The sequence below is a fragment of the Budorcas taxicolor genome, chromosome 20 (genome assembly GCF_023091745.1).
Source record: "Budorcas taxicolor isolate Tak-1 chromosome 20, Takin1.1, whole genome shotgun sequence".
NCBI lineage: Eukaryota > Metazoa > Chordata > Mammalia > Artiodactyla > Bovidae > Budorcas > Budorcas taxicolor.
In genome coordinates this window covers 55379457-55451545 of record NC_068929.1, presented here as the reverse complement: position 1 = coordinate 55451545, position 72089 = coordinate 55379457, and positions in this window count along the sequence as shown.

Below are 72089 nucleotides of genomic sequence, written 5' to 3'. Positions count from 1 at the left end.
CCTCAAGGAATAGATGGTCTCCGTTCACCAGTTCAAATACGGCCAAGGAGAGGAATGAACAAGGAGTTCTCAGAGGTCAGAGCCAGAGTTCAAAAAGAACTTTGGATGAGGGGTTCCTTCCAGGGAACAGAATAAGTGTTCAATCAACGTAATTTCTTCATCCCTGCAGTGTGTATGACTGTTGTTGCTCAATCTCATAGTCATGTCCAACTCTTTGTGACCCTATAGACTGTTGCCCGCCAGGCCCTCTGTCCATGAGATCCTCCAGGTGGAAATACCGAAGTGGATTGCCACACCCACCTCAAGGGGATCTTCCCAACCCAGGAAATGAACCTATGTTTCTTCTGTCTCCTGCATTGGCAGGTAGGTTCTTTAGCATTAGCACCACCTGGAAAGCCAGGTGAGCTTGGGAAATTTATTACAATCTCTTCCAAGGGGGATTTATATCATTGCTTGCCAGTGGATACTGTATGCCTCCCATTCTTTGCCTTTTTTAAAGGGAGTGATTACTCTATGTACCTGATGCCTGCTCCATCACTGCCTTCTGGGTATTTGTCCTGGAAAGGGAAGATAATTTGCATTTTACAGTTGTAGGTCTTCAGACTTCAAGGGAGTCACATCTGCATCTGATGGCACCGAGAGATATGGACTCTGAGCAGTAATCACTGACCAGATGGAACTTTATATCGCTTTCTCGGGAAACAGTGAAAGTGCTGCATATGTGAAAGTAAGATAAAATGATCTCATAACCAAAATGCACTGTCAAAGATAATATGATATATTCATATCACTATCTTCATGGGCACACAAAAATCTTTCAAATCTTTTTCAATCATATGATCTCTGCAGTTAGGTCAGAGATCATATGATTAAATTTTGGCTGGTAGTATACAGGCATAAATAATATAAAACACTTTCAGATTAGGCCAATTGTACAACATCCCCCTTCCTCATTTTCCCTTCAGCAGAGAGTTCAGATCTGAGTGTTCCAGATCTACATCTGCACAATGGAATGGCCTGATTCCCAAGTCACCAAAGAGGAGGGGCTAGATTGCAGTGATATAATAGGAAGCAAAGACATACTGTGCTAATCCACTGGTATTTTGCAACCTATTTGTCATAATAAGAAAGCTACTCTATCCTCTCTAATGAAATTATATAACATACTGATAAAAACACCAAATAAACAAAAAGACATCAAGTCCTAATGAGATGACTGAAATAAAAGAAAAATGTCCACAAAGTTTCATATAATTGTCTGTCACTAAAACCAAAATCTGCCCTTTGTTTTTCCCTGTCTGTTTTTTGTGATGATTGAGAAGAGAGGAGCAGTTTCTGGTTACATGTTGGCAATGGGAGGGTGTAAATATCAGATTTATATCTAGCATTGGTGAAGGCTCAGGAGTGTATCCTGAATTGAAGGATTATCCAGTGTCCTTTTATAGAAAAGAATAAATCTTTGCACAGTACTTTCAGTTCAATAACTGAAAAAATGTAGAGTAAACCGAACAATTGAAATTAACAGCAGTCCAGCTGAGCCCTACTTTCCAAGACCATTGGAAAACAGAAAACTAGACACCAGTAGCTCTCCCCAAAAATGAGGAACTGATGGTAAGGGACATAGTGAACCAACATGAGTGGGGTGCAAAATGAGAAGGACACAAAGGAAATGTAGAACTCATGGCCAAATATGAAAAAACAGGAAAAATATATCAAAGTAGTAATCCAAGGGAAGAAGAAAGCCAGAGTAAAACAAGATAATAGCAATAATACCAAATATATAGCTCAAAGAAATAATTTTAGTGATATACATTCATTTATATAGAGAAAACTATATTTAGATATTCCATATATACATGCAGAATGAAGTAAATGAATGGGAAAAAAACAAGGCCAGAAAAATGAGTATAAGAAATGAGAGAGAACATTAATTTTATATAACATTAATTTAAGGAGGAAAATTCGATGATAAAAATGTAAACTTTCAAACGATGTATAAAATATTCTATACTGCAGATGTAACTGACAAGAATGCTTATATACTAAATAAGTGTAATAATAGAAAAATACATAAGGCAAATTAAAATGTGAAATGAGGCAAAAGACACAAAACAAAGACAAGACTCAGTAATTTATCTGTATCTATATTTGAACACTAAAATAAAATATGGAAGGAGGAAAATATATATGCATACATATGTATGTGTGTATATATGTTTCTGCTGCTACTGCTGCTAAGTCGCTTCAGTCGTGTCTGACTCTGTGCGACCCCAGAGATGGCAGCCCACCAGGCTCCCCTGTCCCTGGGATTCTCCAGGCAAGAACACTGGAGTGGATTGCCATTTCCTTCTCCAATGCATGAAAGTGAAAGTGAAGTCTCTCAGTCGTGTCTGACCCTCAGCGACCCCACGGACTGCAGCCTTCCAGACTCCTCTGTCAATGGGATTTTCCAGCAAGAGTACTGGAGTGGGGTGCCATTGCCTTTCTAACCAAATACAAATATTTTAAATTGTGTCGTAATTGATATATATTTTTTCACTAGTATATATAATTTCAAAAAATTTGGAATATAGCTAAAGGAGTAATTTTAAAAAAGACTTATACTGCTGTGTGTTCTGTGTGCTAAGTCACTTCAGTTATGTCTGAATGTTTGCAAACACGTGGACTGTAGCTGCCAGGCTCCTCAATCCAGTGGGATTTCCCAGGCATAAATTCCCATGCCCTTCTCCAGAGGATCATTCCAACCCAGGGATTGAATCTGAGTCTTCTGTGACTTCCGTATTGCAGGTGGAGTTTTTACCATTGAGCCACTGGGGAAGCCCCTTATAGCTTTATAAGTGCTTATAAAAATATAAAATAATGTAAGCATATAATAGATATTATGTGCTCACATATATAATACATATAATACATATCACACACATATCTGTATATAACATATACAGATGTGTATGTATACTCCCATAAGTCATGTAATTAGTAGAAAATTTTCCAGTATTCTGCTGTCATGCCACATATACTCCCATAATCTGATTGAGTCACATGAAACTAAACAATGTTTAGCATTTTATTTTTTCACACATAATTTTGCGTCTAAAATTCTTTCAGTGACTAATTTTTCTCATGAAATCATTATTTTATGCTTTCATTTAATGAAATACTGTTCACACTCAATTTTCTCAGTTTTATTTTATTTGGAAGTATTTTATTTCATTAACAATGTTAAATGACAGTTTTTTTTCCCTAGGTATACATTTTCTCAACAATTGTTTTAGGATATCATTGTATTAGTTTCTGGTTTCCATTTTTTTCTCTTAAAAAAATTGTTGTTTAGTCTCATGATTCCTCATTTTTAGATGCTCATTTGCTTCTCTGTGACTAATATTAAATTGTAATTTCTAGCGTTTTGCAGTTTCTTTATGAGCTTTAGACTTGTTTTCCACTTGGACTATACTGTGATCCTTTAATATATGGATTTATGTCTTCATTCAACTTTGGACATTTCTCACAATTTTTCAAATTTTTCTTCTCCTTCATTATTTCTATTGGCTCTATATAATTAGGCAGATTAGGGCTTTCTATCATCCGTAGATCTTAAATCTCTTACATATTTTCTGGGTGACTCTGCTGATCTCTAGCTGAATCAATAGCTTGAGTTTTAGATTTCCTACTCAATGCTGATGGAAATATTTATACAGTGTGTTGAAATAAAGTCTAAGATGTCCCATGCCAAAAAAAAAAAAAAAAAAGGAAATTTCTCTTCTGCTCATGACTGAATTCTGCTGTAAGGTCTTTATATCCCTGGCAACTTTGGTCTCATCCATGTTAACCCTGAAAGAAAGCCTTCAATAAGGAGTTTCAGTGGTTTGCAGTAGGACAGAATGAGCGCATACAGAAAAAGCCATGCAAAGAAAAATAAAAATGTGGAGACAGTTCTGTACATGTAATTATGAACAGAGTTACTCTAAATAAATGAAGTTTCGGAAGTAGGCAGAATAAAATTTTACCATATAGTGTCTACAGGGAACAATACAAAAATGAAATAATTCTGGGATATAGCAGGTAAAATGAGAATATACAATTAGAAAAGGCAATTTCAATCCAATGAAATCATACCATAATTTACTAAGAACATAATAAGTAGTTTGACAATTCCAGAATTAACTTAATAATAATTTCAAATAATGATATAATTGTCTTGAAACTCTATGTGCCAAAAAAGTGTATTATACAGAGAAAGAATTGTTGAAAATTGTGAAAACAAATTTTTATATACAAAATAAAGATTGACTCATTTGCCTTGATAAATTAAGCAAACAAAAATAAGTATGGATATAAAATAGAGTGCCATACTGGCAAAACACATCATACTTGTGATCATTCCATGATGATATATGTATACATTGGCAGGTTTCTTCATATTTTATATTAATTTTTGAATCACCACATTTTACCTATTTTATTTTCACCGATGACTATTTGGGCTAGTGATAAAACAGCTAACATAGTTTCCATTTAAAAAAAATTCATAATTCTTGATTCCCTCTTATCTATGTGACCACTATCATATGAAAAGTTCATGAATATGATTATTTATCATCTAATTATATTACTACTGCATGAGTTGGTTTTCTGCTCCTTATTTTTATATCCTTGCAATAAATCTCATTTAGTAAATACGAATTATTGTTTTAATTCACAGTTTGACACTTTAATCCAGTTAAAAAATTGATTTTGAAACTATTTCTGTTCAAAAGGAAATTGAGGACCCTGAATTTTTCTGATTTTTCTCTCTCCCTGTGATTTCAATTTTCTGCCATGAATGTACAATGTTTTCAAATAGGTTTTTGTTTTGTTTTGTTTTTCTTTTTACTTTTTGTCTTGGATATCTCACACCATACAAGTGTGGGAATTGCCTAGTCTTGAATTTCTTTGTTTCATCCTCTGTGATGCTAAACTCTTTGCTTAATGCAATGCTCACATTATCTTGATCTCTACAGTTAATGTCCTAAAAATTAATATGGGCTCCAGGTGGGCACATTTGGATAGTTTGATCTTGGATTCTCCTGTGTCCATACCTCTCATACCACTTTCAGTTTCCCTTCGATCTTTTCTGATCCTAACACATAAGAAAATTCTCTAAACTTCAGACAGGAATGGGTCAGCTTCTATATTTTGCATCAAGCATGTCTAGGCCTTGTCAACCTGTTATGTCAAGGCCTACTTTGGTTTAGTTCCCGTATTTATGATTATACCAGTGGTTTTTGCAGGTGTCAGTATTTTGATTTCAGATAGAAAGATAAAATCTTCAAAGCATTCATTTGCAAAAATTGGAACAGCAACAGATAAACTTTTAATGCGATTAGAAATCACCCATGAGCAGTAGCCACAAACTATGAAGAAACACTCATTCAGTTCAGTCGCTCAATCGTGTCCGACTCTGCAACCTCATGAGCATAGCATGCCAGGCCTCCCTGTCCATCACCAATTCCCAGAGTTTACCCAAACTCATGTCCACTGAGTTGGTAATGCAATCCAGCCATATCATCCTCTGTCGTCCCCTTCTCCTCCTGCCCTCAATCTTTCCCAGCATCAGGGTCTTTTCCAATGAGTCAGCTCTTCCCATCAGGTGGCCAAAGTATTGGAGTTTCAGCTTCAACATCAGTTCGGTTCAGTTCAGTTCAGTCGCTCAGTTGTGTACGACTCTTTGCAACCCCATGAATCACAGCACGCCAGGCCTCCCTGTCCATCACCAACTCCCGGAGTTCACTTAGACTCACATCCATCGAGTCTGTGATGCCATCCAGCCATCTCATCCTGGGTCGTCCCCTTCCCCTCCTGACCCCAATCCCTCCCAGCATCAGAGCCTTTTCCAATGAGTCAACTCTTCACATGAGGTGGCCAAAGTACTGGAGCTTCAGCTTTAGCATCATTCCTTCCAAAGAAATCCCAGGGTTGATCTCCTTCAGAATGGACTGGTTGGATCTCCTTGCAGTCCAAGGGACTCTCAAGAGTCTTCTCCAACACCACAATTCAAAGGCATCAATTCTTCGGCACTCAGCCTTCTTCACAGTCCAACTCTCACATCCATACATGACCACAGGAAAAAACATAGCCTTGACTAGATGGACCTTAGTCGGCAAAGTAATGTTTCTGCTTTTGAATATATTATCTAGGTTGGTCATAACTTTCCTTCCAAGGAGTAAGCATCTTTTAATTTCATGGCAGCAGTCACCATCTGCAGTGATTCTGGAGCCCAAAAAAATAAAGTCTGACACTGTTTCTACTGTTTCCCCATCTATTTCCCATGAAGTGATGGGACCAGATGCCATGATCTTCGTTTTCTGAATGTTGAGCTTTAAGCCAACTTTTTCACTCTCCTCTTTCACTTTCATCAAGAGGCTTTTTAGCTCCTCTTCACTTTCTGCCATAAGGGTGGTGTCATCTTGATTCCATCTTGTGTTTCTTCCAGTTCAGCCTTTCTCATGATGTACTCAACATCAGTCCTGCCAATGAACACCCAGGACTGATCTCCTTCAGAATGGACTGGCTGGATCTTCTTGCAGTCCAAGGAACTCTCGAGAGTCTTCTCCAACACCACAGTTCAAAAGCATCAATTCCTCAGCACTTAGTTTTCTTTATAGTCCAACTCTCACATCCATACATGACCACTGGAAAAACCATGGCCTTGACTAGACGGACCTTTGTTGACAAAGTAATGTCTCTGCTTTTTAATATGCTGTCTAGGTTGGTGATAACTTTCCTTTCAAAGAGTGTCTTTTAATTTCATGGCTGCAATCACCATCTGCAGTGATTTTGAAACCCCCAAACAGAAAGTCAGCCATTGTTTCCACTGTTTCCCCATCTATTTTCCATGAAGTAGTGGGATCAGATGCCATGATCTTAGTTTCCTGAATGTTGAAAATAAGTCAAAATTTTCACTCTCCTCTTTCACTTTCAATAAGAGGTTCTTTAGTTCTTCACTTTCTACCATAAGTGTGGTGTCATCTGCATATCTGAGGTTATCAATATTTCTCCTGGGAATCTTGATTCCAGCTTGTGTTTCCTCCAGCCCAGTGTTTCTCATGTTGTACTCTGCATATAAGTTAAATAAGCAGGGTGACAATATGCAGCCTTGAGGTACTCCTTTTCCTATTTGGAACCAGTCTGTTGTTCCATGTTCAGTTCCAACTGTTGCTTCCTTACCTGTATACAGGTTTCTCAAGAGGCTGGTCAGTTGGTCTGGTATGCCCATCTCTTTCAGAATTTTCCATAGTTTATTGTGATCCACATAGTTAAAGGCTTTGGCATAGTCAATAAAGCAGTGATAGATGTTTTGCTGGAACTCTCTTGCTTTTTTTATGATAGAGCAAATGTTGGCAATTTGATCTCTGTTTCCTCTGCTTTTCTAAAACCAGCTTGAATATCTGGGGCTGCATGCATGGAGCAGGAGCAGCTGAGAGGAGCTGCCACACGTCCAAGGTAAGAGAAACCCAAGTAAGATGGTAGGCACTGAGAGAGGGCATCAGAGGGCAGACAGACTGAAACCACAGTTACAGACAACTAGCCAATCTGATCACATGGACCACAGCCTTGTCTTACTCAATGAAACTAAGCCATGCCATGTGGGGCCACCCAAGACAGAAGGGTTAATGGTGGAGGGGTCTGACAGAATGTGGCCCACTTGAGAAGGGAATGGCAAACCACTTCAATATTCGTGCCTTGAGAACCCCATGAGCAGTATGAAAAGCCAAAAAGATAGGACACTGAAAGATAAACTCCCAGGTTGGTAGGTGCTTAATATGCCACTGGAGACCAGTGAAGAAATAACTCCAGAAAGAATGAAGGGATCGAGCCAAAGCAAAACCAACATCCAGCTGTGGGTGTGACTGGTGATAGAAGCAAGGTCTGATGCTGTAAAGAGCAATATTGCATAGGAACCTGGGATGTTACGTCCATGAATCAAGACAAATTGGAAGTGATCAAACAGGAGATGACAAGAGTGAACATTCTAGGAATCAGCGAACTAAGATGGACTGGAATGGGCAAATTTAACTCAGATGACCATTATATCTACTACTGTGGGCAGGAATCCATTAGAAGAAATTGAGTAGCTATCATAGTCAACAAACACTCACTAGTATAGTCAATATTGTACCAAAGCAATGCATGAATCCAGGTTGCTACAAATTTTTTGTAATGCAGATTTCCTGAAAATAGAATAATGTTTCATGAGAGGTAAAGTCAAGAAATCTTCCTTAATATGGCCAGATGTGTGTCTACTGAAGAATTTTGTGAAGGGTGGCAACATCGATGAAAAAAACATTTTTTTTTTTTTTTTTTGGCCAAAAAAAGAATACAGGATACAGAGATTATGGCCTATCCTCCTGCCACTAGCTTGTTTAATTAGCTGAACCAATGGTACTGTGCAATAAATCCACAAAAACATTATAAAATATACATTTGCAGTAAAAAAGAAAGCTTTTTTACTCACAACATTGCCTAGAGTATATAGACTGGTTTGGATATAGAAGTGGTGTGTTGATCAAGTTTTCATCCATAACCTAATCCCCAGAGTGATCACTATAAAATGGTCAACATAGATCTTAAGTAAATTCATTGTATTAAAATATAATAGTAAGTAAGAAAAGTTCATTGGAGAAGGCAATGGCACCCCACTCCAGTATTCTTGCCTGGAAAATCCCATGGATGGAGGAGCCTTGAAGGCTGCAGTCCAAGGAGTAGCTGAGTGTCAGACAGGACTGAGCGACTTCACTTTCACTTTTCACTTTCATGCATTGGAGAAGGAAATGGGAAGCCACTCCAGTGTTCTTGCCTGGAGAATCCCAGGTACAGGGGAGCCTGGTGGGCTGCTGTCTGGGGTCGCACAGAGTCAGACATGACTAAAGCGACTTAGCAGCAGTAGCAGCAAGAAAAGTTAATAACATAGATGCATGTGTGCATGTCCAACTCTTTGTTACCCTATGGACTGTAGCCCACCACGCTCTTCTGTCCATGGAATTTTTCTTGCAGGAATACTATAGAAGACTGCCATTTCCTTCTCCATCAGATATTTCTGACCCAGGGATCGAATCTGTATCTCCTTTGTCCCTTGCACTGACAGGCAAATTCTTTACCACTGTGCCATCTGGAAAGCCCCAATAATATCTCGTGGTTAATATGAAAACTGACACACTGTCTGAAAGCTATCAAAGAAATAATGTTTGAGCTTATTAGCCACGGGATAAAACATGATCTTTAAAATAGCATTCAAATTTTGAAGTTGCAACTGGAGGAAAGAAATAGAAGAGAAATTGCAGGGACAAAAACTCCAAAGAAAAGCAGCATATTGTCATAGAGAAGGACAAAAATATATATATGAGTAACATAAAATATTAGGAAGGTGAACTTCATTGACACATATTAAAGAAAAAATCACTAAGAAGACAAAATAATGAATCTCAGATATACAAAATATGAGACTTGGATGAAAATATTAAAATCAATGTCTGGAGTACCAATAGGGTAGAATAGGTTCTTAACTGTCTTCCTTAGACTTAAGGAATATGTGAAGTATTCAATTAATGGCTGTCCTTATAATGTAAGATTTTAAAGAGATTTTCCCAAGGCATTAAGAAATATTATACTTAATATCCTATAAAATGGAGCTTTTCATATATTAGATTTCAGATGTTAAGCTCTCTTTATCTCTATTCTTCAGGCTAACTTACTCTTTCTTTCAATTAGCCTAATGACAGTTGAATTTCAGGCTTCTTCTTCAGAATAGGTAGCATATATTTCATGACTTTGCTCTAGGCATTATTGTTACAATGGGCTGATTCAAGCAGAACATAAATATTTTAGGGATAGTTTTGTAAAGCCACTGAGTAGATGGGTTTATCATCTCTTTAACTCAATATTATACAACTATCAGTGTCATATCTCACACCTAAGTCATGGAAAACTGGAATCTCCCATCTCTTCAGTTACCTGTGGCTACTAAGGTATATCTTATGAATCTGAAACTTTGTTTTACTAGATTATATTCCAGATCATTTTCAGGACATGTTTTAATCTAAAATTATCATTAAAGTTAATCAAGAAAAATACCATAAAATTAATTATTTATATCAACTCCATTTCTTCCTCTATCATGGCCAGTGGCAAGGTAATATAAACATCACTCATATTCATTGTGTTTGCTAATATTCTGGCTCCATTTTTATCTGATTTCTCTAAATCCACAGCTTTTCTCTTCTTTTTCTTCCATACCTGAATATATTCTGAATATATATTTTGCATAACTATACATATTGTGAAGTACTAAGTGCATAAATACAATGTTAAAACAGTTTCATTATACTAATTCATGTTTATGATTTGAGCTATGGCTAGGTGGTAGAGTAGGGACATATTTATAAATAGGATATAATTTCTGTTACCTGAACTCACAATGTATTGTCAAAGAGAAACTGATAATAAACTTGCACTATAAATTATGCTATCATTAAAATGTCCATTGTGGAGGAGGCAGTCCTAAGATGGCAGAGGAATAAGATGGGGAGACCACTTTCTCCCCCACAAATTCATCAAAAGAACAGTTAAACGCTGAGTAAATTCCACAAAAAAACTTCTGAACGCCGGCAGAGGACATCAGGCACCCAGAAAAGCAGCCCATTGTCTTCGAAAGGAGGAAGGAAAAAAAAGACAAAAAGAGAGACAAAAGAGGTAGGGATGGAGCTCCATCCTGGGAAGGGAGTCTTAAAAAGAGAGGTTTCCAAACACCAGGAAACACTCTCACTGCCAAGTCTGTGGCAAGCCTTGGAACAACAGAGGGCAACATAACTGGGGGGGAAAATAAATAAATAATTAAACCCCACAGATTACGTGCCCAATGGTAACTCCCCCAGTAGAGAAGCAGCGCAGACGCCTGCACCCAGCACTAGCAATTGGGGGCTGGGCAGGGAGGGGCGGGCTGCATTGCTTAGAGTAAGGACCAGTCCGAATGCCCCAAGGGCAATCTGAGGGACTTAACTTGGGCTAGCAAACCTGACCGTGGGACAGCTACTCTGTTAAAGGCCCTAACCTAAGACACCGCCAGGCCCGCTCAAAGAACAAAGGACTGACTAGAACTATGTGAAAAGCCCTAACCTAAAACACTGTCAGGCCCACTCACAGAACAAAGGACCGAACAGAGCTAGTCAGCTGCAGACCATCCCCCTCCGGTGAAAGGCAGCCAGAGCCAGAAGGGGGAAATTGTGGCCCCAGAGAGGCATTATCTACCAAACTGCAAGCAGGCTTCTTTGCTAACTAAGACTTCTCGGGATTCTGGATGGTCAACATCTGCCTGAGAAGGTGCGCCAGTTGTACACCCAGAAAACTGAGCGGCAGGAATGGGGGAGGTGATACGTCACAGCTACTGTGCTCTCCAGACACCTGATCACCTGAGCTGCTCGGACCTGGGAAGGGCAAAAAACGCAAGCCCAACCAAGTCTGCACCTCTGAGGACTACCCGAAACTGAACCTGAACCTGAGCAGCTTAGACCTAGGAGGTGCATGCAGCCCAGAGCCGGCCTTGGAGTGTTCCTGGCAGAGCAACCTAGAGCCAGAGCAGTGTGAGCAGGGAGGGCACACAGGCTGTGAGTAGGGGCAGGCCCAGTGAGGCTGAGACACTGCGAGCACAGGCCAGTGTTATTTGTTTGCAGCGTCCCTCCCTCCCCACAGTGCAACTGGACAAGTGAGCCTAAAAAAGTGTCCACCACCGCCCCCTTGTGTCACAGTGGAAATTAGACACTGAAGAAACCAGCAAACAGAAGATGCTAAAATAGAGGGAATCGCCTTGGAAGTGACGGGTACAATAGATTAAAACTCTGTAGTCAGTACTGACTACATAGGAAGGGGCCTATAGATCTTGAGAAATATAAGCTGGACCAAGGAACTATCTGAAAACGAACTGACCCATACTGCCCACAACACCACCAGAGAAAGTCCTAGATATATTTTTACTATCATTCTTTTTTTAATTTTTTAAATTTTTAAGTCCTCTATTACTTCTTTAATTTTCATTTTTATAACCTACTATTACTTTGCAAAAAAAGAGAAAGGCCCTATTTTTTAAAGCAAACTTCATATATATATATATATATTAATTTTTGTGACTTTGTATTTTTTTCCTTTCTTTAATATTGTATTTTTGAAAATCCAACATTTACTCTAGATTTTTAATCTTTGCTTTTTGGTATTTGTTATAAATTTTGTACCTTTAAGAACCCAATCTTCAGTACCCATTTTTACTTGGGAGCGAGATTACTGGGTTGACTGCTGTCTCCCACTTTGGACTCTCTTTTTCTCCACCAGGTCGCCTCTATCTCCTCCCTTCCCCTTCTCTTCTCTACCCAAATCTGTGAATCTCTTTGTGTGTTCCAGACGGTGGAGAACACTTAGGGAACTGATTACTGGCTGGATCTGTCTCTCTCCTTTTGGTTCCCCCCTTTATTCTCCTGGCCACCTCTGTCTCCTTCCTCCCTCTTCTCTTCTCTGTATAACTCCGTGAACATCTCTGAGTAGTTCAGACTGTGGAGCACACAGAAGGAAGTGATTACTGGTTAGCTTGCTCTCTCCTGTTTTGATTCGATCTCATCTCATTCGGGTCACCTCTAACTCCCTCCTCCCTCTTCTCTTCTCCATATAACTCTGTGAACCTCTGGGTGTCCCTCACTGTGGAGAAACTTTTCATCTTTAACCTAGATGTTTTATCATTGGTGCTGTATAGATGGAGAAGTTTTGAGGCTACTGTAAAACTAAAACTGGAAACCAGAAGCAGGAGGCTTAAGTCCAAATCCTGAGAACACCAGAGAACTCCTGAGTCCAAGGAACATTAATCGACAGAAGCTCATCAAATGCTTCCATACTTACACTGAAACCAAGCACCACCCAAGGGCCAACAAGTTCCAGAGAAAGACATATGCAAATTCTCCAGCAACACAGAAACATAGCCCTGAGATTCTATACAACAGGCTGCCCAAAGTCACTCCAAACCCATTGACATCTCATAACTCATTACTGGACACTTCATTGCACTCCAGAGCGAAGAAATCCAGCTTCATCCAACAGAACATTGACACAAGCTTCCCTAACAAGGAAACCTTGACAAGCCACCTGGACAGCCCCAGCCACAGCAAGGAAACTCCACAATAAAGAGAACTCTACAAATTGCCAGAATACAGAATGGCCACCCCAAACACAGCAATATAAACAAGATGAAAAGACAGAGCCAAGGAACAGGAATAAATGCCCACCAAACCAAACAAAAGAGGAAGAGATAGGGAATCTACCTGATAAAGAATTCCAAATAATGATAGTGAAAATGATCCAAAACCTTGAAATCAAAATGGAATCATAGATAAATAGCCTGGAGACAAGGATTGAGAAGATGCAAGAAAGATTTAACAAGGACCTAGAAGAAATAAAAAAGAGTCAATATATAATCAATAATGCAATAAATGAGATAAAAAAACACTCTGGAGGGAACAAATAGAATAACGGAGGCGGAAGATAGGATTAGTGAAGTAGGAGATAGAATGGTAGAAATAAATGAATCAGAGAGAAAAAGAAAAAAACAAATTAAAAGAAATGAGGACAATCTCAGAGACCTCTGGGACAATGTTAAACACCCCAACATTCGAATCATAGGAGTCACAAAAGAAGACAAAAAGGAAGACCATGAGAAAATGCTTGAGAAGATAATAGTTGAAAACTTCCCTAAAATGAGGAATAATCACCCAAGTCCAAGAAACCCAGAGAGTCCCAAACAGGATAAACCCAAAGTGAAACACCCCAAGACACATATTAATCAAATTAACAAAGATTAAACACAAAGAACAAATATTAAAAGCAGCAAGAAAAACAAAAAACAAATAACACACAAGGGAATTCCCATAAGGATAACAGCTGATCTTTCAACAGAAACTCTTCAGTCCATGAGGGAATGGCAGGACATACTTAAAGTGATGAAAGAAAATAACCTACAGCCCAGATTACTGTACCCAGCAAGGATCTCATTCAAATATGAAGGAGAAATTAAAAGCTTTACAGACAAACAAAAGTTCAGACAACTCAGTACCACCAAACCAGCTACCCAACAAATGCTAAAGGATATTCTCTAGACAGGAAACACAAAAATAGTGTATAAATTTGAACCCAAGACAATAAAGTAAATGGCAATAGGATCATACTTATCAATAATTACCTTAAACATAAATGGGTTGAATGCCCCAACCAAAAGGCAAAGACTGGCTTAATGGATACAAAAACAAGACCCCTATATATGTTATCTACAAGACACCCACCTCAAAACAAGGGACACATGCAGACTGAAAGTGAAGGGCTGGAAAAAGATATTCCATGCAAATAGAGACCAAAAGAAAGCAGGAATAGCAATACTTATATCAGATAAAATAGACTTTAAAACAAAGGCTATAAAAAGAGACAAAGAAGGACACTACATAATGATAGAAGGATCAATCCAAGAAGAAGATATAACAAGTATAAATATATATGCACCCAACACAGGAGCACCACAGTATATAAGACAACTGCTAACAAGTATAAAAGAGGAAATTAACAATAACACAGTAATAGTAAGAGACTTTAATACCCCACTCACACCTATGGACAAATCAACTAAACAGAAAATTAACAAGGAAACGCAAACTTTAAATGATACGTAAACCAGTTAGACCTAATTGATATCTATAGGACATTTCACCCCAAAACAACGAATTTCACCCTTATCTCAAGTGCACATGGAACCTTCTCCAGGATAGATCACATCCTGGGCCATAAATCTACCCTTGGTAAATTCAAAAAAATTTAAATCATTCCAAGCAACTTTTCTGACCACAATGCAGTAAATTATATCTCAATTGCAGGAGAAAAACTATTAAAACTTCCAACATATTGAGGCTGAACAACATGCTGCTGAATAACCAACAAATCACAGAAAAAATAACAAAAGAAATCAAAATATGCATAGAAATGAATGAAAATGAAAATACAACAACCCAAAACCTGTGGGACACTGTAAAAGCAGTGCTAAGGGGAAGGTTCATAGCAATGCAGGCATACCTCAAGAACAAGAAAAAAGTCAAATAAACAGCCTAACTCTACACCTAAAGCAACTAGAAAAGGAAGAAAGGAAAAACCCCAGGTTTAGTAGAAGGAAATAAATCTTAAAAATTAGGGCAGAAATAAATGCAAAAGAAGCAAAAGAGACCATAGCAAAAATCAACAAGGCCATAAGCTCGTTCTTTGAGAGGATAAATAAAATTGACAAGCCATTAGCCAGACTCATCAAGAAACAGAGAAAAATCAAATCAATAAAATTAGAAATGAAAATGGAGAGATCACAACAGACAACACAGAAATACAAAGGATCATAAGAGATTACTATCAGCAATTACATGCCAATAAAATGGACAACGTGGAAGAAATGGACAAATTCTTGGAAAAGTATAACTTTCTAAAACTTAACCAGAAAGAAATAGAAAATCTTAACAGACCCATCACAAGCATGGAATTGAAGCTGTAATCAGAAATCTTCCAACAAACAAAAGCCTAGGTCCAGACAGCTTCACAGATGAATTCTACCAAAAATTTCGAGAAGAGCTAACACCTATCCTACTCAAACTCTTCCAGAAAATTGCAGAGGAAGGTAAACTTCCAAACTCATTCTATGAGGCCACCATCACCCTAATACCAAAACCTGACAAAGATACCACAAAAAAAGAAAACTACAGGCCAATATCACTGATGAACATATATGCAAAAATCCTTAACAAAATTCTAGCAATCAGAATGCAACAACACATTAAAAAGATCATACACCATGACCAAGTGGACTTTATCCCAGGGACGCAAGGATTCTTCAATATCTACAAATCAATCAATACATCTTATTAACAAATTGAAAAATAAAACCATTTGATTATCTCAATAGATGCAGAGAAGGCCTTTGACAAAATTCAACATCCATTTATGATAAAAACTCTCCAGAAAGCAGGAATAGAAGGAACATACCTCAACATAATAAAAGCTATATATGACAAACCCACAGCAAGCATTATCCTCAATGGTGAAAAATTGAAAGCATTTCCCCTAAAGTCAGGAACAAGACAAGGGTGCCCACTTTCACCGCTACTATTCAACAGTTCTGGAAGTTTTGGCCACAGCAATCAGAGCAGAAAAAGAAATAAAAGGAATCCAGATTGGAAAGAAGAAGTAAAGCTCTCACTGTTGGCAGATGACATGATCCTCTACATAGAAAATCGTAAAGACTCCACCAGAAAATTACAAGATGCTAATCAATGAATATAGTAAAGTTGCAGGATATAAAATCAATACACAGAAATCCCTTGCATTCCTATACACTAATAATGAGAAGATAGAAAGAGAAATTAAGGAAATAATTCCATTCACCATTGCAATGAAAAGAATAAAATACTTAGGACTATATCTACCTAAAGAAACTAAAGACCTATATATAGAAAATCATAAAACACAAGTGAAAGAAATCAAAGAGGAGACTAATAGTTGGAGAAAAATACCATGTTCATGGATTGAAAGAATCAATATAGTGCAAATAAGTGTACTACCGAAAGCAATCTATAGATTCAATGCAATCCCTATCAAGTTACCAACGGTATTTTTCGCAAAGCTAAAACTAATATTTTCACAATTTGTATGGAAATATCAAAAACCGCAAATAGCCAAAGCAATCTTGAGAAAGAAGAATGGAACTGGAGGAATCAACCTGCCTGACTTCAGGCTCTACTACAAAGCCACAGTCATCAAGACAGGATGGTACTGGCACAGACAGAAATATAAATCAATGGAACAAAATAGAAAGCCCAGAGATAAATCCATGCACCTATGGACACCTGATCTTTGACAAGGGAGGCACGAATATACAATGGAGAAAAGACAAGCTCTTTAACAAGTGGTGCTGGGAAAACTGGTCAACCACTTGTAAAAGAATGAAACTAGAACATTTTCTAACACCATACACAATAATAAACTCAAAATGGGTTAAATATGTAAATGTAAGACCAGAAACTATAAAACTCCTAGAGGAGAACTAAGGCAAAACACTCTGACATAAATCACAGCAGGATCCTCTATGACCCACCTCCCAGAATAGTGGAATTAAAAGCAAAAGTAAACAAATGGGATCTAATTAAAATTAAAAGTTTCTGCACAACAAAGGAAACTATAAGCAAGGTGAAAAGACAGCCTTCAGAATTGGAGAAAATAATAGCAAATGAAGCAACTGACAAAAAAACTAATCTCAAACATATACAAGCAACACCTGCAGCTCAATTCCAGAAAAATAAACAACTGAATCAAAAAATGGGCCAAAGAACTAAACAGACATTTCTCCAAAGAAGACATACAGATGGTTAACAAACACATGAAAAGATGCTCAACATCACTCATTATCAGAGAAACGCAAATCAAAACCACAATGTGGTACCATTTCACGCCAGTGTGAATGACTGCTATCTAAAAGTCTACAAGAAATAACTGCTGTAGAGGGTGTGGAGAAAAGTGAACCCTCTTACACTGTTGGTGGGAATGCAAACTAGTACAGCCACTATTGAGAAAAGTGTGGAGATTCCTTTAAAAACTGGAAATAGAACTGCCTTATAACCCAGCAATCCCCCTTGTGGTTATACACATTGAGGAAACCAGAATTGAGAGATATGTGTACCTCAACGTTCATTGCAGTACTGTTTATAATAGCCAGGACATGGAAGCAACCTAGATGTCCATCAGCAGATGAATGAATAAGAAAGCTGTGGTATATATACGCAGTGAAGTATTACTCAGCCATTAAAAAGAATACATTTAAATCAGTTCTAATGAGGTGGATGAAACTGGAGCCTATTATACAGAGTGAAGTAAGGCAGAAAGAAAAACACCAATACAGTATACTAACACATATATATGGAATTTAGAAATATGGTAATGATAACCCTGTGCAAGACAGCAAAAGAGACACAAATGCATAGAATAGTCTTTTGGACTCTGTAGGAGAGGGAGAGGGTGGGATGATTAGGGAGAATGGCACTGAAACATGTATAATATCATATATCAAACGAATTGCCAGTCCAGGTTCGATGCATGATACAGGATGCTTGGGGCTGGTACACTGGGATGACCCAGAGGGATGGTATGGGGAGGGATGGTATGGGGAGGGAGGTGGGAGCGGGATTCAGGATGGGGAACATATGTACACCCGCGGTGGATTCATTTGATATGGCAAAACCAATGCAGTATTTAGCCTCCAATTAAAGTAATTAGCCTCCAATTAAAATAAATAAATTTATATTAAAAATATAAAAAAAGTCCACTGTGCATTATAATAAACTAGAGACTAAAATTACCAATGAAGGATTTTCAGAGGTGATATTCTTTGTGCCTGCTAGTAAAGATGAATGTCTTTTCCAAATATATAATAAAAAATAAGTATCATATACAAAGTCATCACAAAATGAAGAATGCTGATGTAAGAAGAAATAATTAAAATTTCAGTAAAGCTGGAATTTAGGGTCTGTTAGCAATTTGTGGGATGCTTCCAGTGTCATGTAATGTTATCTATAGGATAAAGTTTGTTTTTTCATTCCACAATATATTTTTTAGATTCCACGTCACCTTTTAGGAATGCAGTTTAGATGGAGCATTACACAAAAGAATTCTCTTCCTTGATGACTTGATTTATGTATACACTTGTAAAATAACAACCACAGTCAAGGTTGTTAACATATTTATCACCTCTCACATTTACCTTTTTTTGTTTGTTTGTTTGTTTTTATTTTTTGGTAGTGAGATCACTTTAAAAATCTGCCCACTTAGCAGTTCAATATGCAAATCAACATCGTCAACTATTATATTGTTGCACATTAGATCTCTGGAATTTATTCATTTTACGTAACTGAAACTTTCTTGATCAACATTTTATTTGTACCCCCAAGCAGCCTCCAGCTACTACCACCCACTCTTTGCTTCTATGAGTTTGACTTTTCTAGATTCAACATGTAAGTGAGATGAAGTATTTGTCTTCTTGCATCTGGCTTCTTTCACTCAGGGCGATGTGAACAAAGTTTCATCTAATTTGTCTCAAATGGTAGGAAACAACCTATCTGTTTGTCAACCAATGAATAGATGAAAAAATGCAGTATACATACCCAATAAAATAGCATTCTCAGTATTTGAAATATGTACTCATGGTTACATCCTCACTAATGGAAGTGTCTGTAGCAGTTCTAAGCAGTATGGGTTCACATAAAAATTATTCAATTGCAGGTAAAAGAAAACTATTTCATTAATAAATAAAATGCTCTCTAGAATTATTCAGATAGAAGTTCATTTGTGACACTATGAATATGCTGTTAGTTTGATGTGCAATTATGGATTTTTTTCCAGTCACTATATTATATTTCTAGGTTGGAATCCATAGAAAATAAAATTTAAAAAAATAGCTGGAGTCAGGCTAAGGGAGATGAAATTAATTTTTACGTTGATGAAGGTGATAGAGTATAACAATAATGAGCTTCCTATGATTGAACCCCAAAATTGAACATAAATCACTCACTCATTCTTATCACTTTCAAGCCCTACTGCAAGCTATTTTCCCTGAGGAAGAAACTGTAATAGTTTTAAATGGAGCAGCAGAAAGAACTTCTCTAGCAATCAACAAGATTTTGCTAAAGAAACAAGGCAGAATTCCTAACTTTTCAGTTTATCCTTACAAACACATCTATTAGAGCAGTGATACAATTCTGGTGAAAGGTACACTTGTCTTTATTTAGTGGTGCCCCCTACACATGAAAATATGAGTCCAGGAGAAAGGAAGATTTACGACAACAATGTTTAAAGAATTAACTGTATTTACATGTATCTTTCAAATAAGTAGGTAATGCTGACAGTATATATTTTTTCACTAAGATATTATATATATATATATATCATTCATTGTCTGAAATAAATAATTATTTTGTAGCTAATACAGAAATTTTTGATGTAAGAAAATGCTACTCACTACTTTTATAATTCCATCTTGATCAAAATACATTCTGCTATATGAGATACATTTATATAACATGAACACTAATGAATACATTCTTTGTAATACATACATGCATAGCATGTATTATATATGTATGAGTCAGTGAAAGATGTTCAATCATGTCCAACTCTTTGCAACTCCATGGGCTGTAGCCTGCCAGGCTCCTCTGTTCATGGAATTCTCCAGGTAAGAGTAATGGAGGAGGTTGCCATTTCCTACTCCAGGGGTTCTTCCCAACCCTGGGATTGAAACTGGGTCTCCTGAATTGCTGTCAGATTATTTTTACCATCTGAGTCACCAGAGAAGCCTAATATTATACACATTAAAAAATGAATATAATTTCTGATAAGTGTGTAAGTTTGATAATGAATTTTCAACAGACTGACAATTTCCTTTTTCTTTCTGAAGTAGGATATAAAGTCATCTATAAGAAACAAACAATGAGGGTGGACCATAAATTTGGGTACACTAACTTTTATTCTGATTATCTGTTGTTTCTATAAACCTAAAGTCCACATAATTAGTTTACAATCATATATACGTAGAAAGTATTTTAATTTTTTTCAAAATAAATATTTTAATCTTTTATTAAAGTATACCCAGTTGAATAGGATTCCCATGTGGCTCAATTTTAAAGAATCTGTCTGCCAAGGCAGAAGACAGAGATTCAGGTTCAACCCCAGGGTTGGGAAGATCTCTTGCAGAAGAAAATGGCAACCCATTCTAGGATTATTGCCTAGGAAATCTCATAGACAGAAGAGCCTGGTAGGCTAGAGTCCATGAGGTCACAAAAGAGTTGGACATGACTTAGCGATTGAACAACAACCCAATTGAATACACTGAGATATTTTCTCTGAATTATCAAATTCTAATAACATGTCATATGGGAGTCAACATAAATGGGAAAGTTTCAGTCTGATGCAAATAATTAAATCTAAGGCACAAATTACATCTATATGTAGCTAATTGCTTTTTTAGAAAATATGTATTCCAAATTTATGTCTGTGTCAGAAAATGCAAGTCAATACTTTTATCATAGCTGTATGAGCCTGCCAATTTTATATTTATCCACAAATAAATAAATAAATAAATAAATAAAATAGGCAAACCATACTAAATTTCCAAATGTGTAACGAGATTAAAAATTATATATAGATTTCATGGCTTGAATAATGTCATTTTTGTTTCATTGTTTTAAAATCTCCTTCCCCGGTAAGTAACGTTTCCATTAAAAGGAAAAGTACAATAAAACATATACTCTTGGATGCACTGCAATAATTGGTTAAACTAGGTCCTTAGTCAGAGTAAGTTTAACTTTTTATTTTAATTTAAATAGCAGTATGATATAAACTCTTAACAATGTAAAGAATACTATGCTCAACTCCAGTCTGTAAATCTCATTTCAAAATTTAAATGCACACATTTATAGTTTAAAAATGTGTCTACTTATCAATATTTTACACGGTTTTTGGTTTTGTATAAATTTTAAACTATTTTTGCCATAATTAATTAATCTTATCCCAAAGCAGTTTGATTATTATTATCAAATATATTATTCACAGGAATATACTAAGTTCTTAATAATGATAACAATATAAATCTTACTCTTCTGAGAATTCTAACAGTCTATTTATAGGTGTGTGACAAAGGCAATAGAATAACTGAGATGATGTATGTCACCTCTATGGCTTATATAGAAATTCAGAAAATAAAATAATTCCTACTAATTGTAAATCCTTGAGGAATGAAGCTATATTTGTCTATATTTTATTTTCAAGGCCTAATTTAATATAAAGCCTACTTAAGCATGTCATAAGTACATGATAAAATTAACAAAATTATGGTGAGATTACAAGGCAAAGATTGACATTAATCTATGCATAAATGGAAGATTAGAGAATAAGTAGAATAGCAGATTTTTTATAGTCATGATTTTGTTTTGATACACATTCAGAAAATAGTTTCCAGTAATAATAAAGAAGGTATGGTACATGTGCACAATGGAATATTACTCAGCCATAAAGAGGAACACATTTGAGTCATTTCTAATGAGTTGGACGAACCTAGACCATATTATACAGAATGAAATAAGTCAGAAGGAGAAAGATAAATATTATAACTGACACATATATATAAAATCTAGAAAGATGGTAATGATGAATTATAGAGAACAGACTAGTGTACATGGGGAGAGAGGAGGAGAGGGTGAGATGTATGTAGAGAGTAACACGGAAACTTACATTATCATGTGCAAAATAGATAGCCAATGGGAATTTGCTGCATGTGTCAGGCAACTCAAATAACCTAAGAGGTGGGATGGGGAGGGAGATGGGAGCGAGGTTCAAGAGGAAGGAGACATGTACACCTATGGCTGATTCATGTTGATGTTTAACAGAAAACAATAAAATTCTGTAAAGCAATCATCCCTCAATTAAAAATAAGTAATTATTATTATTATTATTTTTTTTTACTTTACAATACTGTATTGGTTTTGCCATACATTGACATGAATCTGCCACGGGTGTACCTGAGTTCCCAATCCTGAACCCCCCTCCCACCTCCCACCCCATATCATCTCTCTGGGTCATCCCCGTGCACCAGCCCCAAGCATCCTGTATCCTGTATCGAACCTAGACTGGTGATTCTTTTCTTACATGATAGTATACATGTTTCAATGCCATTCTCCCAAATCATCCCACACTCTCCCTCTCCCACAGAGTCCAAAAGTCCGTTCTATACATCTGTGTCTCTTTTGCTGTCTCGCATGCAGGGTTATCATTACCATCTTTCTAAATTCCATATATATGTATTAGTATACTGAATTGGTGTTTTTCTTTCTGGCTTACTTCACTCTGTATAATCAGTTCCAGTGGGAAGATTAGTACTAAACAAGGCCACATCTTCTCCAATTGAATTGTTTTTTTTTTTTTTCAATTGATTTGTATACATAACTGATTATTTTTAAAATAGTTATTTTTTAAAGTTAATGGGATACTTATGAAATGTATTCTCCTATACGAAAATATGACTAAATCTAAAATTAGTTTCCAGGAATACTCAATAACTATAAATAGAGACTGTGTTTACTATGATATTCATCATATTTATACTTAAATTTTAGATTTAGTCATATTTTCATATAGGAGAATACATTTCATAAGTATCCTATTAAATTTAAAAAATAACTATTTTAAAAAGTAATCAGTTATGTATACAAGTCAATTGGAAAAGATGTGGCCTTGTTTAGTACTAATCTTCCCACACAATTCAGGGAAGAATTAGTTTTCTGTTTTACTTATATTTCTTTGTGTGTGCTCAGTCACAGTTGTGTCCAACTGTTCATCGCCCTTTGCACTGTAGCCCACCAGGGTTCTTAGTCCATGGGATTTATCAGGCAAAAATACTGCAGTGGGGTGCCATTTCCTCCTCCATGGAATCTTCCTGACACAGGGATTGTACCCGCATCTCCTCCAATTCAGGACCTTCTTTACCTGTTGAGTCACCTTTATAAATGCCAATAAAAATGCATATTTTCTTCTAGATAGTAGATATATTCCAGATGAGAAAATGGTAGGGATAAATGGAGTACAAGTAACTGTGCAAAAACCAGTTTTAAACCTTAGAAAATTACTCAGTAATCTTTGTATTAAAGATGTTTACATTTGATATAAAGTAAATAAATGCCATCAGACTGGCTTAAAATGTTCTACTATATCAGGATTGCTGGGAGAAATATCAATAACCTCAGATATGCAGATGACAACACCCTTATGGCAGAAAGTGAAGAGGAGCTAAAAAGCCTCTTGATGAAAGTGAAAGAGGAGAGTGAAAAAGTTGTCTTAAAGCTCAACATTCAGAAAACGAAGATCATGGCATCTACCCCATCACTTCATGAGAAATAGATGAGGAAACAGTGGAAACAGTGTCAGACTTTATTTTTTGGGCTCCAAAATCACTGCAGATAGTGATGGCAGTCGTGAAATTAAAAGACACTTACTCCTTGGAAGAAAAGTTATGACCAACCTAGATAGCATATTCAAAAGCAGAGACATTACTTTGCTGACTAGGGTCCGTCTAGTCAAGGCTATGGTTTTTCCTGTGGTCATGTATGGATGTGAGAGTTGGACTGTGAAGAAGGCTGAGCGCTGAAGGATTAATGCTTTTGAATTGTGGTGTTGGAGAAGACTCTTGAGAGTCCCTTGAACTGCAAGGAAATCCAACCAGTCCATTCTGAAGGAGATCAGCCCTGGGATTTCTTTGGAGGGAATGATGCTAAAGCTGAAACTTCAGTACTCTGGCCACTTCATGGGCAGAGTTGACTCATTGGAAAAGACTCTGATGCTGAGAGGGATCGGGGGCAGGAGGAGAAGAGGACGACAGAAGATGAGATGGCTGGAAGGCATCACTGACTCAATGGACGTGAGTCTGGGTGAACTCCAGGAGTTGGTGATGGACAGGGAGGCCTTTCGTGCTGCGATTCATGGGGTCGCAAAGAGTCGGACAGGACTGAGCGACTGAACTAAACTGAACTGATAGCAGAATGGACACAGAATTGGGTGAATAATCCTGCTAACTACTTGTATGAACTTAGGAAACTTAGAAATCTTCCATGCCTCAAGATTCTAAGCTGTGAAAAAAGAAGTGTGGAATAGACTACATTAAGGCTCTTAGAGTTTATGAACCAGATTCATTCAGTTCATAAACTGTTCTTCACTGTTAAGAACAGTGCCTTTGGAAGCTGCATTAACTCTTTCTAGCTAATTAGTTTAATTTACGTGTAAGGCATAACTTTATATGCAAGGTTATTTGGCTTCATTGAATTCTAATTATTTTCCCTCATGCTAAACAATTTAGTTTCCACTCATTGTTTTGGTTTTTTCCCTCAAATGAGCTAAACTCATTATGAGATTCACAGCAAATAAAATGGCCACCTGTATTGAAATCATTTGATGGGTACTAATCAATGTCATTCTATATTATTCACTTTTTCATTTCATTGATTACTGTTTTTCAAATGTTCTAGAAAAGAATGGAATAAGTTATTACAGATAATTTGCATAAGCTCTACATTTGACCCTCAATTTCATATCATGCTTAGCCTTGATAAAATTAAAATTTACTTCCTTATCAACTTATCATAATTTTTCAGAATTTAATGACATTTTGAAACCTCTAGCCTTTCTAGAAGGCTAGCAATTTATGAAAATTTATTAAGAAAACTAACTTTGTTTGTCAATTTTGTTTTGTATCTTTTCACCTTGCATCCAACCATTATTGTTGTTGTTTTTCCTTTAATATTTATTTCCTTCTTCTGTGCTTGTTTGTTTTTAATCTGTTCATTTAGTTCTAGTTTCCAAAAATGGAAATGTATAGTTTACGAATTCTTTTCATATGTGAAAATTTAGAACTATACACTATTCTCTTAGCACAGCTTTGGGTATATTACATTAATTAATTTTGATATGATATGGCTTCATTGGCATGTGATTCAAATTTTAGCAAAATACCTCATGACTTCTCTGAACATTGGTAGTTGACATGCCAAGACAGGATGAGTGGCAAAATAAAATAGCTCTGTTTCTATAGAGGAAAGACTTTTTTTAAGAATGAAGAGACAAACACACTTAGGTCAACTGGCCTTGTCACTTAAAGTAAGGAAGTCAGTTGGAATTTAACGGAGAGGAAAAAAAATAAAAAACCTTAAACCTGAGTTCAGGGTCCTAGCTGGAAAAGCAGGTGACTAGTTAGCAATTTAATGGAGAAATCCTAGAAAAAATAAGAGGTATTAAGGTTTTCAGTTCAGTTCAGTTCATTTCAGTCACTCAGTCCTGTCTGACTCTTTGGGACACCATGGAATGCAGCATGCCAGGCCTAATTGTCCATCACCAACTCCCTGAGTTTACTCAAACTCATATCCATTCAATCGATGATGCCATTAAGAGTCTTCTCCAACACTACAGTTCAAAAACATCAATTCTTCTCTCCTCAGATTTCTTTATAGTCCAACTTTCACATCTTTACATGACTACTGGAAAAACCATAGCTTTGACTAGACAGATCTTTGTTGACAAAATAATGTCTCTGCTTTTTAATATGCTGTCTAGGTTGGTCATAACTTTCCTTCCAAGGAATAAGCGTCTTTTAATTTCATGGCTGCAATCACCATCTGCAGTGATTTTAGAGCCCCCTGAAATAAAGTTAGCCACTGTTTCCATTGTTTCCTCGTCTATTTGCCATGAAATGATGGGACCAGATGCCATGATCTTCGTTTTCTGAATGTTGAACTTTAAGCCAAATTTTTCACTCTCCTCTTTCACTTTCATCAAGAGGCTCATTAGTTTCTCTTCATTTTCTGCCATAAGGGTGGTGTCATCTGCATATCTGAGGTTATTTATATTTCTCCTGGCAATCTTGATTCCAGCTTGTGCTTCATTCAGCCCAGCATTTTTCATGATGTACTCTGCATATAAGTTAAATAAGCAGGGTGACAATATACAGCCTTTACATACTCTTTTCCCTTTTTGGAACTGGTTTGTTGTTCCATGTTCATTTCTAAATTTTGCCTCCTGACCTGCATACAGATTTCTCAAGAGGCAGGTAAGGTGGTCTGGGATTCCCATCTCTTTTAGAATTTTCTAGAGTTTGTTTTGGTCTACACAGTCAATGACTTTGACATAGTCCATAAAGCAGAAATAGATGTTTTTCTGGAATTCTCTTCCTTTTTTCGATGATCCAACGGATGTTGGAAATTTGATCTCTGGTTCCTGAGCCTTTTCCAACTTGAACATCTGGAAGTTCATGCCTCATGTACTATTGAAGCCTGGCTTGGAGAATTTTGAGCATTACTTTAGTAGAGTGTAAGATGAGTTCAATTGTGTGATAGCTTGAGCATTCGTTGGCCTTGCCTTTCTTTGGGATTGGAATGAAAACTGATCTTTTTCAGTTCTGTGGCCACTATTGAGTTCTCCAAAGTAACTGCATATTAAGTTCAGCACTTTTACAGCATCACGTTTTAGGGTTTGAAATAGCTCAACCAGAATTCTATCACCTCCACTAGCTTTGTTCGTAGTGATGCTTCCTAAGGCCCACTTGACTTCATATTCCAGGGTGTCTAGCTCTAGGTGAGTGATCACACCATTGTGATTATCTGGGTCCTGAAGGTCTTTTTTGTATAGTTCTTCTGTGTATTCTTGCCACCTCTTCTTAATATCTTTTGCTTCTGTTAGGTCCATACCATTTCTGTCATTTATTATGCCCATCTTTGAATGAAATATTACCTTTGTATCTTTAATTTTGTTGAAGAGATCTGTAGTCTTTCCCTTTCTATTGTTTTCCTCTATTTCTTTGCATTGATCACTGAGGAAGGCTTTCTTATCTCTCCTTGCTATTCTTTGGAACTCTCCATTAAGATGAGTATATCTTTTCTCCTTTGCCTTTCACTTCTCTTCTTTTCACAGCTATCTGTAAGGCCTCTTCAGACAACCATTTTGCCTTTTTGCATTTCTTTTCCTTGGGGATGATCATGATCACTGCCTGTTGTACAATGTCATGAACTTCCATCCACAGTTCTTCAGGCACTCTGTCTATCAGATTTAATCCCTTGAATCTGTCACTTCCAGTGTATATTCATAAGGGACTTGATTTATCTTACCTGACCTGACCTTTAAGGTTTTAAAGATCTCTTTACATGTCCTTGGGCTCCCCTGGTGACTCTGCTGATAAAGAACCTGCCTAGATTGGGAAGACTCCCTGGAGACAGAAATAGAAACCCACTCCAATATTCTTTTCTGGAAAATTACATGGACAGAGGAACCAGTCCATGGAGTCCCAAAAAGTAGACACAACTGAGCACACATGAATACACACACACTTACACATCTTTGACTGGTAATTACAAGTATACAAAGAGGAGAAATAAGAGTGAATAAGGGCAAGGTAAACTTGAAGTTCATTTTTAATTCTTTTGGGTTTTACTGTTTTACACACGCTACACTCAGATCCATTGGCAGTGATGGAAAACTTCTATGCTTGCTTGTGGCATTGGCATACAACTGTTGTCTAATCACAGGTCAACCAGAAACACGAGCAACTCTTGGGAGACAAGGCTAAAAATATAAATAAGAAAAATAGGAAACACATGTAAGAATTAAAGATTTTAAAATTAAAACAATAAAAAACTAAAAAAAAAAGAAAAATAAACATCAAAAATAGAGCAGAAACAACAGCAACCTCAAATAACAAGGGGGACTTCTTACAGAATAAGTTCAGGCAAGTTGTAGACACAGAAATAAATAAGTAAATTAAAACGAACTCAGGAAGACTTACTTAGCACTCCAGTGGTTAGGATTCTATGATTCCACTGCAAGGGGCATAAGTTGTATCCCTTGCCAGGGAACAAAATCTTATCTGCTGTCATTGTGTGGCCAAAAAAAAAAAAAAGAAAAAAAAAGAACTAAAAAAATCTAATACAAAATTCAGAGTTGCTGCAATATGCTAAGTAAAATATGCTATAAAGAGGAAAAAGAGACAAAGGGTTTGAAACAATATTTGGTGAAGCAATGTTTGATAAAAAATATTAATTGTAAGTTACATAATGTTGATGAACCTCAAATAAATTTAATGCAGGCACGCACACATAGTACATAACTACTAAAATTAAAGTGTAAAAAGTTTTGAAAACAAGAAACTTCTTATTACATAGGGAAACAAAAATATTATAAATATGACTTTCCATCAGAAAGTATGGAGGCCAGAGGATAGTGGAATAAATAATGCATTCATAGAACTGAAAAAACACAAACAGAAATTGTCAACCAAGAATTCTATATCCATATCCAAAATCAATGTGAATTAAAATATGACCAGAAAAGGAAACACAGGAAATTTGTTATTAGAATGCTTGATTTATAAGAAATGTTACAGTAAAGATGAATATGTGATTAGTATGAGAGATGTATACATATATCTTTCTATATCCTTTTAGAAATTTCTTTTAAAATTACTTGTATAAAGCATTAGTTGTAACACTTTGTTAGCTTATAGTGTGTGTATATTTAAAGCATATGACTTTATATAATAACACTAAAAACTGAGGAGGAAAAAGAGCTATATTTTAATAAATTATGTTTCATTTCTTAGAAACAAATGCCATCTACCTTGAATTTTCATTAAAAACCATCAATATATGAAAATATACTCTGGAAGGTATGAACTTAAGTCTCTGAAATGTCAGTATAATATTATACATTGCAAATATTAAAACTTATATACATGTTTCCTATATTGATCATATCTACTTCTGACTTTTTAATTTTATAATAAAACTACATTGGAATGCTTCATAGATGTATTAGCACTCTATTAGAAAGATTTCTAACAGAAAATACATTTTTAATATAAAATTGACATAGACAATGTGTAAACATTTTAATTTTGAGCGGAATTTAAATTGTCCCCATTATACAGTGAGAGAAACTATTTTTCCCGTTCTTTTCCAACGTGGAACATTCTGAAATTATTATTTCCTGTACCTGTGAACATAAGCAAATATGTTTCATGAACTTTTTTTTTTTTTTTAATATTCAGTTGCCTGAATCTTAGTTTGAAGTTGAACTAGTTTTCATATGGATTAGTTTTTAATACTATTTTATCAGGGACTTATATATATATATATATGTGATTTTTTTACTTCCCTAATATTAACTTTTGATCACATACATTTTCTCACTTTTTTTTTCTTTGCATTTAACCTTAGTTATTGGTGTTTCTCATTATGAAACAGTGTTAACATTTTTCTGTAGTTAAAATTGTCAATATATTTCTTGTGAATTTGTCAAAACAAAGAGCAGCAGAAACATTTGTGAGTCGATGCTGTGGAAAGCTCAGAGCTGAGCACTATTATAATGAAGACAGTGGCTGGTTGAAACTAGAGTGATGGACAAGGCACAATTTTAATGGAATGACAATATCTAGGGTCAGAACAGGGCAGTTACAATAGAAACTCCTAATAGCATACAGGCCATTCTGTGAGAGAATAGGAGCTCTGGTTTGTGAGAACACTGTAAAGCCTTTAAAATGTTATGAGATTAAAGAAAGAATGGTGCAAGAGAACAAAAGTCTTCAGTTCTACATTGTAGATATTGAGGTGGAAGATAATAAAAATATTGTGTCATCATTTACTTAAGAAAATATCTATATTACCCTTTAAAATACTTTTCCTATGCACTGATACAACACTGAATACAAATGAATATCTGTGTATTCAAAACAAATTTGAGGATGGTATATATGTAACATTTTGTAGCCTGCTTATTTTAAATTATCGATAAACTGTAAAGCTTTTCTCATGTCATTAGCATATTAGGTTTTAAGATTAGAGTGTAATTTTGATGTTTATAAAACATCACTATATTATTAGGATTGCATATTATTTCTCACATATTTAAATATAACAAGCTAAGTTGTTTTCTATTCATTGATTACAAGAACTATTATAAGTAAAATTAACTTAATTATAAATTAATGTGAAAATAAACCCATACATAAAAATTTTGTGGGCTGTTGCATAGATAATAGATAAACTGAAAAAATAACAAATTCATACTTAGAACTGAAACAGGCTCAGAATAATGTTCTCTGGCATAATATTCTACTTGAGAGCTTTTAGAGATAGAGAACTTTTCTCACCATCCATTATGTGTTATCATTAAAGTTAATTTAAACAAAATTTAGTTAGCAAAGATAATCCATCTGGTAGAAAAGTCAAATATACAGTAAATATTTCAATTATAATTGAAATGGTTACCTCACCATGCTTTGAAATAATTCAGAATTTAAACACTCTTTCTGTAACTTTAGTGAGCATCTTATTATGATTTAGGGGAAAAAAGTATAATCTAATTCTGGACTGCATTTTGGCTATGTTTGCCTTCTCGTTAGAATTCTATAAAATGTGCAGTCTTCCTACTTAAAGTGTGAATCCACATTTTTTTGAGCAATGGTATCAGGGGAGAAGATCCTATTTCAATACTCCAACACTGTTCAACCATTCAATTTCCTGATATTTTTCTCTTCCTGGGTAGCATCAAAAGTCAAGTCAGTATTGTGAGTGTTCTGAGATTTTTTTTTTTTTTCAAGAAAAACATTTATTATTCTTATTTTTTAACTTGTTCTGTAGAATCTTTTGAAAGTTTTTCCTTTTTTCCCCCTTTCCCCCACCTCTGTTGTAATTGTTCCATTTTATTGGCACTATGAAATCCAATTAAGCTTTAAGCTTTTTTCTTTCCTCAGTCACATTTTTTATTGTTGTTATAAACCTCTGCCTCTACATTGGGGTTTTGCAGGTCTGTGGAGTTTTCCATTTTGTTTCTATTCTCTTTTTTAAATTTTAATTTAACTCTGTAACTTTTCCAGTTTCTGATCAATCATGCTGTTGGCTATATTGTGGATATTAAGAAACATTTTTTCCACTGTGGCATTTCTTAGATTTCCCTTGAGAGGCAGTTAACAAAACATTGACCAGAATTATTCAGGCCTAGAGTTGCTTTGTCAATTAAGAAAACTGTGGGGCTCCCAATGTGTTCCAAGATGTTGTGTATTACTGGAAGCAAATACAGCCATTCTTTTACCACTGGCTTCAGAAACCTTGGCATCTCTGCTTTGTGTATTGGTTAAAAAAATATTCCTTGAATTTCATGTTGAAAATCATTCTTGAGATCTTGCCAACTCTCAAGAAAACATGGATGATGGCCTTTGGACTTCATACAATAAATTCAAATACTGAATGAACATATGTATTGTTATTTAACCCATAAATATTCTTTCTCACAATTGATATTCATAATCTTTAGGGTACCATCAACAAAGATAGTTACAATAGAGAAATACCTGATGGTAACACTCTACAGCATAACACTTTTGAGCCAAAATTCTGTAGAGATGTTTTAATGATTTTAAGAAAATGTTTGCAAAGCAATCAAGTTGCTTGAAAGGAGATTCAAATGTCAACATAAATTATATTAAGAAATAAATTTCGGGTGACTTTATTATTTTATCTGCAGTGATCTGCTGCATGTTTATTGACAATTCCACTATGTCTCATATTTCCTCTCTATAAAGTTAAGGAGTTTTATAATTTTCCAAAGTTTCAGTGAAAGTGCTAAGAAAATATGTCTTATCTGGACATTATATTTTAATTTTATTAAAAGAATTTGTGTTGTATTTAAATTAGAAAACTTCACTTGAAGTTATTCAAATTGAAATTATATCTATGGATAAAAATAGACTGGTGAATATTGGAGTTTTAAAGGAAAAATAATCTTGAGAAAAATTTTAACCATCAAGTTTTAATTTGTGTATCTGTGGTAGTATCTCCTTTTTGACTAAACTTTATATTTTTCTCTTCAAATGCTGTATTTTTTACCTTATATCACCATTTCTGAAATATGTGCATGTAATTATATAAATTGAGTTATCAAAAAATCAGATTTAAAGCTTTAACAACATAATGATATTATTAAAGATACTTTGCCTTCAGCAGTTTGTATTTTCTGAAATAGACACTAAAATATATGTGTCTATATTGAAGACACACAAAGGGCAGTAGAAAAGCAGCATGTAGTACAGCTAAATTTTCCTGGTGGGATAGAGAACTGTATATACAATGCTAATTTTTCAACTAGAAATATGTAAAGTTTTATATGAAGAAAATGGTGAATTTTTTTTCCCAGTAATAGCACACTTTCTAAAGCTTGGAGCTGTAAAAGTCCCACTACTTCAGATCATGACACAGTAGTCTGTGATGAGTGGAAAATATAACTGGAAAGATAATATGGAGCTGTGAGCTTTGAATGCTTCAATAAAGAAATTTAAAATGAAAACTTCTGACATTTATAATAAGAATGAGTAAGAGTGAAATCATTAGGTAAAGACTGATCTTTAGATAAATAACTACTGGAAATGTAAGCAAAAACAGTTTTATATTATTTGTGTTACCCCAGACTAATGGATAAGTTGAATATAATCTGAGTAAGATATTATCTTAAAACTAATATAAGTGTGAGATTTCTAAAAGTATTTGCATCAAGTCTTCCTGTCTTAGGGCTATGAGCTATTCTACACTAGTCTGCACAGTCTGCATGTCATACATTAACACACACACACATCACAATCATCATCGTCATCCAGTTAACCATCATCAAATAAAATTATCAGAGATTAAAATATAGATACTTCCAGAAAGTATCTGGAATTAACATATTTTATTCACCCCATAAGCAAGAATACAGCTTTCTTATTATAAATATTTACAGTGGCATACAATTTGAAAAAATAGATGAAAACAGGACATTTTTCAGTGAAATAATATGACTGGAAAAGTAAGGAAGATAAGATGAGAAATGCAAGTGTTCACATTACAGAATAGTCTCCCAGATTGTAATAAGATAGCAACAGGGTCAAAAATCAATAACCATCATTCTGTATGTACATGTCACTTTAGAATTGAAGTTGTTATAAATTTGCTAGGTAATTTGATTCCCCAATTGTTCTGAGGTAGGTAGAGAAAAACAAACTTGAAATGAAACTGCAATTCCTATAATAGGATGCATTATGCTAAACTATAAAATTGCATGCCTTCATATTCTTTCCATTCAGTTCAGTTCCATCACTCAGTCATGCCCAACTCTTTGTGACCCCATGGACTGCAGCACGCCAGGCTTCCCTGTCCATCACAAACTCCCAGAGCTTGCTCAAACTCATGTCCATTGAGTTGGTGATGCCATCCAACCATCTCATCCTCTGTCGTTCCCCTCTCCTCCTGCCTTCAATCCTTCCCAGTGTCAGGGTCTTTTGCAATGAGTCAGCTCTTCGCATCAGGTGACCAAAGTATTGGAGTTTCAGCTTTAACATCAGTCCTTCCAATGAATACTCAGGACTGATCTCCTCTAGGGTTGACTGGTTTGATCGCCTTTCAGGCCAATGGACACTCAACAGTCTTCTCCAACACCACAGTTCAAAAGCATCAATTCTTTGGCACTCAGCTTTCTTTATAATCCAACTCTCATATACATACAAAAGTACTGGAAAATCATAAACTTGACTAGACGGACTTTTGCTGGCAAAGTAATGTCTTTGCCTTTTAATATGCTGTCCAGGTTAGTGATAGCTTTTCTTCCAAGGAGCAAGTGTCTTTTAATTACATGGCTGCAGTCACCGTCTGCAGTGATTTTGGAGCCCCCCAAAATAAAATTGCCAACTGTTTCCATCATTTCCCTATCTATTTGCCATGAAGTGATGGGACCAGATGCCATGATCTTCGTTTTCTGAATGTTGAGCTTTAAGCCAACTTTTTCACTCTCGTCTTTCACTTTCATCAAGAGGCTTTTTAGCTCCTCTTCACTTTCTGCCATAAGGGTGGTGTCATCTTCATATCTGAGGTTATTGATATTTCTCCCTGCAGTCATGATTCTCTAGCCTGACATTTTTGTATGTATGATGCATATAAGTTAAATAAGCAGGGTGAAAATATACAGCCTTGACGTACTCCTTTTCCTATTTGGAACCAGTCTGTTGTTTCATGTCCAGTTCTAACTGTTGCTTCTTGACCTGAATACATATTTCTCAAGAGGCAGGTAAGGTGGTCTGATATTACCATCTCTTTAAGAATTTTCCACAGTTTATCGTGACTTACACAGTCAAGGGTTTCGGCATAGTTAATAAAGCAGAAATAGACATTTTTCTGGAACACTCATGGTTTTTTGATGATCATATTCTCTAGTTACTCACTTTTTCCTTTTTTTAAACTTGTTTAAAATTTTATAATAAAGCCCATCTTTTAATATGAAGCATTTTGTTTACATATACATTTGATTTTATTCATGATATATGTACATGCAATTATACAATAGTTATTCAAAACATTAAAATAAGTCTGAATAATTTACATAATATCTTAATTATGTTAATATAATTGAAATAGGAGATAGAATCTTACATATTGTATGAGTTTCCTTTTGATTGTTGTAAAAATTAGTATAAACATGGTGGCTTAAATAATAAATATTTATTCTTTCACTATTCAGGAGGCCAAAAATTTTGACATCACTGTTACTGGGCCAAAGTTAGGTTGTGGTGGCAGGCCCACAATTCCTCTGAAGACTCAAGGTCTAATCTGCCCTTGCCTTTCCAGCTGATATCCCAGCATTTTTGGCCTGTACTACATCACTCTAATCTTTGTATCCATAGTCAGATTATCTTCTTTGCTCTGTGTCTAATCTCCATGTCACCTTTTCCATATGGATCTTTTGTTGTTTAATTGCTAAGATGTGTCTGATTCTTTTGTGACTCCATCAGCTATAGTCTGCCAGGTTCCTCTGTCCATTAGATTTTCCAGGCAAGAACACCAGAGTGGGTTACCATTTCCTTCTCCAAGGCATCCTTTTTGACACAGGGGTCAAACCCAGGTCTCCTGAATTGGCAAACTGTTTCTTTATCCTGAGCCACCAAGGAAGCCCATTTCCATATGAATACATATGATTAAATTTAGGGATCATCCATATAATCTGAATACCTCCTCATCTCAGCATGTTCATTTTAATCAGGTCTGCAAAAGCCTTTTATTTTTCCCAAATAAAGTTAAAAATGCTTTGTGGATATTTGCTCAAGGGATTAGGCCTTAATATGTTTAGGGGACACAATTCAGCCTTCTGTAATTTCTCTAGCCTCCAATGATTCATGTCTATAACAGATGCAAAATATATTCACCGAGGCCAAGATCTCCAAAAGTCTCAACACTATAAAGTATCAACACCAGCCTAAAATGTCATCTAAATACCTGTTGCAAAATTCCAAATCTCACTATCTAAATCATTTAAATTAAGACTATATGAGATATTGGGTACAACCTATTCTGAGATCAATTTTTCCTCACTCTCCAAACTTGTGACTTGGATAACTTGGAAAGTTATCTGTTACCAAAATACAATTGTGAGATAGACAAACTATAATATTTATAGATGTTCCCATTGCAAAAAGAAGAAAATGGCTTCAGAAAGAATATTCACAAATTCCAAGCAATTTTGGAATCAACTACGTAGATTCCGTTAAGTTTTAAGGCCAGGGAGTGATCCTCTGTAGCTCAAAACTCTGATAGCTGCAACACAGCTCTATCTTCAGCTGTTATGCATTGACTTACAATTCTTGTGAGCCCAGTGTTATGGCCTCTGAGCCCAAGTCTCTGCCCTCAGCATCATCTTTCCTTTTACTTGAGGGTGAACATATGTGTTTCTCAGTAGTTTTATCACCCTACTTTCTGCCTGTAGAGTTTTTGTAGTCCAAAAGCCTTTTTCATTTTATATTGTGTTATTCATTCCACTCCAAGCTGGTCATGTTTATGGTGTAAGACATTCTCAGAAACCTTTGTGGGTTGCCCATGTACATCACAGAGATTCACACCTTTAAACACAGCATCCTCCACAGATCTTTGTTTAGTAACCCATCTCTATTCCGGACTTCTGTGGTTGAGTGAATTCATGAACCACTTATATAATCTCTTCAGCAATAAAGACAGTTTTCCAGCCATACCATTGGCCTTCTCTCCAAAGTATGCTTTCCTAACAGTTTTGTTGTTGTTCAGTCACTAAGTTGTGTTCAACTATTTGTGAACCCACAGACTCCAGGATGCCAGGTTCCTTTGTCCTCCACTGTCTCCCACAGTTTGCTCAAATTCATGCCCACTGAGTCAGTGATGCCATTCACACCATATCACTCTCTGTTGACTACTTCCCCTGCCCTCAATTTTTCCCAATATCAAGATCTTTTCCAATGAGTCAGCTCTTCACATCAGGTGACTGAATTTTTGGAGCTTCAGCTTCAGTATCAGTCTGTCCAATGAATATTCAGGATTGGTTTCCTTTATGATTAAGTAGCTTGATTTCCTTACAGTCTTAGGGATTCTCAAGAGTCTTCTAACAGTTATTATCCTAATTTTATCATATTTTGCCATCTGAATGGCTGTTTCCCAAATCATTAAGTGCTGATTTCCTTATTTTATATATGTCTACCTGTGTTTTGCTATTATCAGCTAACACTTTCAATGTTTTGCTTAGAAGTATCTTAAGCTAAATATCGAAATTCCTTGTTTATGAGTTTTTCCTCTTCAAACAGTTGGAGAGCATAATTTAAGTAAGTTCTCTATCTCTGTATACCAAGATCTGCCTTTTCTTTGGTTTCCAATGATGTACTCCTGAGCTCTTGCCTTTAAACCACTTTTTAACCAAGAGTTCATCTATGTGCATAGTCATTTTCTATAATGTGTCATAGAATTCTTCCAGACTCTATACATTATTTGATTCCAAAGCCCCTTCAATATATATGGCATTTATTACACAATACCATACCCATGTACTTAAATCTATATTAGTTTCCTATGGGTTGTTAAACCACTATAAACTTGGTGATCAAAAATAACATAACATTTTATTGTCTCATTTTTCTGGAAGTCATAAGTTCAAAATCAGTGTTAGTGGACCAAAATCAAAGTGTCGGTAGGGCTTCTTTTCTTCCAAAGGCTCTAGGGGAAATTGGGTAGACTGCCTCCTCCAACTTCTGGTGGCTGCCAGCATTCCTTGGCTTGTGTTATATTACTTCACTCTGACTTTATTTTCGCAATACCTTGTGTATGTCAAATCTTCTTTTGCATCTCTTATAAAGATATATGTGCCTGCTTTTCAGACCCATGACTTAAGATCCTTAACTTAAACACGTGCATAATATTTTTTCTCGAAATAAATTGATATTTACAGGCTCCAGGTGTTCGAAACTGATATTTTTAAGGAGACTTTTTTTTAAGTCTACTATACATAATTTGTCTATGGGATTGCGCAGAGTTGGACACAACTGAAGTGACTTAGCAGCAGCAGCCGCAGCATACATACTTTGCATAATGTTACTTTTCAAAAAGAAGTTTCATTTTATTTAATTTCATGAAAATTTTGCTATTATTACTCTTTAACTATCATCAATTTTCCCTTCTGAATAAATCATTTAAGGGATGTTAGAGCATGAACTATTTTATTGTTTTATTTTTTTATTGATACACAACATGTAGGCTTTCTCTAGAATAATGATGCTATCTTAGTGGGCTGTTAAACTTATTTACATACTATTTTCAGGCATTCCATAAATGGTGTATCATGTGATTATCATTACAGACTTAAACTGTTATGTTCTAAAATGGACACTTCTATTTATATTTCAAAACACATGACAGTTCATTACCTTATGAGAAAAACCAAGCTAAAACAATGCATATATTTAATATTTTTCATTAAGTAGCAAGTTATTTCAAGACAGCCTGCTGATTTGAAGCAATAGGCTGATATAAAAATAAAGCAATTATAGGTGTACTATGCTTCAGAAATTGCCAGTCCCTGTATTTCAGCTCATTATGTACTCACTTCTTCAAAGGACCAAATGAGTCTCTATCATTTGCTCCTGGGGAGTGAAACTGTTGCAATTTGATTTTTGGAATGATATTTTCAGAAGTATAAAATACTTGTACTTTGAAATGCAGATACTTATTCTTTCACAGATCTGCCAGGTGATACTCTGCTTACCATAAGTGTATGTTCAGTATGAATCACTTAGGGAATTTGAGCCAGCAAAGAGCGAAATCCTTTCTGCTCACTTGTTAAATGCAAATGCAGAGTGTAATTAGGGTCTTGTTTCTGGGGTATAAGATTAAATATATTTGAATAAAGAAGTGTCATAACACAAAATAGTGTCAGACATAATAAAGTAGACTTTGAAATCACATTGCTTGAGGTGAACTCTACTTATGCCTTCAGCTAGCTGCATGACATTGATCGAGTTATTTATCTTCTAAAATAGGAAAAGCGCCTTTGGTCACTTGTATTATTGTTTCAGATTATTTTCTTCTTTCATAAGAAGCTCATACAAAACTCCTAGGGTCATAGTGCTTGAAGTCCCCTTCTGCATGGGAAGAATACACATCACTACACCACTGACATTACAATTAATCATGTGATTTGCCTTTGGCCAATCAAATATGAACAGAGTGGTAATTACCACAAAAGCTTTATGAAACATCAGAAAGTTTTGTTTTCACCTCCCCCACTCTTCCCAGGTGACTATAGTGGTAAAGAACCTGTCTGCTAATGCAGAAGATATAAGAGATACTGGTTCGATCCCTAGATTGGGCAGATCCCCTGGTGAAGGAAATGACAACCCACTCCAGTACTCATACCTGGAAAATCCTATGGACAGGGGAGCCTGGCAGACTACAGTTCATGGGGTCGCAAAGTGTCAGACATGACTGAAGTGTCTTAGCACATGCCCTACAAGTAATCCCTCACTCTTGCACAAGGACAGTATGTCTCAGATGGAAGTTGTTGTTTAAACCTAAATCTTAGAGTTAAGAAGCTGTTATAAACAGAGCCACAGCCAACCCACAGACAGCATATCATGAGCAAAATATACACTGCTTTTTTGTAAGCTAATAAGATACTGAGGGGTTTCCCTGGTAGCTCAGCTGGTAAAGAATCTGCCTGCAATACAGGAGACCCTTTCAGGAAGATCCCCTAGAGAAGGGATAGGCTACTCACTCCAGTATTCTTGGACTTTCCTGGTGGCTCAAATGGTAAAGAATCCACCTACAATGCGGGAGACCTGGTTTTGATCCCTGGTTTGGGAAGATCCCATAGAGGAGGGCATATCAACCCACTCCAGTATTTTTGCCTGGAGAATACCCATGGACAGAGGAGCCTGGTGGGCAATGGTCCATAGGGTTGCAAAGAGTCGTGCATGACTAAGGAACTAAGCACAACACAAAAATAGCTTTCAGTAATTATTCTTTAATAGTTAAAATTATCTGTAGATTGATTAGATGCTCAATCACATAACACACAAGCACACAGAGGATTAAAAAAATTGTTTGAGAAAGTCACAGTAATGTCCTGTTCTGCCACTATATTAAAATCCTATCTCATGAACTGTCACCTATTTGAAATTGAAGTGGCCACACTTGCCTTCTGAACTTTAAGTATTCATTTTTCTATAACTTAGTACATACCAGTCTAAGTAGATCATTAGATTCTTACAAGGATGAATTAATCATTCTATTTTTCTGTATCTATCTCTATCATTAGCCTTAGATGACAGTTAATTTAACAAGTTACAGGAAACCCTCCATATATGCAAATTTTGAATTGCAGATTCGACAAAATGCAGATCAAAAGCACTAAAAAAAAATTCAGAAAGTGACAAAAAAACAAAACGTGAATTTTATCTTTGATAGGCAACTTTTTACATAGCATTTACAATGCAATATTGTAACAAATCTAGATTTGATTTAAAACATAAAGGAAGATGTGCATAGGTTATATGAAAACACTATACCATTTTATTGGCTCTGTACCCTGGGCCAAATTCAGATTTAAACTGAGGAAAGTATGGAAAACCACTAGGCCATTCAGGTATGACCTAAATCAAATCCCTCATGATTATACAGTAGAAGTAACAAATAGATTCAAGGGATTAGATCTGATAGAGTGCCTAAGAACTATGGATGGAGGTTCATGACATTTTACAGGAGGCAGTAATCAAGACCATCCTCTAGAAAAAGAAATGCAAAAAGGAAAACAGATGTCTGACAAGGCCTTACAAATAGGTGAGAAAATAAGAGAATTTAAAGGCAAAGGAGAAAAGGAAAGAAACCCATTTGAATTCAGAGTTCCAAAGAATAGCAAGGAGAGATAAGAAAGCCTTCCTCAGTGATCAATGCAAAGAAATAGAGGAAAATAATAGAATGAAAAAAAATAGAGATCTCTTCAAGAAAATTAGAGATACCAGGGGAACATTTCATTCAAAGATGGGCACAATAAAGGATAGAAATGGTATGGATCTAACAGAAGCGGAAGATACTAAGAAGAGGTGGCAAGAATACACAGAACTATACAAAAAAGATATTCATGATCCAGATAACCAGGATGGTGTGATCACTCACCTAGAGCCAGACAACCTGGAATGTGAAGTCAAGTGGGCCTTAGAAAGCATCATTATGAAAAAAGGTTAGTGGAGGTGATAGATTTCAAGTTGAGCTATTTCAAATCCTAAAAGATGATGCTGTGAAAGTGCTGCACTCAATATGCCCACAAATTGGGAAAACTTAGCAGTGGTCACAGGACAGGAAAAGGTTAGTTTTCATTCCAATCCCAAGGAAAGGCAATGATAAAGAATGTAAAAACTACCACACAATTGAACTCCTCTCACAGACTGTCAAAGTAATGCTCAAAATTCTCCCAGCCAGCCTTCAAAAATATGTGAACCATGAAGTTTCAGATGTTTAAGCTGGACTTAGAAAAAGCAGAGGAATCAGAGGTCAAATTGCCAACATCCATTGGATAATCGAAAAAGCATGAGAGCTCCAGAAATGCATCTATTTCTGTTTTATTGACCATGCCAAAGCCTTTGACTGTATAGATCACAACTGACTCTGAAAAATTCTTAAGGTGATGGGAATATCAGACCACCTGACCTGCCTCCTGAGAAATCTGTATGGAGGTCAAGAAGCAATAGTTGGAACTGGACATGGAAATACAAACTGGTTCCAAATCAGGAAAGGAGTACATCAAGGCTGTATATTGTCACCCTGCTTACATGCAGAGCACATCATGTGAATTGCCGGGCTGGATGAAGCACAGGCTGGAATCAAGTTTGCTGGGAGAAATCTCAATAACCTCAAATATGGACATGACACCACCCTATGGTAGAAAGCAAAAAATAACTAAAGAGTCTCTGATGAAAGTGAAAGAGGAGAGTGAAAAAGTTGGCTTAAAACTCCACATTCAGATAACTAAGATCACTGCATCTGGTCCCATCACTTTATGGAAAACCTGATGGGGGAAAAAATGGAAACAGTGAGAGACTTTATTTTCTTGGTCCCCCAAATCGCTGCAGATGGTGACTGCAGCCATGATATTAAAAGTCGCTTTCTCCTTGAAATAAAAGTTATGACCAACCTGACAACATATTAAAAAGCAGAGACATTATTTTGCTAACAAAGGTCCATCTAGTCAAAACTATGGTTTTTCCAGCAGTCATGTATGGATTTGAGATTTGGACTATAAAGAAAGTTGAGCACTGAAGAATGGATGCTTTTGAACTGTGGTGTTAGGGTAGCCTCTTGAGAGTCCTTTGAAGTGCAAGGAGATCAAACCAGTCCATCCTAAAGGAAATCAGTCCTGAATATTCATTAGAAGGACTGATGCTGAAATTCCAAAACTTTGGCCACCTGATATGAAGAACTGACTCTTTGAAAAAAAAAAAAACCCTGATGTTGGGAAAGACTGAAGGTGGGAGGAGAAGGGGATGGCAAAGGATAAGGTGGTTGGATAGCATCACCGACTTGATGGACATGAGTTATAGTAAGCTCCAGGAGTTGTTGAAGGCCAGGCAAGCATGGCATGCTGCAGTCCATGGAGCTAAAAAGAGTTGGACACGACTGAGTGACTGAAATGAACTGAACTGAACTGAAAACATTTTAGAGAAGGACCTTGGGTATCCGAGGATTTGGGGGCATTTTGGAGGATCCTTGAACAAATCCCTTATGAGAAATTAGTGTCCTGTATATGGAATGTTGGGCTTCCCATGTGACACTAGTGTTAGAGAACCCACCTGCCAATGCAGGAGATGAAAGCATATGGGTTTGATCCCTGGGTCAGGAAGATCCCCTGAAGGTCATGGCAACCCATTCCAGTATCCTTGCCAGGAGAATTTTGTGGACAAAGGAGCCTGGAGGGCTATAGTCCATGGGATCACAAATAGTCAGACACCACTGAGGCAACTTAGCAAAGCACAGCACAGCATATATGGAATGTTAATGTGATGCAACTAAGAAGAAAATTTTTATTTCCTTATTCTTATGGCATGCTTGGTTCCACCAGTTTCCAAAATTTATCAGCCAGACTCTTTTAATGGTGTCCCTGGAGAAGGAAATGGCAATCCACTCCAGTACTCTTACCTGGAAAATTCCATGGACAGAGGAGCCTTGTAGGTTACAGTCCATGGGGTCGCAAAGAGTTGGGGAGGACTGAGTGACTTCACTTCACTTCACTAATAAAGGAAAATTTTCTAGATATCAAATGTAGATATTTGCTTTTGGTAGCACTGTCTTTCTAGAATGTTTACTAAATCTAAAACTCAATAATAAATTAAATAAATATTTGATTTGCAAAAGTGCACTTCTTTAAATGTTTATAATCAATGTAAAAGTAATGAGATAAAATTGATCTGGTAATGTGAAACAAATTGAAAGTTCTGACTTGTCTAATTGCCATTTAGAAATAATAAGTATAAATCAATTGAACTTTTCCAGGGCCAATTGTGCTTTTAAAATATTTTTATTTATTATTAGTATGTGTTGAGTACCAGTGACACACAAAATATTATAGGAGAGCTAAATTTGTACACAATGACAATTTGATTATGAAACTACAAAAATAAACTCAAAATGGATTAAAGATCTAAACATAAGACCAGAAACTATAAAACTCCTAGAGGAGAACATAGGCAAAACACTCTCCGACATAAATCACAGCAGGATCCTCTATGATCCACCTCCCAGAATACTGGAAATAAAAGCAAAAATAAACAAATGGGATCTAATTAAAATTAAAAGCTTCTGCACAACAAAGGAAACTATAAGTAAGGTGAAAAGACAGCCTTCAGAATGGGAGAAAACAATAGCAAATGAAGCAACTGACAAATAACTAATCTCAAAAATATACAAGCAACTTATGCAGCTCAACTCCAGAAAAATAAACGACCCAATAAAAAAATGGGCCAAAGAACTAAATAGGCATTTCTCCAAACAAGACATACGGATGGCTAACAAACACATGAAAAGATGCTCAACATCACTCATTATCAGAGAAATGCAGATCAAGACCACAATGAGGTACCATTTCACACCAGTCAGAATGGCTGAGATCCAAAAGTCTACAAGCAATAAATGCTGGAGAGGGTGTGGAGAAAAGGGAACCCTCCTACACTGTTGGTGGGAATGCAAACTAGTACAGCCACTATGGAGAACAGTGTGGAGATTCCTTAAAAAACTGGAAATAGAAGTGCCTTTTGACCCAGCAATCCCACTGGCTGGGCATACACACTGAGGAAATCAGAATTGAAAGAAACACATGTACCCCAATGTTCACTGCAGCACTGTTTATAATAGCCAGGACATGGAAACAACCTAGATGTCCATCAGCAGATGAATGGATAAGAAAGTGGTGGTACATATACACAATGGAGTATTACTCAGCCATTAAAAAGAATACATTTGAATCAGTTCTAATGAGATGGATGAAACTGGAGTAGATTATACAGAGTGAAGTAAGCCAGAAAGAAAAACACCAATACAGTATACTGATACATATATACGGAATTTAGAAAGATGGTAATGATGACCCTGTATGCGAGACAGCAAAAGAGACACAGATGTATAGGACGGACTTTTGGACTCTGAGGGAGAGGGAGAGGGTGGGATGATTTGGGAGAATGGCATTGAAACATGTATACTATCATGTAAGAAACGAAGTGCCAGTCGGTGTTCGATACAGGATACAGCATGCTCGGGGCTGGTGCATGGGGATGATCCAGAGAGATGATATGGGGTGGGAGGTGGGAGGGGAATTCAGGATTGGGAGCTTGTATACACCCGTGGTGGATTCATGTCAATGTATGGCAAAACCAATACAGTATTGTAAAGTAAAATAAAGTAAAAATTAAAAAAAAGAAACTACAAAAGAAAGACTGACTTTAATGTTGCTATTTCTCATATCTATAAAATTATTATTTTTTTCCAAGTAGTATGTTGCTGCTGCTGCTGCTGCTGCTGCTAAGTCATTTCAGTTGTGTCCGACTCTGTGTGACTCCATGGACAGCAGCCCACCAGGCTCCTCCGCCCATGGGATTTTCCAGGCAAAAGTACTGGAGTGGGGTGCCATTGCCTTCTCCGAAGTAGTATGTTAGGTACATGCATTTTCTCATTTAAACAATGCAATGATTCAATATAGTAAATGTAATTATAAATCTAGAATTATTGCCATTGCCTTCTCCAGGGGATGAAAGTGTTAAAGAGCTTTAAATATCTTTATCAAGGTCATAGACCTAGGACTTTACAGTCAACAGAAGACAGGTTTATATCATTAAAAACAAGTTTATATCACTGCATATTCTGAGTTTTTAATGTAATATTTGGCTTCTTTTACTTCATTTATGTAAGATTTGAAAATAAACTTTGGCTTTTGTTTTAGTTTTAAGATTAAAGCAGCACGTTTATTAAATAAATATTGAAAAGTGCAGAATAACATAAATGAACTGAAGAAAGAAAACATATAATGCCAGCAACTTATTTCCCTTAGTCTTCTTTCAGAGCCTTACATTACAGTTCAGATTCACACACACACACACACACACACACACACAAACACACATAACCTGTAACACTGTATATAAAAACTTTTACTTAATATTATTGCATAAGTGGGCTTCCCTGGTGGCTCAGATGGTAAAGAATCTGCCTGCAATGCAGGAGACCTGGGTTCAATCCCTGGGTTGGGAGGATCCCCTAGAGGAGGGCATGGCAACCCACTCCAGTATTCTTGCGGTAGAAGCCCCATGGACAGAGGAGCCGGGCAGGCTTACAGTCCATGGGGTTGCAAAGAGTCGGACAAGACTGAGTGACTAAGCACAGAACATGGCATAAGCAGTTTTTAAGTCACTGACTATACTGATAAAAGGCTTCTTCCCCTGTGGCACAGATGGAAAACAATCTGCCTGTAATACGGGATACCGAGGTTTGATCCCTGGGTCAGGAAAATCCCCTGGAGGAGGGATTGGCAACCTGCTCCAATATTCTTGCCTGGAGAATTCCATGGACAGAGAAGCCTGGCCGGGCTACAGTCCATGGGGTCACAAAGAGTCAGACACGACTAAGCGGCTGTCACTTCACTTCATCGTCATAAAATACTGCTAATTTGATGCACAAGAACTCTGTCATGTTATTATACACAATAAATATCATTGTATTTTTACACTTAGAGTGTTTTCTATTTTGAAAAAAAAAAAAAGAAATATTCACTGGCATTACAAGTGTGTGGTATTTAGGCATCTTCTCATTTTTTCAGAATGCCGTGAATACTATGTCAAAAGGAATGAATGCTTTTAAGTTTCTACACAGCTCTTGAGCAATTTGCATTTTGAAAGATACATAAAATACCACATATAATGCAAGTAAAAGATACAAACAAATGCAAAAGAATTTAGGGTAACTTTTACCTTGAGACATGTTAGAGCTAGTACAAAGGAGGAAATTTTCAATGGAATGTTTGAGAATACGAATTTCTATAGTAATAACTCTATAAATGCTAGCTAAATACCTCTCATAAACAATCCATTACATTGTGCAGTCATTGATACTATTATTCAGTCAGCTGCCTTTTCTCCGTCTTGTTATCATGACATTTTTAATTGTATATTTCTTTGGTCATTAAATCAGCTTATATTCTATTGTGAATTATATAGCAGTTATTGTTCTAGGTGGTGGAATACAGTAAACAAAATGAAACTAGCAAACAATGAAATCTGGCTTTCATGTTGCTTTTAATCCACTGGTAATGGCACCCTTCACTACACAAGAAGGGGCAAAAGTTTGTATCCATGGAGCTAAAAATTCCTGGGTTTATACATATTTTCCTAATATTCTCTTCAACTGATTTAAATAGTGAAATGAAGTATTCACTGTGCATAGTAATTTTATCAGGTAAAAGGATGAGAAAGATTCAAGAAAGTGTGTCATGGGACAGAGTTATAATTGGAACATTGTCTTCATGTAACAATAAACTATACATACATGCACAAACACTTAGTCGGTCAGTCGTGTCTGACTCTGCAGACCCATGGACTGGAGCCTGTCAGGCTCCTCTGTCCATGGAATTTTTCAAGCAAGAATACCAGAGCAGGTTGCCATTTCTTCCTCCAAAGGATCTTCCTGACCCAGGGATGAAACCTGCATCTCTTATGTCTCTTAAATTGGCAGAGGGTTCTTACCACTAGTGACACCTGGGAAGCCCCAGTAGCATGGTACAGACTCTAAAATTTTATAGGGGAAGAGACTTATCATGTTTTTTTGTTCTAGAGAGGTAATTTGGTGACACTGGGGAGCTAGGATATGAGTGAGCATGGGGTAAAACCATATATGTGAGACTGGAAGACTATTCAACTACCACTAAAGTCAAAGTTAAAGTGTGGTATTGCAGAAGACTCTTGAGAATCCCTTGGACTGCAAGGAGATCAACATAGTCAATTCTAAAAGGAAATCAGTTCTGAATATTCATTGGAAGGACTGATGCTGAAGCTGAAGGTCCAATACTTTGGCCACCTGATGCAAAGAATGGACTCCTTAGAAAAGATCTTGATGCTGGGAAAGATTGAAGGCAGGAGGAGAAGGGGATGACAGAGGATGAGATGGTTGGGTGGCATCACCGACTCAACAGACGTGAGACTGAGCGAGCTTTAGGAGTTGGTGATAGACAGGGAAGCCTGGCATGCTGCAGCTCATGGGGTCGCGAAGAGTCAGACACCAATGTGACTGAACTGAACTGAAAGTCAAAGTGTAACTTGATGATTCTGAATTAATACCATGACAGTGAAAACGGATAAAAAACTATATAATCAGAAGAAAATCAATATTTGGTCAAAGGTGCATTTAAAAAACATGTTTTAAGATATTTTGAAATATTATTATTCTTCTATGTCAGAGGTTTTTCTTAGTTTCTTGTCCATCTCTCACCTTCATGTGTCTAGTGCACCCTGCTGTGCCAGGGGCATGGTATGGTATTGGAACTGGAGGTACTGTGTTTGAAATATTGTCCTGGTCATTTATTCATTGACTCTATTGCATAGTTGACGAAGCCTTTGTTTCAGAACCTAGAAGTAGAGAAATAATTATGCCATACTCACAGCGTTTTAGGTATATTAAAACAGATTATATGCCTGAAATATTTTGTAATGTATATATTGCTTTATATAACTGTTGAGAATAGGAGAAAATTATGTTTATACATAGACTGCCTTTCTATTTATTCATATTAATAGATAATCTTGGCATTTATCCTCTATTTATAAATATATTGAGAATTATTTAAAAGACTTTTTGTGTTCATATTGTGGGTTTTATATGGTAATTGCCTCAACTCCAATTCAGCAAATGTGAGAAAGCAAATATTCCATTCTTTAAAAACTAATACATTTTCTGTCTCCTGGCTGACCTATAGCACAATCATAGTCTATATTGGAAAAAAACAATGACTATATTTTGGTCTACCTCTCTGTTTCTAATTAAATACCTTGCCACCTAAGTGTCACTGTGGAAGGAAGTAAATTAATCCCTTCAGATATATTGCCAATTGATATTGATTAATCCCTCCATTTTATTTGCTTCTTAATTTTGTCACATTCATATTGAGAACAGGAAGTGATAATAAGGTGTCAGGGAAGGTATTTTTGGACAATAGGTTCCTTCCTTCTAATACATATAAGTATAAAGAAGAAAATGCCACACAATTACAGGATTTTAATTATTGGTAAAAATTTCTGCATGATTTACTTGCCTAAATGAATCTTTTCCTAGCTTTTCCAAGAAAACAATAATAAATATTAAGTACATTTATTGCTTTATGGTCAAAAATAAAGTTATTTTAAAAAATAGAGTTTAAAAAGAGTCATCATTGAATCTGGAAATGCAAGCCAAAGAGGATATGCTAATGTCTAAAACATATGAGGATACATTCAACAAAGATTTACATGAATAAAATAGATATAATTTCTGTCAGCTAAATTATCAAATTAATCAATTTTCTGAAGAATATTGTGAAAAGGCACTGCATACAGCTGCTGACTAAATCAATTTGAAGCTGCAAATAGTAGCTTCCTAGTATATCTCTAGAGATTTAAATATCTTTATACCCTTTGTCTTATTATTTAGTTTTTAATAGTATATTTTATGCATAAATATCATCTAATTGTAAGGTCAGAAAATCTGTTTTTATTCAATTCTGAAACAACCCAAGTTTAATAATAAGCTTATATTTATTTTAATATGTCTGAATTAGTCATTTTGAAGGTTTTATATAAACTGGAAAGTGAAACAGGGCAAAAGGACAAAAGAAATACTAATACATTATGTAATATATTTTAAGTAAATATTTCAAGTAAATCACTGTTTTAAAATTAAAATTCTATCACCTTTAATTTACATATTCAGGATAAAATAAAATATTTTCTCTTAGCAACTTTTACTCTTTTCTTTACATATATTTTCTCCCATGATTACAATCTAAGATAAAGCAAAAGGTAAGCATGACATCTTCTTAAGCCAAGGTATAAAAATAAAGCTTGCTAAAAGAGTAACATAAATATCACTGCTATTGATAGTTTTCTGCAATGTTCTATAAATATAGGCTGCTTTAAAGGTGTCCAGAAGCCACATGTGGCAATTAAGATTTGAAATGTCAGTAATTATTTCCTTTAAACTTCAGTGTAAAGGCTTATGGCTATCATGTTGGATAGAGCAGGTCTAAATTTTGAATGAAGCAAAACTATATGAAACAATGTAGGGAAGGTAAAGTAAAATTGTAAGGACAGTACCAAAGAAATAGTCAGTACAAGTTATTGAGTAGAAATAAGAAAATGTTCAGGAGGAATGTGGAATCCAAGACCATTCAGTCACAGACAACTGAAGAAAATGATTAAAAATCAATCATCACAGAAGAACAGATCCTTTACTATTCTCATTTGCCACTGATCAAGTTTGCATACTTGATTTTTCCTATTAAAATATGTAAATATGTTAATTCTAATTTCCTAATGCATTTTGGGAAGAGATTTCATCAAAAATGTTATGCAAGTTGAAATTCTACCACGTTTTACGATTCACTATCAGCTCTAAAACATTTACTATCATTTTAAAGTTCATTTCTGTTAAACTGATATGTATTTTGTTGTTGTTGTTGTTTTTGCTTTTTTGGCATGTGTGTGTCTTGGCATTATATAAAAAGTTCTATATCAACTTTATAAAAAGTCATTCATATGCATATCAATTTTATGATATCACTATTTTTATCTCTCAGTCGTAATCATATCAATATTATTATGGCTTTCTAAAGCAATTTTGGGGCTTTCCTGGTTGCACAGTGGTAAAGAATCTGCCTGCCAATGTAGTGGACACAAGAGACATGGGTTTGATCCCTGGGTTGAGAAGGTTCCTGGAGAAAGAAATGGCAGTCCACCCAATATTCTTGCCTGGCAAACCCTATGATCAGAGGATCCTGGCAGGCTACAGTCCATGGGGTTTCAAAAGAATCTGACTCAACTTGGTGACTAAACAATAATAGCAATTTTTAACTTGTTTTATTGTTATATTATTATAGATATATAATAAAACTGAGAATTGTATTTTCCACATGTAGTAAATATATATATAGTAAACACAACTCTACTAATCAGTTTTTGGGTCATTTTCAGTTCATTGATAGATATGAATTTGGCCATGTTTTATCAATTTCTATTGCAAGATAATTCCCACTGAGTAATCAGAATAAAAAGTACTCAAAGGTAACTTTGTTTCTCTAAAATATAATCATATTTGTACATTTAATGGGATATGAGTATCATTTAAACTATATGACTTCATAGACATTGCTCTGTGGCTTTGTTTGTTGAATATATATATATGCATATTTGTTACATAAACTTATAAATAAATACTATATATATTTTATAGCATTAGTTACACATTTTAAAGTTTGAAATAATAAATGATAATCATAAAGAAAAAACAGTTTTAAATAAAAAAATTATAGCTTCATTTGATGTCTCTATATACGTTATATCTTTAATAGGTCTGGGTGTATTCTTCCAAATCTTACTCAACAATCCTATATATATGTAAATCTTATAGCAACAATATTCTTTATCTTTTTATTCAACTGGCCATTTTAACTATATTTTTCATTGACTACTTCCCTTGCTTGTTAAAATATGGAGTTCAATGACTATGTAATATTCCAGAGCATAGACATGCCTTGTTCTATTTAACCAATGCCCATATGATACACAGGCTTCCCTGGTGACTCAGACAGTAAAGAATCTGCCTGCATTGTGAGAGATCTGATTTTGATCCCTGGGTTGGGAAGATCCCCTGGAGGAGGGCATGGCAAGCCACCCCTGTATTCTTGCCTGGAGAATCTCCATGGACATAAGAGCCTGGTGGGCTACAGTCCATGGGGTCACAAAGAGTTGGACACAACTGAGCTACTAAACATACCACACACATGTGATACATATTTAGGTTATCTTTATAGTTAGATATTAAAAAGCAAGAAAGACCTATGGAATCTTTTGTGCCTATATCCTGTACACATGTGTGATTCATCCTTGGAATATACTATCCAAAGTTTAATGGGTTATTCAAATAATAGTAGTAGTATGTCACTCAGTAGTGTCAGACTTTTTGTGACCCCATGGACTGTAGCCTACCAGGCTCCTCCCTCCACGGGATTCTCCAAGCAAGAGTACTGGATTGAGTTGCCATTTCCTTCTCCAGGGGATCTTCCCGACCCAGGGATCAAACCCCAGTCTCCTGCATTCCAGGCAGACGCTGAATAGTCATGCTTTAAATCCTGTTCTCAAATGCTGTACCATTCTAAATAGTTTTATGTTCAACCACATTTTTCCCCCGAGCTCACAATAAAGTTTATAATAGGACAATTTTAAATGACAATCATAATTCATAATTCGTAATTTTGTTTCTCATTATATGTCTGATTATTAAAGTGACTGAACATCTGTCCACATATTTACTAATTTACAAAAAATAACTCCAAGTTTCTAGTTTTGAAATAATTTTAATCTTAAAAAACCTGTTAGAAAAATATGGAAATATTAAGGCAGACTCTATAGTCATTTTTTCCCTTAACCAGCTGGCTTGATGTTTGCCTTTGCTGATAGAGGGTGCTAGAAGGAGGAAGAATGCATTTTCTTTTTTCTTTCTTTGTCTCTTGAAATGGGCTGTTTTTCTGCACAGTAGTCATAGACTCTGCTGGGATAGGTGTTGTTCCCGATAATCTTCTCTGCAGTGATCCTGTTGCAGGAAGAGAAATCTCTTCCAGGGCCCATGACTAAACTTTTGTCTAACATTCTAAAATGAATTGTTCAAAGAGACACAAGTGCTGACAAAGCAAAAGACTGGGAAGTGATGCCTGGGCAGAGACCAGTAGGTAAGGGAACCCCCAGAGAACTGCTCTACCATGTGGCTCACAGTCTCAGGTTTCATGGCAATGGAGTTAGTTTCCAGGTTGTCTCCGGCCAAGCATCTTACTTGTGTCCATATTTGGCCTGATTCAGGGTCCTCTCTAGTGGTGCATGCAACTATCAGCCAAGATAGATTCCAGTATGAGGATTTCTAGGAGGTTGGTAGGACATATCATCTCCTCTTTCCTCCTTCTGGCCACTCCTGAATTCTCCCCAATAGCTTTCAGTGGCAGCACCACAGTCTTTATCCTGACCTCCTGTTTGATACAACTCAATTCAGTTGCTCAGTCTTGTCCGACACTTTGTGACCCCATGGACTGCAGCAAACCAGGCTTCTCTGTCCATAACCAACTCCTGGAGCTTGCTCAAATTCATGTCCATCAAGTCGGTGATGTCATCCAACTATCTCATCCTCTGTCATCCCCTTCTCCTGCTTTCACTCTTGCCCAGCATCAGGGTCTCTTCTAAGGAGTCAGTTCTTCGCATCAGGTTGCCAAAGTATCAGAGTTTCAGTATCAGTCCTTCCAATGGATATTCAGGACTGATTTCCTTTAGGATTGACTGGTTGGATGTCCTTGCAGTCCAAGGGACTCTCAAGAGTCTTCCCCGACACTACAGTTCAAAAGCATCAATTCCTCAGCGCTCAGCTTTCTTTATAGTCCAGCTTATACATCCATACATGACTACTGGAAAAACCATAGCTTTGACTACATGGACCTTTGTCTGCAAAGTAATGTCTCTGCTTTTTCCCTCAATGGTTCTTTATCTGTCCAACAGTCCAGATAGATAAATCAAGCTGACACTTACTAGTAAGGTTCTACATCAGCTGCAGCGGGCAGCTCCTCAGACCTGCTGTGGTTCACAAACTACAGCCCCCACATCCATCGTCAGTCAATGGATGTCTCTTACAGACCAGAGATGACCTGAACACTCTAGCATTTCTCATTCTCACCAGGTGGTTGCTGCTTATTTGGCGGCCATTCTTCTCTATAGTTGTCTGAAACTCGGTGTTGAGTTCCCTGGCTTGAATTTCTAAGTCTATCCTTATTCATTCTTTGTCAGCCTTAGAAAATTAATTGTCTTGTGAAATTTCAACTTATGTACTCCTTGAAGTTCTCTGTCAACCTATTACTAAATAAATTTATATTAAAAATAAATAAATAAAATTTAAGTAAAATCTTTTTTAGATAAAAAATGTTTCCTTTACTGGTGTGGTTTTAACCCCCCAGCAGGAATCTGGCTGATAAATTGTTTTGCTTTGTGTTCTGTTGTTTTCCTTCTTTCTACATATTTTCTTGTTTTCAAACTTTTACTCAAGTCATGAACAAATTTATCCAACAGTGATTACTGAATGGCCAAATGTCTTCCCATTACTTCAAAAGGATGCTTTTGTTCAGTTAAATATCTCATTGGGCTTCCCTGGTGGCTCAGAGGTTAAAGCATCTGCCCACAATGCGGGAGACCTGGGTTCGATCCCTGGGTCAGGAAGATTCCCCTGGAGAAGGAAATGGCAACCCACTCCAGTATTCTTGCCTGGAGAATCCCATGGACGGAGGAGCCTGGTGGGCTACAGTCCACGTGGTCGCAAAGAGTCGGACACGACTGAGCGACTTCATTCACTCACTCACTCACTCAAATATCTCATAGCTTGCTCTTTTTGTTTTACTAAATGCTTTGTTGTCACTTCAGTGCTGATTAAGCTATGTTTTCTTTATTTTACATATTAATCTACTTTGAAGCAAACTAACCTATATTATCCTACCCTCAACTGAAAATAGATAAATAAATAAATTGACCTGTAGACTTTCCAGGGTATTATTTTAGTATTGTTTAATTTTTTGTAACCGCTATTCTCTTCTGTTTTTATACTTTTTAAAAAAATCAACTTCTTAATCTGTCTTTTTTTCCCAGACTACAAAGTGTTTTATGTGTTTGTTATTAAATTGCAAGGCAAATTTGAAAAGTAGATTTTAATACTTCATCAATAAAGTTTTACAAATGTTAATTTTCCTCCTAAAAGTTGCCCATATTACTGATTTCCAAGTTGCTCAATCTACACAAGAGACATTCTAGCAGGTATTCGGGGCAAATTAAACTCTCTTTCTGTATTATATCAATTGGGGAGATGTGAACTTTAGCCTTTGTAATCCCCATGGGGATATATAGATATAGATATAGATATAGATACATATACTCTTCCCTCTCCATTCCCTCTAAAGTACACTGATTTAGTTTCCTGGACATCTCTGCCAGGAGTTTATTTCTGAATTTCAGCCAAATGTATAATTATTCTCCAAACAATTAACAGTAGGAGGCTGATCACAGTTATTTTGATAGTCTAAACAAGAAATTCTGCCAGTCTTTCAAACAGTGTATTATGAGCTTAATTTTGGTCCCAAGGATAAGCTATATTTAGACCATATTTTTTAATCAAATCATATCTAATTTACCTCTAATTAGACATATACTGTGGCATTATAGAACCCTTTGCCAAATCCACGGGGGTATTGCCATAAAAATTATATAAAGAAAATATTTCTAAGGGGAATAGGATAGGGCTCTTAGGAGATAACTTTCATCTTGTATATTCACGCATTATCTGAACAGATAGAAATGTAAATCTGCTACCCTGTACATTAGGTAAGCCTTAGTGCTCAATTGTGTCTGGTTCTTTGTCACCCATAGACTATAGCCCGCCAGGCTCCTCTGCCCATGGGATTTTCCAGGCAGGCAAGAATACTGGAGTGGGTAGCCATTCCCTTCTTCAGGGGATCTTCCCGACCCAGGGATTGAATCTGGGTCCCCTGCATTGCTTTGATTCCAAGTTTAAGAAGTAGGCAATGAAATGTAAATAAATTTTGGATGGAAAATAGCAATGCATTTTAAAAAATATAATTTCATTGTTCAGAAACGATATGAATACACTTTCATAGCTTCTTCTTTCTCCCTAATTTAGCGCACAGAAATGTACATGGGTGATGTTACCCTATCAGACATGTTGCACAATAACACATTAATTACATTAATTATAACAATTATATTCGGGCTTCATTTGTAGCTCAGTTGGTAAAGAACCTGCCTACAATGAGGACACCTGGGTTCAATACCTGGGTCAGAAGATCCCCTGGAGAATGAGATGGCTACCCACTCGATTATTCTTGCCTGGAGAATCCCATGGACAGAGGATCCTGGCAGGGTCACAAGAATCAGACATGATTTAGCTGCTAAATCACCACACACTTGCATTGTAGGTAGATTCTTTAATGTCTGAATCACCAGGGTACTCAGGAGACCCTGAACTGGGTACCTTTGTGACTAATACTAGAATAACAAAAATAGGTCAAAAAGTTAAGGAGTGCATCCAAAAACTATAGTGAACAATTACCATAAGCATCTGAAACCTTAATATGTTTAGTGAAATGTTACCCAAAAAGGATTGATGAGACTCACCTCATAATACAGAAAGAAAATACAGTAATTCAATAGATTTTATTATGGTTTCCCATTATCCACTGCCTTTAGTATAAAAGGATTTTACATCTTGGTCCTTTGTCAAATTAAGTGCCCCTTTATGGCAGGAGTTTAATTTCCTGCCCCATTACCACATACTTGACCATGTAACCTGCTTCCATCAATGAACTGTGAGCAGAAGTGACTGTATGCTATATCAGAGCAGAGACTTCCATAGACATCACATCATTCTGCCCTCTCACTATAAGTCCTAAAACAAAAACGGGTAAGGAGTAGAATCTCAGTTAAGGGCAAAGCCAGCCTGTAAAGTAAGATATATGTTACCTTGATAGAGTTGGGGAGGGGTGATATTTGTTGCAGTACAATCAAAAGGAAGCTATCAGTACACTTGCTCTCCTGCCTAACCTATGGATGTGTCACATAACCTCAGCCCATTGAAAACACTCGTGAAGTAAGAGATAGTGACAAACATGCAGAATAAGTGGAGAATACATTCTGTTGGAGGTGGCACATGCATTTTCCATGGGAAAGAGTACCTATTGCTTGATGCTGCAATGGAAGCAACAGTGAAAGTGTTCCTCTAGCTTTTCACAAGAAGCAGATCTCTGTAGTCTCAGTCACTTGGTTTTGATGGCAAATCCAGATTCTGTCTAGGTTCTTTTCCAGCAGATGTAATATCTCATCAATTTCTGTGAACTAAGCAACAAACCCTGGGCTTAAATCACACAGTCAGCTTTTGGGCTTTGCAAATAAACATCAACTGTTCCAAAAAATGTCAACAAAAGGAGTTGGGACCAACCATTCAGGGAAATGGAAACAATCCCTTATTAATTGTTCATATTAAAGATGAAGGCATTTTACCAAGCTCATAGACACAGAGGACAAGTTGGGGGTTGCCAGAGGTGGAGGCGGGGGAGCAGGGTGAGAGAAAAAGGTGAAGGGAGACAGAATTTGCAAATTTCCACTTATAAAACAAATGAATCATGGGGATGCAATGTACTGCATGGAGTTTCTCTGATAATTCAGCTGGTAAAAACTCCCCCAGCAATACAGGAGACCCTGGGTTGATCCCTGGGTCAGAAAGATCCCCTGGAGAGGCGATAGGCTACCAACTCCATTATTCTTGGGCTTTCCTGGTGGCTCAGATGGTAAAGAATTGGCCTGCAATGTGGGAGACCTGGGTTCGATCCCTGGATTGGGGAAATCCCCTGGAGGAGGGCATGGCAACCCACTCCATTTTTCTTACCTGGAGAATCCCCATGGACAGAGGAGCCTGACAGTCTACAGTCGATGGGGTCGCAGAGAGTCAGACATGACTGAGCAACTAAACATAACACAGCACAACGTACAGCATGGTGACAATAGCTGTGTGTGAAAGTGACTCAGTCATGTCTTACTCTTTGCAACCCCTTGGACTATAGTCCATCCTTGGAAAACTCCAGGTAAAAATACGGGAGTGGGTAGCCATATCCTTCTCCAGAAGATCTTTCTGACCCAGGGATTGAACCTGGGTCTCCTGCCTCAGAGGCAGATTCTTTACCATCTGAGCCACCAGTTAAAGATTCTGTATTGCATATCTGAAAGTTGCTAAGACATTAAATTATAAAAGGTTTCATCATCAGAAAAAAATTCTGTAGCTGTGTATCGTAACATATGTTAACTAGACTTATTGCGCTGATCATTTCACAATATATACAAACATCAAATAATTTTTCTGTACAAATGAAACTAATATAATTTTGTATGTCAATTACAAAAAAAAAAGGAAGAAAACATTAAAATTCTGCTCATCTTTTTGGGTGATTTTCGAGCATTTTTGCCCACAATGGGAGAAAAAAAATTGTAATCTATGATCATCTAGAAAAGGTGTACAAAGAAAGAAAAGACTGAAGAGACTGAATGAACACTCTCAAAGAGCAGTATAAAAATATAAACAATATAAAAACATTGAGGTAAGGGAACTCTTCCCAACATTTTGAGTAGCTTAATAAAATTTTTAAAAAAGGTAAACTTTTAAAATATATTCCTCAAGGCGATGGCTGAGGTTTAAGAGCATTCAAAAACTAAACTATTTCAGTTCAGTTCAGTCGCTCAGTTGTGTCCAACTCTTTGTGACCCCATGAACTGCAGAATACCAGGCCTTCCTGTCCATTACCAACTCCCTGAGTTCACTCAAACTCATGTCCATCGAGTCGATGATGCCATCCAGCCATCTCATCCTCTGTCATCCCCTTCTCCTCCTGCCCCCAATCCCTCACAGCATCAAAGTCTTTTCCAATGAGTCAACTCTTTGCATGAGGTAGCCAAAGTACTGGAGTTTCAGCTTTAGCATCACTCCTTCTGAAGAACACCCAGGGCTGATCTCCTTCAGAATGGACTGGTTGGATCTCCTTGCAGTCCAAGGGACTCTCATACTAAGGAACCACTTATTGTTTGCATCAGCTGGGTTGCAACGGATACTAGAAGTGGAAAGTTTGAATTTGTGAGTTGTCAAATGGCAACTTTTGTTCAATTTACTATCTGACTAAGTTATTGGGCATTTTTCTGATGTTTTTATTTACATTTGTATCTCAATTATCTCCCCAAGTTCCAAACATTCTGAAAGAAATGAAACAATATCCATTATAATCTTAATATGAAAATAATTCTGAATCCTACCTCTTAAATGGTAGAATGTTACTATCCAATTTCCTAGAGTCGTTGCTGATATTTTATGCCAATTATAAATAACTTCTCTAGAAAGGAAATGAGAATTTACTAAAACTAAAAGTTGGCTTAAAGCTCACCATTCAGAAAATGAAGATCATGGCATCTGGTCCCATCCCTTCATGGGAAATAGATGGGGAAACAGTGGAAACAGTGTCAGACTTTATTTTGGGGGGCTCCAAAATCACTGCAGATGGTGACTGCAGCCATGAAATTAAAAAATGCTTACTCCTTGGAAGAAAAGTTATGACCAAACTAGATAGTATATTCAAAAGCAGAGACATTACTTTGCCGACTAAGGTCCGTCTAGTCAAGGCTATGGTTTTTCCTGTGGTCATGTATGGATATGAGTTAGACTGTGAAGAAGGCTGAGCGCCAAAGAATTGATGCTTTTGAACAGTGGTGTTGGAGAAGACTCTTGAGAGTCCCTTGGACTGCAAGGAGATCCAACCAGTCCATTCTGAAGGAGATCAACCCTGGGATTTCTTTGGAAGGAATGATGCTAAAGGTGAAGCTCCAGTACTTTGGCCACCTCATGCAAAGAGTTGACTCATTGGAAAAGACCCTGATGTTGGGAGGGATTGGGGGCAGGAGGAGAAGGGGATGACCGAGGATGAGATGGCTAGATGGCATCATGGACTCAATGGACGTGAGTCTGAGTGAACTCTGGGAGATGGTGATGGACAGGGAGGCCTGGCGTGCTGCGATTCATGGGGTCACAAAGAGTCGGAATCGGCTGAGCGACTGAACTGAACTGAACTGAACTGAAAATTGCATTATTCCTTACTCCATCCAGGTCAGATTCCCGATCCTACCAAATATTATATGTAGTGAAATTTGGTTCTAGTAATGGTAGAGTTGCATACAGTGGGCTTAGCTCAGTTCAGTTCAGTTGCTGAGTCTTGTCCAACTTTTTGTGACCCCATGGACTGCAGAACACCAGGTTTTCCTGTCAATCATCAAATCCCAGAGCGATTCATGTCCATCGATTCAGTGATGCCATCCAACCATCTCATCCTCTGTCATCCTCTTCTCCTCAAGCCTTCACTCTTGCCCATCATCAGGGTCTTTTCTATTGAGTCAGTTCTTCACCTCAGATGGCCAAAGTATTGGAGTTCAGCTTCAGCATCAGTCCTTCCAATTACCACTCAAGACCGATTTCCTTTAGGATGGACTTGTTGGATGTCCTTGTGGTTCAAGGGACTCGCAAGAGTCTTCTCCAACAACCACAGTTCAAAAGTATCAATTCTTCCATGCTCAGCTTTCTTTAAAGTCCAAGTCTCACATCCATACACAACTATGGGAAAAACCATAGCTTTGACTAGACAGACTTTTGTTGGCAAAGTAATGTCTCTGTTTTTTGATATGCTGTCTAGGTTGATGACAGCTTTCCTTCCAAGGAGCAAACATCTTTTAATGTCATGGCTGCAGTCACCATCTGAAATGATTTTGGAGCCCCCAAAAGTCTGTTTCCATTGTTTCCCCATCTATTTTCCATGAAGTGATGGGACTGGATGCCATGATCATAGTTTTCTGAATGTTGAGTTTTAAGCCAACTTTTTCACTCTCCTCTTTTGCTTTCATCAAGAGGCTCTGTACACCTGTGGTGGATTCATGTTGAGGTATGGCAAAACCAATACAATATTGTAAAGTAATTAGCCTCCAATTAAAATAAATAAATTTAAATTAAAAAAAAAGACAAAGGAAAGGAAAAAAAAAGAGGCTCTTTAGTTCTTTACTTTCTGCCATAAGGGTGGTATCATCTGCATATTTGAGGTTGCTGATATTTCTCCCTACAATCTTGATTCCAGCTTGTGCTTAACCCACCCCAGCATTTCACATGATTTACTCTGCATATAAGTTAAACAAGCAGGGTGACCATATAAAGCCTTGATATATTCCTTTTCCAATTTGGAACCAGTCTGTTGTTCCATGTCCGGTTCTAAATGTTGCTTCTTGATTTGCATACAAATTTCTAAGGAGGCAGGTCAGGTGGTCTGATATTCCCATCTCTTTAAGAATTTTCCAGTTTGTTGTGATTCACACAGTTAAAGGCTTTGATATAGTCCATAAAGCAGAAGTGGATGCTTTGCTGGAACTCTCTTGCTTTTTTGATGATCCAGTGGATATTGGCAATTTGATCTCTAATATAAAACTGTGGAGTCATTGTTAAGGTTAAAATCATCAATTTGATATTGAGATCCCAAAGCAGGAGTATACAGAAATTCCTCTTCAACACTCCCCTCTTCTTCTACATGAATCTGATGGGTTTAGATCTGCTATAGAAACACAGTATACTCTGTTTCTTGTTATTTTCTCCAAATTTGCTAAAGTAAATTAGTCTACTTTCCCAGTTAAGAAAAGACAAGAGGATGGATGGAGACCAGGAATGTGTTTGTAGAAGAAATCCCTTCTTAGAGCAACCAAGAGTAAGTAAAAAAAAAAAAAAAAAAAAAGACAAAGAAATGCTATGTTAATAGGAACTGAAAAAGAAAACATATGCTAATATCATAGTACCATATATTAATACTATAGTTAATAACATAAAATATGGAATTTTGGCAGAGGAGAGTCAAGTAAAATAAAGTATTATTGAAAATGCCAGAAAACTGGGGCACTGGGAACTGCTAGTTTTGCATGAATCTTTTCTGGAGAGCAGTATGACAGTAACTGATCAAAATAAAAAATAATCATTGCATGAAATCTATACTGATATTTTTTGTCCTCTAAGGAATAACCAGTAAATGTGGTATAAACTTGACAGAAATCAGGTAGAAATCCACAATCATGGTACAGACTTCATGTCTCCAAGTAAAAAGTAATGGCTGAAGGATGAAGAAAGGTGAGCAGAGATCTCATATACAGAGAACAATATTTGGAGACTCAATATAATCCCATTATAAAGCCTGGAAAACATTTATTATTCTGTCAAAATCCCAGAAGGATCATCCTTTTATGACAATAGCTATACCAAAGCTATAGATTCACTCCCACTTTAAAAGTTAAATATAAACAAAAAATAAAATTGATATATCCTAGCAAGAGTGATTAAAACAAAACTAGAGAAAGTACTAATTATCATTATTAGGAATAAAAGAGACATTACTTACAAATCCTTTACAAATTAAACACATGATAACGGGAAATTATGAATAATACTTTGCTAATTATATGAAAAACTTAGATATAATGGACAAATTATTTTTAAAAGAATTAATGGAAAGATATTTACACTCAAGAGCAATCAAATAAAGTGAATACTAGTCCAAAAAATTCTACTCATATATATACACACACATATATATATTTTTTACTCATACGTATGTTTGTAATATATATATGTATGTATGCATATATATATGCAAAATATAAAGTTGCATATACCCTGTATTTATATATAGTAGTAGTAGTGTTAGGCATTCAGTCATGTCCAACTCTTTGCCACCCCATGGACTGCAGTCTGCCAGGCTCCTTTGTCCATGGGTTTTCCCAGGCAAGGATACTTTAGTGGTGTGCCATTGGCATACCAGACCACCTGACCTGCCTCTTGAGAAACCTATATGCAGGTCAGGAAGCAACAGTTAGAATTGGATATGGAACAACAGACTGGTTCCAAATAGGGAAAAGGAGTACATCAAGGCTGTATGTTGTCACCCTGCTTATTTAACTTATATGCAGAGTACATCATGAGAAATGCTGGGCTGGAAGAAGCACAAGCTGGAATCAAGATTACCAGGAGAAATATCAATAACCTCAGATATGCAGATGACACCACCCTTATGGCAGAAAGTGAAGAGGAACTCAAAAGCCTCTTGATGAAAGTGATAGAGGAGAGTGAAAAAGTTGACTTAAAGCTCACCATTCAGAAAACAAAGATCATGGCATCTGGTCCCATCACTTCATGGCAGATAGATGGGGAAACAGTGGATACAGTGTCAGACTTTATTTTTGGGGGCTCCAAAATCACTGCAGATGGTGAATGCAGCCATGAAATTAAAAGACTATAACACCTTGGAAGAAAAGTTATGACCAACCTAGATAGCATATTAAAAAGCAGAGACATTACTTTGCCGACTAAGGTCCGTCTAGTCAAGGCTATGGTTTTTCCAGTAGTCATGTATGAATGTGAGACTTGGACTGTGAAGAAAGCTGAGCACTGAAGAATTGATGCATTTGAACTGTGGTGTTGGAGAAGACTCTTGAGAGTCCATTGGACTGCAAGGAGATCCAACCAGTCCATTCTAAAGGAGATCAGCCCTGGGATTTCTTTGGAAGGAATGAGGCTAAAGCTGAAACTCCAATATTTGGCCACCTCATGTGAAGAGTTGACTCATTGGAAAAGACCCTGATGCTGGGAGGGATTGGGGGCAGGAGAAGGAGATGACAGAGGGTGAGGTGGCTGGATGGCATCACCGACTCGATGGACGTGAGTTTGAGTGCACTCCGGGAGATGGTGATGGACAGGGAGGTCTGGCGTGCTGTGATTCATGGGGTCGCAGAGTCAGACACGACTGAGTGATTGAAATGAACTGAACTGAACTGATTCCCTTCTCCAGGTCATCTTCCTGACTCAGGGATTGAACTCAGATCTCCTGCATTGCATAAAGATTCTTTACCATCTGAGTCACGAGGGAAACCATCAGGGAAACCATATATATATATATGTGTGTGTGTGTGTGTGTGTGTGTGTGTCTGTGTTAATTATTGATCAATATTCCTCATAAACATAACAGATGCACTTATACTCAATATTAGTACAGTAAATTCTATCTCAGTAATATCTAAAATGTTTAATACATCATGCACAAATCAGATTTGTTCCAGAAATACAAGTTAAATTAATGTTTGGAAAATTAATCAAATCTATGTATATATTAACATAATAAAATATATAATTCTTAAATGGATATTAAAATTTGAGGAAGTAAAAAACTCATTAATGAAAAGAATGCTCAGGAAGGTAAGAATTAAAGTGAATATCTTCAGATAGATCATGATTATGCATGAAAATCTTACATGTACCTTTGATGAAATATTAAGCTAATTCCCAGTAAGCATGAAAAAAAGATAATAGTTTCCACCCTCTTACTGTCACTACTTCTTTTCAATATTGCACTGAATGAGCTAGACTTTAAGATATTTAAGGGAAATATATGTATAAAGTATAAAGATAATAGCAAAAAATGTTATATAAAATTAGTATTAAAACTATTCCTGCTCAAAGGTAAGCTATTTATATTAAAATACTGAAAAAATATACTAAATAATTACTAGAATAAGTAAATAAAACCAGTTTGCAGTATGAGAATCAAAACAGAAAACATTATTGTACTCTGAAATTCAAGTAACAAGCAATTGGAAAAAATAAAATAAACCAACTGAAGTATTATATTCACCATAAAATAGGAGTATATATAATAAAATATTTAAATTTTCTACACTGTAAACTACAAATATTGCTAAGAGAAATTAAGAACAGTGTAACCTGGGAATTTCCTGGTCCAGTAGTTAGGACTGCACTTTCATGGCCAAGACAGGGGAAATAAGATCCCACAAGCCACATAGCACAGCCAGAAGAAATGAAACAACCCTAAGTTATTGGAGATATATAACAAATAAATAGTTGATATACTCAAGACTACTCTCATAAATTTTATATAGATTGCTTGATGCGATATTAGTCAAAATTCCAAACGTGTGTTTTGTAGAAATTCATAGTATACCGTAAGAATTGTATAGAAAAAATTAAGCGAACTTGGTTTTCTCTTGGGCTTCCCTTGTGGCTCAGCTGGTAAAGAATTGACCTTCAGAGCAGGGGACTTGGGTTTGATCCTTGGGTTGGGAAGATCCCCTGGAGAAAGGAAAGGCTACCCACTCCAGTATTCTGGCCTGGAGAATTCCAGGGACTGTACAGTCCATGGGGTCACAAAGAGTCAGACACAACTGAGCGACTTCCACTTTCACTCTGTTTTCTCTTAGAGTTAGAGACAGGCACCATCTAGCAAATGTTTCAGATTAGTATTGTCACCAGTGGTTCTGAGGGACAACTGTCTTTACTGTCTTTCATTATAAAAACTTCCATTTCCTCTTATGCCCTGATTTCGAGGACCAGGAGCTGTTCCATGCTGGACCCACTCACCAACGTTCCCTTTACCAGCTCTTCAGATAGCATTTTTGAGTCCTGTGCCCTTTGTGATGTCTCCACTGCCTTTTGTTAGAGAATTCCTATGTCTGTAAAGAACAAGGAATGTTTCTTCTTTATCTTCACATTTATTTCTACTGTAGACTTGTTCTCAATAGATTCCAGAGCTGAAGCTGTGATAAATGTTGAAGCTTGAGTCCCAGGAGTCCTGTATGTTCCTCAAATTGAATGACTTCCTTCCTTTAATTTTTTTCTTTTTTTATCTGATAGAAGCAACTTTTTTCCTAGCATTCACTTACAGATTTGACATTCTGGTGTTTCTTATCATAGAAACATGAAGTCAAATCCTCATGTTTCTCCCAGAGGCATCAATTATTCAAATAAATCTCATCTACCTTTTTCTCCTTTAACAATCCACAGCAAAATATTCTTCCATTGGTGCAGCCAAGCATATTACTTAATAGATAATTATCTTGACTGAATCTCCTTTAGTATGTTTCATGTATTTATGCCCTTCTAAGGCTTACTTTTATAATTTCCCCAACAATCATTCGAACTCCCAGCAGTGTATCAGCATCTTTATCTGCAGTGACTCTATCCCCTTGAAAACACCTAATATCACTGTAATTATTTTCTACTAAACTTCATCTTGTCTTCCCTGGTAACTTAGAAGTGAAGAACCTGCCTGCCAATGTAGGAAACATGGGTTTGATTCCCGGATTGGGAAGATCCCTTGGAGAAGCAAATGACAGCCCACTCTGGTATTCTTGCCTGGAGAATTCCATGGACAGAGGAGCCTGGCAGGCAAGTCCATGGGGTCAGACATAACAGTGATTGAACATCAACAACCACCTTCATCTTAAACTTGGTATGTTACTGCTAAGTCACTTCAGTCATGTCCGACTCTGTGTGACCCCAGAGACAACAGCCCACCAGGCTCCCCCGTCCCTGGGACTCTCCAGGCAAGAACACTGGAATGGGTTGCCATTTCCTTCTCCAATGCATGAAAGGGAAAAGAGAAAGTGAAGTCGTTCAGTTGTGTCCAACTCTTTGCGACCCCATGGACTGCAGCCCACCAGGCTACTCCATCCATGGGATTTTCCAGGCAAGAGTACTGGACTGGAGTGCCATTGCCTTCTCCTAAACTTGTATATATTTTCTCTAATCACCAGTTATGGCTATTACCAGTCTTTAAAGATGAATTCCGTATAGTAATGGAATTTTCTGTCCTATCTCTAATGTTCTCTTTTATAGCAGTTTAGCATGGCACTTTTTTTCATTTTATTTTGTTAGTTCAGCATGTATATTCTAAAAAAAAAAGAGGCCTTTACTTTTGCTCTGCAACGGGAGAAAGTTAGCTGCTTTGCAGTTTTAAAGCATCAGGTACTATTCTGCACACTGATATTTAAGAGGAGCATAGGAGCTCTTCTTTCTTACACAATGAAGCTTTTGCTTCAGCCAAGTAAGCTTTGTAAAAGCCATGGCTAGATAATAAGATGTGACAGGCTACACACTGAGATCCTCTCTGCTCTTAAGAACACTTCCCTTGTTAAGGTTTCTCTAGTCCTTGCACCTTAATTTGTAGACAATCATTTGTAAACAAATATACTTTTTTCTGTAATGAGCCACTAAGATTAAACACCCTGTGATCAGGTTAAAGATCTTTACTCTAGTACTGGGGAAAAAAAAGGATCACTAATAGAAAACCCGCCTTGTAAAAAAGCTTTTCAAAATACCCAAGAAAAATACCTATCTGAAAAAAAAAAAAAAAAAACCTATCTGTCAAAATATAAAATTCTAACACCAGTGCCAGACTTCAGGCTCCACCAAATTCTCTCCATGTAAATACTGTGTTTCTGTGAATTCTACTATTTTGTGTGTTTGTTTTTTTATCAGTATTAGCCTGCTGTGGAGGCCATTAACGGCTTTTGGATATTAGCACCCATCTTCCCTACCCTATCTGTAATATAAAACTGTGGAGTCATAGTTGAGTTTAAAAATATCAATTTGATACTAAGAGCCCAGAGAAGGATTAGACAGAAATTCTTCAACACTTTCCTCTTTTTCTACATGGACCTGATGGATTCAGATCTCTTATAGAAACAGAGTATACTCTGTTTCTTGTTATTTTCTCCAAATTTACTAAAGTAAGTTAGTCTACTTTTCCAGTTAAGAAAAGACAAGGGAATGGATGGAGGCCAGGAATGTGTTTGTAGAAGAAATCCATTCTTAGAGAAATCAAGAGTAAGTTAAAACAAACAAACAAACAAAAAAGGCAAAGAAAAAGAAGGCATATGCTAATATCATAGTACCATAGACTAATAGAATAGTTAATAACATAAAATATGGAATTTTGGCAGAGGAGGGTCAAGTAAAATAAAGTATTATTGAAAATGCCAGAAAACTGTGCCACTGGGAACTGCTGGTAGAAGCATGAACCCTTCTGGAGAGCAGTATGACAATAACTGATGAAATTGAGTCTGTATGTACCTTACAGCTCAGAAATTTCAACCTTGAGTATTTGCTCTAGAGAAAGTTACATTCTGGACCATATATGTCATACATAAGAAGAGTAGAGAAAACTGGTTTGTAACAGTAAAAAGTGGTAACTGTATGACCTAGAATTGTACAAAATTTGGAAACAATGTATAAGAGGTAGATATAGTACCATGCACTAATTTTTTTTAAAATGAAGTTCTCAATGAAACATGAAAGACACAGAATCTAGAGAGCCATATAACTTGTGTTTATTAGAACACATCAACACTGAAACCAGTACTACATATTTTATGAGGACACATGGAATCCACACATATCTTCACAGTAAAATGAAGGCCCAGGGAAACAGGAAAACAGTGAAGGATCTTGCAGTGACTTGTGAAATTGATTTGCTTTGAGTCCGGAGAGTAATCAATGATCTTCACCAAAAATTTTTCACGAACAAATTGTAAGCAACAGCAAAACATGAATAAACAACAGAAAATATGCCATTAATAAATTCACAAAAAATCATAATGGAGATACAAGAGCAATGAATATGTTAAGAAATTGTCAAAATCACTACTGATTGGAGTAATGAAAATAAAAAGAAAAGGGTATCAAGTTTTACCATTACATTTGTTAAATTAATTTAAAGATAAGAAAGTATTATGTTTGCAAAGTTGTCTGTGAAATAAGTGGTGTTCTCTGATGGTAGAACTATAAATTTTGATACTCATTTTAAAGAAAAATAGTGGAAGAATTAACAAGCAACTCCACTACAAATTCATATCATGTACATATGCATAGGGCATAAAAAACATAAGAATACCCATTGTAGTTTTGACTACAGTAGTAGAAAAACTATTTTCATCACTATGTGAAAAAGTATAGTTTTCACATGCTATATACTACTATACCACTTTAACAGTGGTTAACATGAATACAATAGATATACATATATCAATAAAATTTCATAAGATCAGCAATATTTTAAATTTGCATAACAAGGTAATATGTAATCATGGGTACATATGTATGTAACCATATATGAAGTTTCCTAAAAGAAAGAACATCATAGGCCCCCCAAGAAGATATCCAGCAAGAGGAATGTGATTGAATTTGTTTAAATAGGACTACAGTGAAAGCATTTAAATACATTCTGAATTTAAAAAAAAGAAAGAAAATGCAATTAAGTTGAATTAAATCAACAAATGGGCTTCTCAGGTAGCCACCTGAGTGATAAAAGAAATCCGCCTGCCAATGCAGTAGACACAGGAGATGCAGGTTCAATCCCTGGTCCAGGAAGATCCTCTGGAGAAGGAAAGGGCAGGCAACCCACTCCAGTATTCTTGCCTGGATGATCCCATGGGCAGAGGAGTCTGGCAGGCTACAGTCCACAGTGTCACAAAGACTTGGACATGATTGAATGACTAAGTGTGCATGCAAATTAAGGAACAGGGAGATAGATATAATGTCTTATTTTTCTTTTATTAGGTCTTTTCTAGTGGCTTGGATGGTAAATAGTCAGACTACAATGCAGGAGAAGTGGGTTCAGTCCCTGGGTTGGGAAGATCCTCTGGAGAAGGGAATGGCTACCCACTCTAGTATCCCTGCCTGGAAAATTCAATGGACAGAGGAGCTGGCAGGCTACAGTTCATGAGGTTGCAAAGAGTCGGACATGACTGAGTGACTAACACTTTTCTTTTATTGACTTTCTGAAATGCATTTAGTAACAATATTTTCTTATTGCTGTCTCAGAGCTCATCTATGTAGATGTTCATATTCTTCTCGTGGTACTGCCTGTGCCCAGGCAAAGATAAACATTATGCTAACCCATTGATTTACCTGGTGCATTAGTTAGGATAGACTAGATTATGCCTGTTTAATAAATGACTTCCAAATCTTGGATTACAAAGCTAAGGTGTGTTTCTCACCTATCCCACATATTTATCCCAAATCAGCTGTAACTTGTCTTCACTTAAGAATGCATGATGATGAGACCACCCAGGCATAGTGAAGATAAGACCAACTGAGCCCTGACTCATAAAGTTTCTGTTCAGAAATGTCACATTCCTGCCCATATTTAATTGGCTAATGGAAGTTACATGAAGATCTTGAAACTATTATTGGAGGAGGGAGGTATCATTCTTCCCCATGGAGAAGCAGTGAATAATTTTTAACCATAGATTAATTTTTAATCTACAATAGACTGTTAGTGAGGAGAAGGCAATGGCACCCTACTCCGGTATTCTTGCCTGGAAAATCCCATTGGCAGAGGAGCCTGGTAGGCTGCCATCTATGGGGTTGCACAGAGTCGGACACAACTGAAGTGACTTAGCAGCAGCAGCAGACGGTTAGTGAACGTAGTTTGCACTATACAGAAACAGACTTCCAAAAGTAGATTCATTTAAGTCAACACGTTACAAATATTCTTAACCAGTTGTAAAATGATGTAGTTTACAACACAAATTGTGTTATAAGTGATTATTAGAGTCACTTGAAGTGTAAGTCATATAAGCAACAGCATTTGCAGATAGTGAGGACAATGCTCTGAGCCTGATGGCATCAGAGCTGGGAGGGTGGTAAAATTTGACCACTTACTGCAGCTCTTGGAAGACTGCTAATTGTTTCATTTTCTGTGTATTATGAAGGGCTCTGGATAATGGGTACTATCAAAGGTAAACACAGCTGGACATTAGCTAAAGTGGTGAAAGCATACTTCATTCAGTGACTATTGACAATAGGGGCCTCCCGGGTAGCTCAAACAGTAAACAATCTCCCTGCATTGCAGGAGACCTGGGTTCAATCTCTGGGTCGGGAAGATCCCCTGATGAGGGGCATGGCAACCCACTCCAGTATTCTTGCCTGGAGAATTCCATGGACAGAGGAGCCTGGCAGGCTACAGTCCATGGGGTCGCAAAGAGTCGGACATGATGAGAGACTTTCACAAACATACATAGAGATTACCTTCAATGGTGCTGTACCATATGCTTCAAAATTGCTAGAAGACTAGATCTGAAATGTTATCATAATAACAAAGAAATAATTCTGTGATGTGATAGACATATTATCTAACTCTACATTGATGATCATATTACTATATATGTGTATCAGATCCGCAGATTGTACACCTTAAACATACACAGGGTTACATGTTAAATATAACATTGGTTATTTAATTAATTGAGAAAGAGACAGCAGGGAGGGAGATTGGCCAGACCTTGAACAGAATCAGGAAAGGGAAATTTTATACGAAGCAGCAAAGAGAGCCTGTGCATGTGAAACCCATCTGGGCTTGCCGACTGTTGCTTACTGAAGTTAGCTCACACCCTCTCAGGAGTGGGAGACAAAGGTCCTGAGTATCAGGTGTTGGCTGGAACAAACAGTAAATTATTTTGGCAGTCTGGAATGTTTCTCAGGCAGGCTGGTGTCATCTTAGTGATACGGACTTGAGCCGTTAGAAACTATGTTAGTGTTTAAATCTATATAAGGCAAGCTGAGACCAATCAAGATGAGGGTCTGATGATTAGATTGTGGTCAAGGAGAGATTGCTTGTAAATAACTGCAAATGGAAAGTTTTATGTTGCATCCTAGGAAGAAGTTTTATGTTGCATCCTAGGAAGAAAAAAAAAAAAACATACTATTTTCTTTCCTCAAAAATGAGATTGTTTCAATGTTTAATCAGAATCATTTAATTATGTGGATATCATCCCATATATTCTATTTATCAACATTCCTCTCTAATTTTCTAATAAAGTATGAAATTCTTTCAGAAAGAGACTTTTCCCTTTTGATAGTCATCTGATTTTTTATATTATTAATTTGTATGCCTCATTAGTCAATCCCCACTGATGTATAATAATCCTGAGTTATTGAATAATTATCCTATTAGATGCACATTGGGCTTCCCTGGTGGCTCAGATGGTAAAGAATCTGTGTGCAATGTTCCCCTGGAGAAGGGAATGGCTACCCTCTCCAGTATCCTTGCCTGGAGAATTCTAAGGACTGGTTACAGTCCATGGAGTTACAAAGAGTCCGACATGACTGAATGACTAACACTTTCACTATCTGCACATTACTTTTTTTTTTAATTGTAATTTTTCTGACTAATTAGCTAAAGGTCATGATTTGTGTCCTTACTAATAAAAAACTGGCTGAATATGGTGTTCAATGGCTGTCACCTTTATCAACATGCTCTTTAGTTTCTCTTCACTTTCTGCCATTAGAATGGTATCATCTGCATATCCGAGGTTGTTGATAGGACCTTGACAAATATCTTAAGTTATTAAAGATAACTTACATCACTTATATTTGTCAAAATATTTAGAATTGTATACTTTTGCTTAATATGGAAACATCTTTGATGTCACAATTAGCTTATGATCATCCATATAAACAAAACAAAGCAAATCAATGGAACACAAATCAACAACAACAAAAATCTCTCATGTTTCCATTTAGTCCCAGGTTTCTTAAACAGAGGAGATTCATGACACAACTGTATCATTCTAGGGAAAGTGACACAGCATTGAATTACTGGGGCAAGAGACACTTGCTCTTCTAAGTGGAGAAAATCTCCTGCTCCACCTCCTTATAATATTTTTTTTTTCCCAGAAATAAGAGTTTTCAGAAAATAGCTTTGGGAAGCCATGCATCTTGTGTGTTCCTCTGTGATCATTTTAACCTCTTCTTCTGGTGATTAAAGGTGAGCGTTGCACACGTAGTGCTGGTGGCCCTTTTATGTGGCTTCATGTTCAATAGCTTTCCAAATTAAGA